General features: G+C 33.1%; 1 protein-coding gene across 1 annotated transcript; it reads left to right on the top strand.

The window, feature by feature from the left end:
• The first annotated feature begins 38,856 nt into the window (after positions 1-38,856).
• Positions 38,857-42,189, top strand: LOC115716732 (probable xyloglucan endotransglucosylase/hydrolase protein 30). Its single transcript, XM_030645614.2, has 4 exons — positions 38,857-39,371; positions 39,465-39,565; positions 39,929-40,137; positions 41,495-42,189. The coding sequence occupies exons 1-4, from the start codon at positions 39,128-39,130 to the stop codon at positions 42,021-42,023; spliced, it is 1,083 nt and encodes a 360-aa protein (XP_030501474.2). The 5' UTR covers positions 38,857-39,127; the 3' UTR covers positions 42,024-42,189.
• The last annotated feature ends 29,900 nt before the right edge of the window (positions 42,190-72,089 follow it).

The raw sequence follows: 72,089 nt of genomic DNA, 5'->3' as shown, positions 1-72,089 counted from the left end.
TTCCATTCAAATCTCTAGCCCTTGATTCCTTTCTGTAGCAGAGCATCACCAAGATCTGAACCTGGATCTTCTTTTCTCCTTCTTTGATGCAGATTTTCCATAGTCTTACATACAATGATTGAGGTACCACTTGATGTGTGTGGGCACTACTCATCTCACAAGGATTCGAAATTTTCTCTCTTTTTCTCTCTTAATTTCGTGGTCTTAAGCATACATAAGCATACAAGAGAAGAGAACAAGGGTTGCTTTATATAGGGAAAAGGGAGAGCACAACTTTCCAAATAAAACAGTTTCCTCTTTTACTGTGTAATTGATTAACTGCCTTATTTAGTGTGATCCACCACTTTTCTATTTTTGCTAGGCTTTGATTAGCAATTACATGGCAATTAAAATTGAAAATAATAATTGAGAAACAAGAAAAGGGAGTGGCCGGCCATAGAGGGAAATGGGCCTCACTTGGATTTTGTAGTTTCCTCAATTTTATTTCTATTTCTCCAAAAATGCCATTTTTCCAATTCTAATCATTTAAATGCCAAAACTAATTATTTAATAACTAAAATAGATTATTCAATAATAATGTCATTTAAAATAATTATTAATTAGACATACAAAGTCTCTTAATTAATAATTAAACCTAGAAACCCTTTTCTTTACGATTTCCTCCTTAAACTGTAAGAATTCATAAAGTAGACATAGTCTAACTTTTAGAATTATAATTGATTAATTAAAATCAATTAACTTAGTCTTACAAGCAGTATGGTCTCAACTAGTATGGGGACCACAGGTCTATATAACCGAGCTTCCAATAAGTCGAACCGAATTTACCAAGTAAATTCCCTAACTTATTAATTCCTCATTGAATCCACACTTAGAACTTGAAATTGCACTCTCAGTCATATAGAACGCTCTATATGTTCCATGATATAGACACGTCATTAGTTATCCATTGTTATAACCCTAATGTGATCAATGATCCTCTATATAGATGATTTACACTGTAAAGGGGTTAAATTACCATAACACCCTACAATGTATTTTATCCTTAAAACACTTAACCCTGTATAAATGATATTTCAGCTAAGTGAAATGAGATCTCCACCATTTATTTTTGTTTGGTTAAGCTCGAAGGAAATCATCCTTTACTTTCTATTTGCCAAATAGAAGCTATAGATTCCATATTTATGTTAGCGCTCCCACTCAATTGCATTACCGTGTTCCCAAAATGTATGTATCACCCTGACCCAAAAGTAGGCTTAACTAACAAATCAAAGAACACGAGTAACACTCTTGAGATTGAACCTAACCATATCAGGATTAAGATCATTTGATCTAGGATCAACAGGTGATATTGAATTGAATAGATATTACGGTAAATTTTAATATATCTAATCAAAGTTCAATATCGGTCCCTTCCGATGTATGCTCCATACATCCGATACTGGTAAACTTTGTCAATGTCCTGGAAAGGACATAACACTTTTCCAAGGTGTAAGAATACCTATCGCTGATTATACCATGTCAGTCTAAATCCAGTGTTCTGACAAATCAGGGAATAAACTTTTGAACATATAATAAAGATTATATTCCACTGTGCTGACAACACTATAATCTTTAACAAACTCATATGTTCTGGACTTAAAAAGAATTCATACATTCTATAATCATGAAATAAATCATGTGAACCATGCAACATAAAATGTTATTTCTGATCTTTATTAATAAGTAAATCTGATTATATGAAATGAGTTTTATTTAGGGCATAAAACCCAACAAACTCCCACTTGCACTGATATAAAATAAAAAGTGTATTTCAAATAATCATTAACACCTTTATATACAAATCAACTGTAATAGTAGTAAACTCCTCGTAATAGGATCTGATAGGTTGAATTAAACACAACCTCTTCTCCACCATTACTCTTCCTTAATCACAAAATCCTTGACAATGTGAAATTCCTCTCTATATGTCTACTCTCTTGGGATACTGGATTCTATACTTTTGGCAACTACTCTTTGGCTATTCAGGAAGTAACCCTAGTAGTTAAGGCAAGTTGGAACGGTGCCACAAATGTATAGAACTTTCCTTAGACTGAATAAGTACCTTTCCTGCAACTTTAACATTCAGTCTCTTTCTGGTAGACTAAGAGATTTCAGATAGGTTTTTACACTTCTCCAAAATCACTACTCCACCCCCAGAGTAATCACCATCTTATCAACAGACTTTCTAGCACACAGGCAAGTCTTGAAATCTGATGTGGTGTAGTCTAAGAGTTTTAAACACACCCTTATCGACTAACATATAGTTCCTCTTCTTAATCTTAAGATTTACTTGATTGTCTTCCAATGTTCTTCTCCTGGATTAATCTGATACCTACTCATTACACCCACTCAACAGCAGGTGTCTGGTCTAAGGCATACTAAAGCATATGTGAGACCTCTCACTGTTGATTCAAGAAATTCTTTCATGGCTTTATCTTCTCTGGAATAGTTGAGACTTTTCCTTAGATAAATAAAATCTATATCTAAGAAGTTGTGAAGCTTCTATAGATTTCCATTGGAAAGAAAATGCATCAGCATCTCATGCTTGCATTAGAGTAAGTAATTTCCAAGTATACCATAAGCCATAGGTTTAGATAAACTCAAACCTAAAATACTAGGAACAGAAAGTTTTGTTAAGTCCATGGACTTATGAACGAAAATTTCCTTTCATGTCCTTGTAATAAAAAACTTTAGGTTACTCCATGTGAATGGATCAAACCATAGCTCTCTTGGCTTTCTTCTTAGTTTCTTATCTTGACAATCCATTACTTGTTTAAACTCACAATAGATTTTAATCACTAGTGTCTTCCAAGTTATAAGAAGGTGAGTTCCTAGAAACTCTCCCACTACAACAAGGTACCGTGACCTATGTCTAAGAAAACAAAAAGGTATAGACCTCTTCAGTTGTGTTAAGACAACAGAGGCAGTGGGATCATCTTGTAAAATAAGATGATAGAACACTTTTGGAATCAAGAAAAAAATATCTCCTTTATTTGCTACTTTATTTTTCAGACTTAGTCATTTTCTTAGAAAAGTAGTATTTGTTTAAACAAACACTTTCTTATCTAATGACTATGGGATGGTCCACCCCTAATCACTTAGAATAGCTAACAAACATGCAAACCAGGGTTAGCAGTTCTAGCATTTCTTAAGATTTCGATTAGGTCATCCATGAATCTAGTAATGATTTACATTAAGTATACAACCATTACATCATTCTGAAATTTTATTTCCATAGAAGGATTTAGGCAACGACTAGTAACTAATCATCAATATGCAACTCGAATTTCTGGGGAGGTAAGTTTGGATATAATTCAAAATCAAATTAATGATCTTTGAACTGCATATCTACTAACTTTTTCTCCACCCCTATCAGTTCGCAAGATCTTTAACCACTTACCATTGCTAGAAATTCATGAAATTTTTCAAACATTTCAAATTTCTTTTGCATAAGGTAAAATCTAGAGTGATCGTTTTAAGAATATAACGAAGACTCATATCCACCCCTGAATGTACATCCATCTGCGAATGAGATGAACTTAATTTCAGTGGATATAGGCATATTAACTCTTTGCAGAGAATGATCTTGTCAAAACCACTATGAACAAGATACAAATGCCATAGATTTATAAAATGTGGTTGTATCTTTTAGTTACAACAAAGAGTTCAAGTGGATTCTGGTCACAGAATACTAAACTCATACAGTTTAAATCCATTGAAAGAAAATGGTTATGAAACACTTGTGAAAGTGTAACTGTATAATTAGTAACTCTTTCTTCGACCACCACTACTAATCTAACTCTATGATTTGCCTATACAAGTAGGAGATATCTAAGATTGAGGATTTATATCATTTTGGGATAGAATTCCGGGAATATAATCATATGCGTCATCTAATTTCTTAAGAGAAAATAAGACTTTATATGATTTATAGACCATTCATCCAATGATATGTCATTAAGCTAATTCGAAATGAATAAGCTAAGAGGAATTAGGATAATTACGTTTTAAATAAGAATCCAACGATGCTCCGATTAGCGAGAGTCAAAGTAATCTTATTTATACAATCTTCTTGTTTCATATTGTAAAATACTAGTTTAAGGTGTCATCAATTGATGAACAACTATATGTTGCATATACAATATTTATCTTTCGAGATCTAATACTATTCTGTTAGTCTAATGGTGAAAATCCATTAGGGATTTATCTCATTAGAAAAACAAGCCAAGTTAGACCAACAATGAAGATTCGAAATTAAACTACAATTTAATAACAGAAAATAACATGATTCAATATAAATTCACACACAATTCAGAAATTATGAAGCACATAGCAAGTAGGAATGACAAGTGAAAATACTAAAACATACAATCCTAAATAATTTCCAAGGTTTTCAACAAACTGATATCAGTGTCCCGTTTAGGCGAGAGTCAAAGCTACCATTCATTGAATAGAGTTGTCAGCTCATCTAAAATGATCAACATTCTAGCAACCTTTTATTCGATCAAGATGTGAATCCTCCCGTTTAGGCGAGAGTCAAGGCTATTCTATCTTATGAGCTTCCACCATTGTTTCATATTCTTGCAAGTCTTATACAGTCGCCACCATTAGGGTGATCATAAACTATATAAAAAACTTACAAGATTACTTATCTTTCGAGATGAAACGGTGCTAACTTGCTAATGAACGTTCCTCCATTAGGGAGGATTACTCACTAAAACAATAGCTATGTAAAACCAACAATGGAGATCGAATATCCTTGTAATAATAAAGTTCATTATTTAATGAAGAGTTGTATTTTCTTCTTATATTTATTTTAATCCATTTATTTTAAATATATATTTATTTAATTAAAATTTCCAATTTAGAATAAAAAATTCCAAATATAAATTTTAATTTAATATTTAAAAATTATACTTAGATTTATATGAAAATAACGTGAATTATTTCCATCTTAGTAATAATTTCCATAAATATTTAGAAAATTATTCAATTTAACTTGTTTCAAAATTAATTTACAACTCAAATTTAATTTTCTATAAATATATATTGCATTTCGAAAATACTTTAAAATAAAATAAAAATAAATCCTGAAAAATTACCGTAATTTTATGTTGGCCCAAAATTAATAAAAATTAATTTTCAACAAAAAATATACTTTTCCTATTTAATTAAATATCTAAGAAAAAATTCAAATAATTAAGTACCATTATTAAAAAATCAACTTAAATATTAATTTTCTATTTAATTAAATACACTAGAAAAATACTTCAAGCAAAACAGATAATATCTATCTAGACTTTCATGGACTAATTAATTCAATTTCTAATTATAATATATTTTAGTTCATTTATTTTAATTAATCATTAAATAAAAAAAAATCAATGATTTAAGTTGGTCCAAAATTAAATAAATAATTTTCAACTTTAATATATTTTTCAAATAAAATTCGAAATTTCTACATTAAAGAAATGTAATTTCGAAATTTTAGAAAATGATTAATAAAATAAAATAAAATATATTTTGAAAATTATTCAAACTTAAGTTATTCTGAAAAAAATTCCAAACTTAAGATAATTTTTAACTTTAATTAAATAACATGAAAATAACAATATTTAAGTATCATGATTAAAAATCAACTTAGATATTGAATTTTCAATTTAATTAAATATATTAAATTCAAGAAATAAATAATTAAGTAAAGAGGAAACTTAATTATTAATTCTAGTTTAATACTAGAAAAATATACTAAACTTAGATTGTACCAAAATTAATTAGGAAACAATTAATTTCACAATCTATGATATTTTCCTATTTAATATTAGAAATAATAACTAGTGCGAGAAATAACTGTCTAGAATATATACCATTAACTAAGTGTTTTTCTAAAATTAACTTTAAAATATTACATGAAAAATAAATTTTATATATTTTAAAAGTTAATTATGTTGCTAATTGAATTTTAATAAGGTTAGACTAATATAATTAACCTAATACAATTATTTAAATAAGGAAAATGGGTCTTCACAATTGGGGTAGTTCATGTGAGGGGGAGCTGGGTTCAGTATGTCGTACCGACTTCTATTGGCCCCCAACTCTCACACAAGGCCCAAAAGAGAGGAATTTAACCTTTTAATAAACAATTGTTTTTTATTGAATAAGCCCAAATCTAATTGGACCTAAATAAATTTCCTTATGTCAAAATTTATTTTAGCAACCTAGTCCATTTACTCAGTAAAAACTTAAATGGGCTTCCTATATGCATCTAAGCCCAAAAGCAAGCATATAGGCTCACACAGGTCAAATGATTTGGATGGACCCTATCATGTTACTAGGTTTACACAGATGAAAGAAGTACAAAATTTACATGTTACAAATTATTTATAAGATCTATTGACAATTGGACTATGATTAAAATCAGATCATTGGATTTGTCAACAAGTTAATCATAGCAATTTAGATCAGATAAATAATAGGTTTGTTAAAAAAAAGTTTTTGAATAAACAATAAAATAAACAAACATTGTCCATGTAACAGATGTGAAATAAGATATTAATATAATTAAATTATTATTCTTAAACTAACCAAATAAAGGAAACTAATTTTAAAATATCTAGGTTTATTTCAATCAAATTAAATTAAATATCTAATAAGATCAATGATTTGAAAGGAAAGAATCTTCAATATCACTTTCAGATCTTATAATTTAATAAAATAAACAAATTTTAAAATAGATTTGGTTAGATAATTATTATTTTAGGAATAAAATAATAAATGAATAATAATTACCATAATTATATGTCAAAATATCTCAAACTAAGCAATATTCAAATCTCTACAAAATATCTATGTTATTTAAATATTTAAGATATGATTTATAAATTTCCAATAAGGAAAAAAATATCATTTTTATAGTTATAATTTATAAATAATTAAATATTTAACAAAATAACAAATTTTGAATTTGAAAAATATTATGGTAAGTATACCTATAAAAATATCTATGTTAATTTCAAATTTATTAATTATTTAATTTGTCATATAAGATAATTTTAATATAATATTTTAAATAAAAAGACAAAGTTATCTTTTAATTTAAAATATCTTAAATATCAAAATATCTAATCTTATAATTAAATAATAAATAAATATTAAAGAAGTTAACAAATTTTTAAATCTGACCATAATAGGAAATATTTAAAATTAGAAACATTCCAAAATAGAAATATTTAAAAATTGGAAAAATTCCAAATTGAAAATATTTAAAATTGGAAATATTTCAATTTAGAAATATTTAAAATAGGAAAAATGAATTTTGGGAAACAATCCCATGAAAAAACTGGATTTTTGGGAAAAAAAACACAAAATTCGCAATTTGTAGGGAACACCATTGAACCCTGATTTTCCAAAAATCATAACTCTTTCAATTTTTATCGGAATCGAGTTCCGTAAAAACAAAAATTGCTCAATTTTTCACAAGGAATCCAAATAAAATATTTTTCATGGAAAAAATTCGTACAACACATACATTCATCAACTAACACATAAACCACATGAAACCATCCAAATCAACACAGAAACATATAACACATTGTTTTAATTCATATGACATGAAAGTAAATCATTACCATGGCTATGATACCAGTTGTTAGAAATTATTTTACCAGGATCTATTTACTATCATGTATGTTGGATTAACAACCTAATATGAATTCTAAAACAATGAAAATAAACACATATAAAGTTAGAAAACCTTACAGTGGGTGCAGCAAAATATTATGACTCCTTCCATTCAGATCTCTAGCCCTTGATTCCTTTCTGTAGCAGAGCATCACCAAGATCTGAACCTAGATCTTCTTTTCTCCTTCTTTGATGCAAATTTTCCATAGTCTTACATACTATGATTGAGGTACCACTTGATGTGTGTGGGCACTGCTCATCTCACAAGGATTTCGAAATTTTCTCTCTTTTTCTCTCTTAATTTCGTGGTCTTAAGCATACATTAGCATACAAGGGAAGAGAACAAGGGTTGCTTTATATAGGGAAAAGGGAGAGCACAACTTTCCAAATAAAATAGTTTCCTCTTTTAATTTGTAATTGATTAACTGCCTTATTTAGTGTGATCCACCACTTTCCTATTTTTGCTAGGCTTTGATTAGAAATTACATGGCAATTAAAATTGAAAATAATAATTGAGAAACAAGCAAAGGGAGTGGCCGACCATAAAGGGAAATGGGCCTCACTTGGATTTTGCAGTTTCCTCAATTTTATTTCTAGTTCTCCAAAAATGCCATTTCTCCAATTCTAATCATTTAAATGCCAAAACTAATTATTTAATAACTAAAATAGATTATTAAATAATATTGTCATTTAAAATAATTATTAATTAGACATACAAAGTCTCTTAATTAATAATTAAACCTAGAAACCCTTTTCTTTACGATTATATTTTAAACTGTGAGAATTCATAAAGTAGACATAGTCTAACTTTTAGAATTATAATTGATTAATTAAAATCAATTAACTGAGTCTTACAAGCAGTATGGTCTCAACTAGTATGGGGACCATGGGTCTATATAACCGAGCTTCCAATAAGTCGAACCGAATTTACCAAGTAAATTTCCTAACTTATTAATTCCTCATTGAATCCACACTTAGAACTTGAAATTGCACTCTCAGTCATATAGAACGCTCTATATGTTCGATGATGTAGACACGTCATTAGTTATCCATTGTTATAACCCTAATGTGATCAATGATCCTCTATATAGATGATTTACACTGTAAAGGGATTAAATTACCGTAACACCCTACAATGTATTTTATCCTTAAAACACTTAACCCTGTATAAATGATATTTTAGCTAAGTGAAATGAGATCTCCACCATTTATTTTCGTTTGGTTAAGCTCGAAGGAAATCATCCTTTACTTTCTATTTGCCAAATAGAAGCTATAGATTCCATATTTATGTTAGCGCTCCCAGTCAATTGCATTACCGTGTTCCCAAAATGTACGTATCACCCTGACCCAAAAGTAGGCTTAACTAACAAATCAAAGAACACGAGTAACACTCTTGAGATTGAACCTAACCATATCAGGATTAAGATCATTTGATCTAGGATCAACATGTGATATTGAATTGAATAGATATTATGGTAAATTTTAATATATCTAATTAAAGTTCAATATCGGTCCCTTCCGATGTATACTCCATACATACGATACTGGTAAACTTTGCCAATGTCCTGGAAAGGACATAACACTTTTCCAAGGTGTAAGAATACCTATCGCTGATTATACCATGTCAGTCTAAATCCAGTATTCTGACAAATCAGGCAATACACTTTTGAACATATAGTAAAGATTATATTCCACTGTGCTGACAACACTATAATCTTTAACAAACTCATATGTTCTGGACTTAAAAAGAATTCATACATTATATAATCATGAAATAAATCATGTGAACCATGCAACATAAAATGTTATTTCTGATCTTTATTAATAAGTAAATCTGATTATATGAAATGAGTTTTATTTAGGGCATAAAACCCAACAAAGGGATCCATCTAGCAAGATGTGGTTTACTTCTTGGTCATAGTAGACCAAAAAGTATGAGAGTTGACTGTTGGCGGATCAGGCTAGCCAGGGTATAGGCCAGTTAGCCAGTCACATTGAGGGAGCATTGCCTGAGTAGTTGGACGAGGCTATGGTCGGCCAGGCTATGGAGGTAGTGGCCAACCAAGTTGTTGATTCCATGGCCAGCTAGCCTGCTGAGGCCATGGTCAGCCAGCCTTTTGGAGGCCAGGTAATGTTGCGGTTTGATCACATCTACACCTAATTGGCTTTGCCCCTAGCATGATTGTCGTAGAGCCTCTATGAACTCCTTTCAATACCTATTCATCTTCTTACTTGGTAACACATCTTAGAGGTGGTATTGGGATATCACGTCTGTGCATTGCGCTGTTATGGTAAAATTAGTTATATTTTTGTACCTATTCATGTTAGAAATTGTCTTCAAGCTGGTTATATTTAAAAAAGATGTCAAAAATTGAGCTCAGGGTCTTATTTTTATCATTTTGGAAAATATAAGATCTATTTTATCATTTATCAAAATAGAGGATTCAATTGGTAACTTTTACAAACACATCGTCTAAAATGATATTTACTCGTCTTAAATATGATAACAAGTGTTACCTTACCATAACCAATAATGGAGCACCCAAGTAAAAAATTTATATAAAGAGGTTTCAAACTTTTCCTTTTTCATTTTAATTATTACAAACATAAGGTGAAGTTTTGTAATTCTTTTGTTTTTAAATTTTTTAATCACAAAAATAAAAGTAAAATTTTTGTTTTTAAAATTTTATTTTTTGGAAAAAAAAATATGTGTTCTATAACTACTACTTTTGTTTTTCAATTTTAAAAACAAAAACAAAAGTTTGTTCTATAAATTTTATTTTCATTTATTGCTTTTATTTAAGTCGGGTCCGGAGTCGAGGTCGGGTCCCGGGCTAGGGCAAGGTCTGATGTTGGGGCTGAGGTCTAGGTCCAGGTGCAGGTCCAAGTCTGCGGTGAGGTTCGAGTTCGGGGCCGAGGGCGGGGTCCAGGTTCGGGGTTCGATTTGGGTCAGGTTGGGTCTGAGTCCATGTCAGGTCTGAGATCCGTGGTCTGAGGTCCAGGTCTGGTTCGGGTCTAGGTCCATGTCAGGGTTCGAGTTGAGGTTGAGGTCTGGGTTAGGGTCCAGAATTGGGTTCTAAGGTCTAGGTTGGGGTCAGAGTCTAAAATATTGATTAAAAAAAAATGTTTAAAAAATTTTGAAAGTGATTTTTTTTTTTTTTAAATTTTCAAAATTTTGATTGTCAATTAAAAAAAATTAAAAAGTAAAAATGATTTTATAAAACATGATTTTGGAAAATATTTTCACTTATCTAATTTGAAAAACAAAATATTTGATTAAAAAAGTGTTACCAAACAAACGCACCTTAAATTTCTTCAATAATAATTTCACTATTATATTTTTATTTCTTTTTATTTTGCCCCATTACTCCCAGTATCTATTTAATTTAACGGCCTTTGGTTGAGCAATCATTTACTAGTCTTTCTTTTAGAAAATTATAGTAAATAGCCCCAAATCATAAGACTATGTTAATATATGTTCTCATTTCAAAACTTGTAGCAAAATGACCCTTTTAGCTTATTTATTATTTATACTGTCTTTTGCCACATAAAAAAAATTAATTATTTTTTTCTTATATTTTTTTTAGAATTAGAAGCAAATTACTTAAAGATTATGGTATATCTATACTAGTTTTGTTAAAAAAAATTATTTGAAAGTTATGTCTACTTTTTTTACTTTTTTATGAGTTGTTGTGGGTTATTAGTATATAGATTTTTTTTTACAACATATTTTTGTTTTATTGTATAGTATATTATTAATCTTAGACGATATTTATTTTTTATTTTGCTATGTATAATGGTAGTATATAATTTTGTTAGTATAATACAAATATTTTAATGTATGTATATAATTTTATTAGAATGTTACAGATATCAAATTATTATTTTTAGGGGAATTACCCCATATGCAATAGGAGTTTCTATGTAGAATTTCGTAAAAATTCAAAAAAAAAAATTGTTTAGAAGTATAAAAATAAAAAAGATCTTTATTTTTATATATTTTAATTGTATGATATTTATTTTTTAAAATAATATTTAATTAGTTTCTACTTTTTTATATATAATGGTGGTATATAATTTTGTTGTCATGGTATATATATTTAAATTGTGGTATATAATTTAGTTAGTACAGTATATATATATATATATTAGTAATATATATTTTTCTTATTATTATTCTTAGTATATATAGTGAATGGTATATGTATTTTTTGTTATACGGTATATCATTTTTTGAATTATATTTAAGTTCTATTTTCTTTTGTATTTTTTTTAATATGATGTATAATTTTATTAGCATCCTATATATTTTTATTTTTATTTGTTGTTATTATATATATTTCGATTGTAAGGTATATATTTTTTATTATATAGTATAGTATATCATTTTATTTTAGATTTTAATTTTAATTTTATTATTTATAAAAGTGATATATAATTTTAGAAGTATGGTATAATTATTTTATGACTGTATATAATTTTGTTAATATGATATTTACAATTTTTTTTTAATAATTGTTATCCTAATTTTTTCACTCTGACGTGGCATCACATGATGGTGACACGTGGAATCAACTTTGAGTATCTTCTCGGAGGGTATAGTCCAAACAAGATGCCTCATAGGCATGTCTAGAGCAAAGCGATCAGCAATCCGCGTAGAGCGATCAACACTTAGTGAATTCAGCTTCCGCATCGTGAGTCATCAAAGAAATCCCTATAACTAGGGGATTAGATCATAGAGATATGGCAAGCTGTCTGAATCCCACGATCAGTGTATTCTGCATTTATCATGCAATCTTTTTGCTTATATCCATTGTAATGAGAAGGGAAATACTTCCTCTCCAAGTTCATAGCCCTATAAATAGTGATGCATGTTCACTGGGCAAAGGACGAGAGATTTTACCCTAGAGAGACTATCTAAGAATTCATATTCAGAGATATTGTTGTAAGAGCTATAAGAAAAGGAACCTTTCTCCTTGTTCTTGAGTCAATACAAATAACGAGGATTAGGCTATTACCGAACTGCTCGGGGCTGAACCTCTAGAAAATTCTTGTGTCTTTACATTGCTTTACCATATATCGATTGCTATCAATTACTCATCGCTTACTAAATAAGACTCACTGTCGTTGGCTAAAAGCGAGGTCAACATTTTGGTGCTTTCATTGAGAACTAGAATCAAGAATCGCTCTTCATTCAAAATCTAACCACAAGTACGATGGTGGTGCAGAATCGTAGGGGCCTGGTTGATCCAGCCAATCCACAGGCGATGGATCCTGCATAGCAGAACCCAGGAAACGCAAGGGTTCCTCCAGCTGTTAATCCTGAACAGCCGGCAAACGTGGGTCACGCTGTAACGACTTCTACAGATGAAATCGCGCCTGGTGTGCAAGAGACTGGGAATAACAGTTCAGCACCCAACCAGGCATTCATAACCCAGTTGTTTCGCTTGTTACCAACACTCAAACGACCATTGGAGATGATACTGAGTTACAAAATCTCCGCGCTGCTCTTGGACTCGTGCAAGGTCATGCCAATACCCTGCATCATGATCAGGAAGATCTTCGCGCAGCGGTAAGTCTCGCGTTTGAGGAACAAAGGCGTATGTTTACCGAGTGGAGAGACAAAGAGATGGAAGCATTAAGGGCTCATCATATACAAATTGAAAATCGTAGTCGGCAAGCTACCGTGCTGATACGAAAAGCCTACCAAACTGTAGGTCAGCAACCTCCAAGTGTCATCCCCCTTGGTGAGACAGACAAAGATCCAACGATGAATACTTCCCAGACTGCAAATGGTCAGCCGCCAAATCCCCGGTCATGAGTTCCACTTGTGGGCCTAGCAGTAGGCGGGCAGACCTTGTCTAGTAATTCATCAGGAGAGGTCATACCTGATAGTTCCAACCAGGTTAACGGTGCCATTCCGCATGTCAACCAAGCGAATCAATTGCTAAGACAGCTAGGCGCTTCTGTATTCGAAAGGTTGGGGATGACTCATGACCTAAGGAGTGACCTGAACAGAAGGAGAGGAATAGATGATCAGATTGTCACGACAATCATGCAGCCCGGAGCCCGTGCTCAAATTCCCGCTCAGAAGGATACTGATGTGATTCAAATCGACCAGAATGTCGAGCAGGTTAGCCCGGCCATACATGCACCACTAGAGGAACTGAAAATATGTTCCAAGGCATGGTTGGACAGAAAAATAATGATCTCGAGCTGGACCGAGCACGCGAAACTCCTTTCTCTCCCGAAATCAATCTTCTAGCGTTGCCCCACAAGTTTAAAATGCCAATATGGAAAATGTACACAGGAAGAGAAGATCCTCTTTCCCACCTCAAGTATTTCACAATGCAAATGGATTTGCAAAGGGTACGAGGAGATGTGTGTTGCCGAATCTTTCCTGCTACCCTGTTAGAGAAGTCGCCCAGCAATGGTATTTCAAGTTGGCCCCTGGAAAGTTCAGTTCATGGAAAGCCTTCTCTTCGAAATTCCATGCACAGTTCTCGTCTTCTCGCCAACTTCCGTTGCATCTGGGAGACCTGGTTGAAGTCAAGCAAAGACCAGGCGAACTTCTCTGAGCAAACATCAGCAGATTCATGACGAAGGCAACCAAAGTTTCACGGGTAACTAAAGATGGAAAGTTATTCGCGATACTGGGGGCATTGAAGTCCTCGGTGAACTTTGGAGGGATATAAGGAAGAACGGGCCGATAGACTCAATGAGTGATTTTCTTGACCGTGTTTAAGGCTTCATCAAGCTCAAAGAAGCCATTCAACGAGCGGAAGGTGAGCAAAAGCCTGGCAAGTCAAAAGCTCCTTCTACTGGAACATCCGCCCAACTCCCCCATTACCTAAATAATTCAAACTCAAGTGGTAAACGTTCCAACAACAACCACAGACAAGGGAAACGGAAGAAGGGAAAGTTCGTCGGCAAATCCGAACAAACTCCTTGAGAGAATCAAGCAAAGTACACTGCATTCACTATCTTGACTGGAGACGTAGAAAGTGTTTACATGGCAACTCAGTCGCTGGCCCCATATAAGAAGCTCGGGCCCATGAAGAAAGATGTCAACAAGAGGGACATTACAAAGTTTTGTCGATTTTACGGAGACTATGGCCATGACACTAATATATGCAACAACCTGAAGCAGGAAATGGAATTCTTGATAAGGAAAAACAACCCACACTTTTAGAAGTATGTCAAGACCGATCAGGGTTAGAGAAACGAAAATAACCAAGATTTATTACCTCCACCGGTAGATGGACATCTGCAAGTCATCATTGGAGGCCCGCATATTGCTGGAGATTCGGGCAAAGCTCAGGAGAGGTATGCCCTGTTGGGTTTTATGCCCTAAATAAAACTCATTTCATATAATCAGATTTACTTATTAATAAAGATCAGAAATAACATTTTATGTTGCATGGTTCACATGATTTATTTCATGATTATATGAATATAATGTATGAATTCTTTTTAAGTCCAGAACATATGAGTTTGTTAAAGATTATAGTGTTGTCAGCACAGTGGAATATAATCTTTATTATATGTTCAAAAGTTTATTCCCTGATTTGTCAGAACACTGGATTTAGACTGACATGGTATAATCAGCGATAGGTATTCTTACACCTTGGAAAAGTGTTATGTCCTTTCCAGGACATTGGCAAAGTTTACCAGTATCGGATGTATGGAGTATACATCGGAAGGGACCGATATTGAACTTTGATTAGGTATATTAAAACTTACCGTAATATCTATTCAATTCAATATCAACTGTTGATCCTAGATCACATGATCGAAATCCTGATATGGTTAGGCTCAATTTCAAGAGTGTTACTCGTGTTCTTTGATTTGTTAGTTAAGCCCAGTTTTGTATCAGGGTAATACGTACATTTTGGGAACACGGTAATGCAATTGAGTGGGGGAGCGCTAACATAAATATGGAATCTATAGCTTCTATTTGGCAAATAGAAGTAAAGGATGATTTCCTTCGAGCTTAACCAAACGAAGATAAATGGTGGAGATCTCATTTCACTTAGGTGAAATATCATTTATACAGGGTTAAGTGTTTTAAGGATAAAATACATTGTAGGGTGTTACGGTAATTTAATCCTGTACAGTGTAAATCATCTATATAGAGGATCATTGATCACATTAGGGTTATAACAATGGATAACTAATGACGTGTCTATATCATGGAACATATAGAGCATTTCTATATGACTGAGAGTGCAATTCCAAGTTCTAAGTGTGGATTCAATGAGGAATTAATAAGTTAGGGAATTTACTTGGTAAATTCGGTTCGACTTATTGGAAGCTCGGTTATATAGACCCATGGTCCCCATACTAGTTGAGGCCATACTGCTTGTAAGACTCAGTTAATTGATTTTAATTAATCAATTATAATTCTAAAAGTTAGACTATGTCTACTTTATGAATTCTCACAGTTTAAGGATGAAATCGTAAAGAAAAGGGTTTCTAGGTTTAATTATTAATTAAGAGACTTTGTATGTCTAATTAATAATTATTTTAAATGACAATATTATTTAATAATCTATTTTAGTTATTAAATAATTAGTTTTGGCATTTAAATGATTAGAATTGGAAAAATGGTATTTTTGGAGAAATAGAAATAAAATTGAGGAAACTGCAAAATCCAAGTGAGGCCCATTTCCCTCTATGGTCGAGCACTCCCTTTGTGTTTCCCAATTATTATTTTCATTTTTAATTGCCATGTAATTGCTAATCAAAGCCTAGCTATAATAGGAAAGTGGTGAATCACACTAAATAAGGCAGTTAATCAATTACACAGTAAAAGAAGAAACTGTTTATTTGGAAAGTTGTGCTCTCCCTTCTCCCTATATAAAGCAACCTTTGTGTCTCTTCTCTTGCATGCATGATCAGCCACGAAATTAAGAGAGAAAAGAGAGAGAATTTTTCGAAATCCTTGTGAGATGAGTAGTGCCCACACACATCAAGTGGTATCTCAATCATAGTATGGAAGACTATGGAATTTACGCATCAAAGAGGGAGAAAAGAAGATCCGAGTTCGAATCTTGGTGATGTTCTGCTACGAGAAAGGAATCAAGGGCTAGAGATCTGAACGGAAGGAGTCATATTATTCCGCTGCACCCACTGTAAGGTTTTCTGACTTTATATGTGTTTATTTTCATTGTTTTAGAATTCATATTAGGTTGTTAATCCAACATACTTGTTAGTAAATCTAGATCCTGGTAAAATAATTTCCAACAACTGGCACCAGAGCCATGGTAATGATTTACTTTCATGTAATATGAATTAAAACGATGATTGCATGTTTCTGTGTTGATTTGGATGGTTTCATGTTGGTTTATGTATTAGTTGATGAATGTATATGTTGTACGAAATTTCTCCATGAAAAATATTTTTTTCAATTTTTGAAAATATTTTATTTGGATTCCTTGTGAAAAATTTAGCAATTTTCGTTTTTACGGAATTCGATTCCGATAAAAATTGAGAAAGATATGAATTTTGGAAGATTGGAATTCATGGATGCTGCATGCAGCCTATCCTGGCAGTTCCCCACAAATTGCGATTTTTTGAGGTTTTTTCCCCAAAAATCCAATTTTTTCATGGGATTGTTTCCCAAAATTTATTTTTCCAATTTAAAATATTTTTAAATTGAAATATTTCCAATTTTAAATATTTTCAATTTAGAATTTTTCCAATTTTAAATATTTCTATTTTGGATTGTTTCCAATTTTTAAATATTTCCTATTATGGTCAGATTTAAAAATTTGTTAACTTCTTTAATATTTATTTATTATTTAATTATAAGATTAGATATTTTGATATTTAAGATATTTTAAATTAAAAGATAACTTTGTCCTTTTATTTAAAATATTATATTAAAATTATCTTATATGGCAAATTAAATAATTAATAAATTTGAAATTAACATAGATATTTTTATAGATATACTTACCATAATGTTTTTTCAAATTCAAAAATTTGTTATTTTGTTAAATATTTAATTATTTATAAATTATAAGTATAAAAATGATATTTTTTTTTATATATATATCATTTTTTTCTTATTAGAAATTTATAAATCATATCTTAAATATTTAAATAACATAGATATTTTTGTAGAGATTTGAATATTGCTTAATTTGAGATATTTTGACATATAATTATGGTAATTATTATTTAACCAAATCTATTTTAAAATTGGTTTATTTTATTAAATTATAAGATCTGAAAGTGATATTGGAGATTCTTTCCTTTTAAATCATTGATCTTATTAGATATTTAATTTAATTTGATTCAAATAAACCTAGATATTTTAAAATTAGTTTCCTTTATTTGGTTGGTTTAAGAATAATAATTTAGTTATATTAATATCTTGATTCACATCTGTTACATGGATAATGTTTGTTTGTTTATATTGTTTATTCAAAACTTTTTAACAAACCTATTATCTATATGATCTAAATTGCTATGATTAACTTGTTGACAGATCATGATCCAATGATCTGATTTTAATCATAGTCCAATTGACGATAGATCTTATAAATAATTTGTAACAGGTAAATTTTGTACTTCTTTCATCTGTGTAAACCTAGTAACATGATAGGGTCCATCCAAATCATTTGACCTGTGTAAGCCTATATGTTTGCTTTTGGGCTTAGATACATATAGGAAGCCCATTTAAGTTTTTACTAAGTAAATGGACTAGGTTGCTAAAATAAATTTTGACATAAGAAAATTTATTTAGGCCCAATTAGATTTGGGCTTATTCAATGAATAACAATTGTTTATTTTAAGGTTAAATTCCTCTCTTTTTGGGCCTTGTGTGAGAGTTGGGGGCCATAGAAGTGGGTACGACATACTGAACCCAGCTCCCCCTCACATGAACTACCCCAATTGTGAAGGCCCATTTGCCTTATTTAAATAATTGTATTAGGTTAATTATATTAGTCTAACCTAATTAAAATTGAATTAGCAACATAATTAACTTTTAAAATATATGAAATTTATTTTTCATTGTAATATTTTAAAGTTAATTTTAGAAAAACACTTAGTCAATGATATATTCTAGATAGTTATTTCTAGTACTAGTTATTATTTCTAATATTAAATAGGAAAATATTATTGATTGTGAAATTAATTGTCTCATAATTAATTTTGGTACAATCTAAGTTTAGAATATTTTCCTAGTATTAAAATAGAATTAATAATTAAGTTTTCTCTTTACTTAATTATTTATTTCTTGAATTTAATACATTTAATTAAATTGAAAATTTCAATATCTAAGTTGATTTTCATCATGATACTTTAATATTGTTATTTTCATGTTATTTAATTAGTTGAAAATTATTTTAAGTTTGGAATTTTATTTCAGAATAACTTAAGTTTGAATAATTTTCAGAATATATTTTATTTTATTTTATTAATCATTTCCCAAAATTTCAAAATTGCATCACCTTGATGCAGAAATTTCGAATTTTATTTAAAAAATAGATTAAAGTTGAAAATTATTTATTTAATTTTGGATCAACTTAAATCAGTGACTTTTTCATTTAATGGTTAATTAAAATAAATGAACTAAAATATATTATAATTAGAAATTTGATTAATTAGTCTATGAAAGTCTAGATAGATATTATCTGTTTTGCTTGAAGTATTTTTCTAGTATATTTAATTCAATAGAAAATTAATATTTAAGTTGATTTTTTAATCATGATACTTAAATATTTGAAATTTTTCTTAGATATTTAATTAAATAGGGAAATTATATTTTTTGTTGAAAATTAATTTTTATTAATTTCTGGCCAACATAAAATTAGAGTAATTTTCCAGGATTTATTTTATTTTATTTTAAAGCATTTTCGAAAATGCAATATATATTTATAGAAAATTAAATTTGAGTTGTAAATTAATTCAAATTAATTTTGAAACAACTTAAATTGAATAATTTTCTAAATATTTATTGAAATTATTACTAAGATGGAAATAATTCACGTTATTTTCATATCCATCTAAGTATAATTTATAAATATGAAATTAAAATTTATATTTGGAATTTTTCATTCTAAATTGAAAATTTTAATTAAATAAATATATATTTAAAATAAAATGATTAAAATAAATATTAGAAGAAAATACAACCCTTCATTAAATAATGAGCTTTATTATAAGGATATTCGATCTCCATTGTTGGTTTTACATAGCTATTGTTTTAGTGAGTAATCCTCCCTAATGGAGGAACGTTCATTAGCAAGTTAGCACCGTTTAATCTCGAAAGATAAGTAATCTTGTAAGTTTTTTATATAGTTTATGATCACCCTAATGGTGGCGACTATATAAGACTTGCAAGAATATGAAACAATGGTGGAAGCTCATAAGATAGAATAGCCTTGACTCTCGCCTAAACGGGACAACGTGGATTCACATCTTGATCGAATAAAAGGTTGATAGAATGTTTGACATTTTAGATGAGCTGACAACTCTATTCAATGAATGGTAGCTTTGACTCTCGCCTAAACGGGACACTGATATCAGTTTGTTGAAAACCTTGGAAATTATTTAGGATTGTATGTTTTTAGTATTTTCACTTGTCATTCCTACTTGCTATGTGTTTCATAATTTCTGAATTGTGTATGAATTTGTATTGAACCATGTTATTTTCTGTTATTAAATTGTAGTTTAATTTCGAATCTTCATTGTTGGTCTAACTTGATTTGTTTTTCTAATGAGATAAATCCCTAATGGATTTTCACCATTATACTAACATAATAGTGTTAGATCTCGAAAGATAAATATTGTATATGCAACATCTAACTGTTCATCAATTGATGACACCTTAGACTAGTGTTTTACAATATGAAACAAGAAGATTGTATAAATAAGATTACTTTGACTCTCGCTAATCGGAGCATCGTTGGATTCTTATTTAAAACGAAATTATCCTAATTCCTCTTAGCTTATTCATTTCGAATTAGCTTAATGACATATCATTGGATAAATGGTCTATAAATCATATAAAGTCTTATTTTCTCTTAAGAAATTAGATGACGCGTATGATTATATTCCCGGAATTCTATCCCAAAATGATATAAATCCTCAATCTTAGATATCTCCTACTTGTATAGGCAAATCATAGAATTAGATTAGTAGTGGTGGTCCAAGAAAGAATGACTAATTATACAGTTACACTTTCACAAGTGTTTCATAACCATTTTCTTTCAATGGATTTAAACTGTATGAGTTTAGTATTCTGTGACCAGAATCCACTTGCACTATTCTAAGAACTCTTTGATGTAACTAAACTTAAGTCATCAAAAGTTACAACCACATATTTTATAAATCTAAGGCATTCGTATCTTGTTCATAGTGGTTTTGACAAGATCATTCTCTGCAAAGAGTTAATATGCCTATATCCACCGAAAGTAATTTCATCTCATTCGCAGATGGATGTACATTCAGGGGTGGATATGAGTTTTTGTTGTATTCTTAAAACGATCACTCTAGATTTTACCTTATGCAAAAGAAATTTGAAATCTTTGAAAAATTTCATGAATTTCTAGCAATGGTGAAGGTAAGTGGTTAAAGATCTTGCGAACTGATAGGGGTGGAGAAAAAGGTAGTAGATATGCAGTTCAAAGATCATTTATTCGATTTTTGAATTATATCTAAACTTACCTCCCCAGAAATTCGAGTTGCATATTGATGATTAGTTACTAGTCGTTGCCTAAATCCTTCTATGGTAATATAATTTCAGAATGATGTAATTGTTGTATACTTAATGTAAATCATTACTAGATTCATGGATGACCTAATCGAAATCTTAAGAAAAGCTAGAATTGCTAACCTTGGTTTGCATGTTTGTTAGCTATTCTAAGTGATTAGGGGTGGAGCATCCCATAGTCATTAGATAAGAAAGTGTTTGTTTAAACAAATACTAATTTTCTAAGAAAATGACTAAGTCTGAAAATAAAGTAGCAAATAAAGGAGATATTTTTTCTTGATTCCAAAAGTGTTCTATCATCTTATTTTACAAGATGATCCCACTGCCTCTGTTGTCTTAACACAACTGAAGAGGTCTATACCATTTAGTTTTCTTTGACATAGTTCACGGTACCTTGTCGTAGTGGGAGAGTTTCTAGGAACTCACCCTTCTTATAACTTGGAAGACACTAGTGATTAAAATCCATTGTGAGTTTAAACAAGTAATGGATTGTCAAGATAAGAAACTAAGAAGAAAGCCAATAGAACTATGGTTTGATCCCTTCACATGGAGTAACCTAAAGTTTTCTATTACAAGGACATGAAAGGAAATTTTCGTTCATAAGTCTATTCAATGGACTTAACAAAACTTCCTGTTCCTAGTATTGTAGGTTTGAGTTTATCTAAACCTATGGCTTGTGGTATACCTGGTAATTACTTACTCTAATGTAAGCAACTTACTTTAGTAAGATGCTGGAGCATTTTCTTTCCAATGGCAATCTGTAGAAGCTTCACAACTTCTTAGACATAGATTTTATTTATCTAAGGAAAAGTCTCAACTATTCCAGAGAAGATAAAGCCATGAAAGAAATTCTTAAATCAACAGTGAGAGGTCTCAGATATGCTTTAGTATGCCTTAGACCAGACACCTGCTGTTGAGTGGGAGAAATGAGTAGGTATCAGATTAATCCAGGAGAGGAACATTGGAAGACAATCAAGTAAATCTTAAGATTAAGAAGAGGAACTATATGTTAGTCAATAAGGGTGGTTTTGAAACTCTTAGACTACACCACATCAGATTTTGGGACTTGCCTATGTGCTAGAAAGTCTGCTGATGAGATGGTGATTACTTTGGGGGTGGAGTAGCGATTTTGGAGAAGTGTAAAAACCTATCTGAAATCTCTTGGTCTACCAGAGAGAGACTGAATGTTAAAAGTTGCAGGAAAGATACTTATTCAGTCTAAGGAAAGTTCTATACATTTGTGGCAGTGTTCCAACTTGCCTTAACTACTAGGGTTACTTCCTGTATAACAAAAGAGTAGTTGCCCAAAAGTATAGAATCCAGTATCCCAAAAGAGTAGACATATAGAGAGGAATTTCACATTATCAAGGATTTTGTGATTAAGGAAGAGTAATAGTGGAAGAGGTTGTGTTTAATTCAACCTAGCCGATCCTATTACGAGGAGTTTACTACTATTACACTTGATTGGTATATCAAGGTGTTAATGATTATTTGAAATGCACTTTTTGTTTTATATTAGTGCAAGTGGGAGTTTGTTGGGTTTTATGCCCTAAATAAAACTCATTTCATATAATCAGATTTACTTATTAATAAAGATCAGAAATAACATTTTATGTTGCATGGTTCACATGATTTATTTCATGATTATATGAATATAATGTATGAATTTTTTTTAAGTCCAGAACATATGAGTTTGTTAAAGATTATAGTGTTGTCAGCACAGTGGAATATAATCTTTATTATATGTTCAAAAGTTTATTCCCTGATTTGTCAGAACACTGGATTTAGACTGACATGGTATAATCAGCGATAGGTATTCTTACACCTTGGAAAAGTGTTATGTCCTTTCCAGGACATTGGCAAAGTTTACCAGTATCGGATGTATGGAGTATACATCGGAAGGGACCGATATTGAACTTTGATTAGGTATATTAAAACTTACCGTAATATCTATTCAATTCAATATCAACTGTTGATCCTAGATCACATGATCGAAATCCTGATATGGTTAGGCTCAATTTCAAGAGTGTTACTCGTGTTCTTTGATTTGTTAGTTAAGCCCAGTTTTGTATCAGGGTAATACGTACATTTTGGGAACACGGTAATGCAATTGAGTGGGGGAGCGCTAACATAAATATGGAATCTATAACTTCTATTTGGCAAATAGAAGTAAAGGATGATTTCCTTCGAGCTTAACCAAACGAAGATAAATGGTGGAGATCTCATTTCACTTAGGTGAAATATCATTTATACAAGGTTAAGTGTTTTAAGGATAAAATACATTGTAGGGTGTTACGGTAATTTAATCCTGTACAGTGTAAATCATCTATATAGAGGATCATTGATCACATTAGGGTTATAACAATGGATAACTAATGACGTGTCTATATCGTGGAACATATAGAGCGTTTCTATATGACTGAGAGTGCAATTCCAAGTTCTAAGTGTGGATTCAATGAGGAATTAATAAGTTAGGGAATTTACTTGGTAAATTCGGTTCGACTTATTGGAAGCTCGGTTATATAGACCCATGGTCCCCATACTAGTTGAGGCCATACTGCTTGTAAGACTCAGTTAATTGATTTTAATTAATCAATTATAATTCTAAAAGTTAGACTATGTCTACTTTATGAATTCTCACAGTTTAAGGATGAAATCGTAAAGAAAAGGGTTTCTAGGTTTAATTATTAATTAAGAGACTTTGTATGTCTAATTAATAATTATTTTAAATGACAATATTATTTAATAATCTATTTTAGTTATTAAATAATTAGTTTTGGCATTTAAATGATTAGAATTGGAAAAATGGTATTTTTGGAGAAATAGAAATAAAATTGAGGAAACTGCAAAATCCAAGTGAGGCCCATTTCCCTCTATGGTCGAGCACTCCCTTTGTGTTTTCCAATTATTATTTTCATTTTTAATTGCCATGTAATTGCTAATCAAAGCCTAGCTATAATAGGAAAGTGGTGAATCACACTAAATAAGGCAGTTAATCAATTACACAGTAAAAGAGGAAACTGTTTATTTGGAAAGTTGTGCTCTCCCTTCTCCCTATATAAAGCAACCTTTGTGTCTCTTCTCTTGCATGCATGATCAGCCACGAAATTAAGAGAGAAAAGAGAGAGAATTTTTCGAAATCCTTGTGAGATGAGTAGTGCCCACACACATCAAGTGGTATCTCAATCATAGTATGGAAGACTATGGAATTTCTGCATCAAAGAGGGAGAAAAGAAGATCCAGGTTCAGATCTTGGTGATGCTCTGCTACAGAAAGGAATCAAGGGCTAGAGATCTGAACGGAAGGAGTCATATTATTCCGCTGCACCCACTGTAAGGTTTTCTAACTTTATATGTGTTTATTTTCATTGTTTTAGAATTCATATTAGGTTGTTAATCCAACATACTTGTTAGTAAATCTAGATCCTGGTAAAATAATTTCCAACATGCCCGAACAGCGCAGCATGAACAAAATGAAGTTATCTTGGCCGTGGAAGAAAGGAAGCCCAAAGTTCCACGAACAGGAGGGCCTACAATAACTTTCAACAATGAAGACGCTGTCAAAGTTAGATTTCCGCACAACAACTCACTGGTCGTAGAAGTCCAGATAGCCAATAAAATGGTGGCCAGAACCATGATTGATAATGGAGCCTCTTCCAATATCTTGTTCAAAACTACTTATGAAAAGATGGGACTCCAGCTCAAGGATCTAACCCCATGTCTCCTGCCTGTCTATGATTTCTCCGGTCAAGGAGTCGCACCTCTAGGACAAATTTGTCTACCCCTCACTGTTTGACAAGCTCCGACGAGCATGACTATCATGGCATAGTTCCTGATATTAGATGTTCCTTCAGCTTTTAACGTGATGCTAGGCTGGCCGGCCTTGTATGACTTAGAGGTTGTCACATCAATATTCCACTCATGCCTGAAGTTTCCAACAAAGAATGGGGTAGGGTGTCTAAGAGAAAACCAGCAGTCTGCTCGGGAATGTTATAACCTTGAAGTGGCCACGGCTAAGAAGGAAATATCCTCCAGCCAGAGCACAGACAAGGGAAAAAACATTTTCGAGTAGGGAACTTCCCAAGGCGGGGATGAAGATGTGGATCCTCGACTTGGGGACCCAAGCAGCAATGTTGGACCTGTGGAAGAGTTAAAAGAGATCGAGATCGATCTAGATATCCCGAATAGAAAGCGAAAAATCAGAAAGGGTTTGTTGCTCGAAGTAAAATCAGAATTGATAAAATTTCTGAGAGCAAACCTAGACGTTTTTGCCTGGTCACATGCGGATATGGTTGGAATTGATCCTTCTATCATTTCCCACGTTCTGAATATTGATCCCAACTTTCGACCAGTCCAACAAAAGTGAAGGCTACTGGACAGAACGAGCACTAGCCCTGAAGGAAGAAGTAGAGAAGCTGCGCAACAACAATTTTATAATTGAGGCTTTCTACCCAGCTTGGGTCGCAAATCCCGTATTGGTGCCCAAGCCGAACAAGAAATGGCGAGTCTGTATTGATTTCACAGACCTCAACAAAGCATGCCCCAAAGACTGTTTTCCACTTCCAAGGATCGACCAGCTCGTAGATGCAACATCAGGGCATAAAATATTAAGCTTCATGGATGCTTATTCAGGCTAAAATCAAATCAAAATGCATCCATCAGACCAAGAACATACAAGTTTCCGAATAGATATGGGTCTATATTGCTACAAAGTAATGTCGTTTGGTCTAAAAAATGCTGGAGCGACATACCAAAGATTAGTAAACAAAATGTTTAAAGACCATATCGGACAAAATATGGAAGTTTACGTGGATGACATGCTCGTCAAATCCAGGAAGGCTGGGGGGCACATAGACGACCTGGATGAATGCTTCAAAGTCCTCAGAAAATACAATATGAAACTAAATCCCTCAAAGTGTTCCTTTGCAGTCAGCTCGGGAAAGTTTCTAGACTTCATCGTCCATGCCAGAGGAATTGAAGCCAATCTAGAGAAGATTCAAGCCCTCGTGGATATAAAGTCGCCAACTAAAACCAAGAAAGTGCAAAGTTTGACTGGTCAGATCGCCGCACTCAGCAGGTTTGTTTCAAAATCAATAGATAAGTGTGTCCCATTCTTCAATATCCTGCGAGGAAACAAGCAGTTCGAGTGGACGAAGGAATGTGAAAAAGCTTTCCAAGAGCTAAAGGCACAACTTTTAAAACCTCCCATACTCTCAAAACCTCTAGACGGAGAAGAACTTGGAATATACTTAGCTATCACGGAACATTCCGTAAGTGCCATGTTAATTAGGGAAGAAAATGTTGGGTTTTATGCCCTAAATAAAACTCATTTCAATATAATCAGATTTACTTATTAATATAGATCAGAAATAACATTTAATGTTGCATGGTTCACATGATTTATTTCATGATTATACGTACATAATGTATGAATTCATCTGAAACCCTTTTCACATACTTGATCCTGTTTATTGTGTTGTTAACACATTGGAAAGTAAACTTGATCCTAGATTTATCAGACATAGGGTTTTACTGATATGATAATCTACAACAGAGTTTACTTGCATTTGGAGAAATGATATGTTCTTTCGAGAGCATTGGTTAAAGTAAAGCTCCTATTGGATGCATGGAGCATGCATCGGAAGGGACCGATATTGAACTTTGACTTAGATTTATTAAACTTACCGTAATATCTATTCAAGTCAATATCGCCTAGTTGATCCTAGATCAAATGATCTTAATCCTGTTATGATTAGGCTCGATCTCAAGAGGCTATTCGTGCTCTTTGATTTGTTAGTTAAGCCTACTTTTGGGTCAGGGTCATACGTACATTTTGGGAACACGGTAGTGCAATTGAGTGGGAGCGCTAACATAAACATGGAATCTATAGCTTCTATCTGGCGAATAGTAAGTAAAGGATGATCTCCTTCGAGCTTGACCAAACGAAAATAAATGGTGGAGATCTCATTTCACATAAGCTGAAATATCATTTATACGGGGTTAAGTGTTTTAAGGATTAAATACATTGTAGGGTGTAACGGTAATCTAATTCCTTTACTGTGTAGATCATTCATATAGAGGATCATTGATCAAATTAGGTTTATAACAATGGATAACTAATGATGTGTCTATATGGTGGAACATATAGAGCATGCTATATACTGAGAGTGCAATTCTAAGTTCTATGCGTGGATTCAACGAAGAATTAATAAGTCACTGAATTTAGGTTATAAATTCTTGATCTGCTTATTAGAAGCTCGGTTATATAGACCCATGGTCCCCCCACTAGTTGAGATAATATTGCTTGTAAGACTCATGTAATTGGTTTTGATTAATCAATTATAATTCTCAATTTAGACTATGTCTATTTGTGAATTTTTCACTAAGTAAGGGCGAAATTGTAAAGAAAGAGATTTAGGGGAATATTTGTTAATTATGATACTTTGTATGGTTCAATTAATAAATATGATAAATGACAATATTATTTAATAATTATTTATAGTTATTAAATAGTTAGAATTGGCATTTAAATGGTTGAATTTAAAAATTGGCGTTTTTGAGAAAATCAGATTCAGAAAAGATAAAACTGCAAAACTGCAAAAAAAAGGCCCAAATCGACTTTGCATGGCCGGCCACTTTTGTAGGGTTTTCCCTCTGATATTTTTATTCTTTTAATGCCAAATAATTCAAACCTAACCCTAGTGGAATGCTATAAATAGATAGTGAAGGCTTCAGGAAATTTACACTTAATTTCACACTTCTCATTCAGAAAAACCTGAGCCTCTCTCTCTACCTTTGGCCGCCACTCTCTCTCTCTCTCTCTCTTCTTCCTTAATATTTCAAAACCCTTAGTGATTAGAGTAGTGCCCACACACAGCAAGTCATATCTCAATCATAGTGAGGAAGATCGTGAAGAAAGAGTTTCAGCAAGAAGGAGTTTCAGCACTAAAGAATCAGAGAAAGAGATCCAGGTTCAGATATTGATAATGCTCTGCTACAGAAAGGAATCAAGGGCTAGATATCTGAACGGAAAGAGTCATTATATTCCGCTGCACCCAATGTAAGGTTTCCTAAACTTTATATGTGTTTATTTCATCGTTTTAGAAAGTTCATATTTAGGGTGTTAATCAACATACTTGTGAGTAGATCTAAGATCCTGGTAAAATAATTTCCAACAGAAAACACAACTGCAGATGTGTTAGCTCGATTGGCAAGTAGTAATGTAAGTGACAAGGCGAACTTGGTTCCTATCCAGTTCCTCGAAGAGCCTAGCATCACTGGCATGGAAGAAATCAAAATGATTGATACTTCCCCAAACTTGATGACACCAATAGCAGCCTACCTCGACTTTGGGAAACTCCCAGATAATCGGAATGAAGCTCGAAAAATGAGAAGGAAAGATGCACGGTACATCATAGTAGAGGGAATTATGTACAAAAGAGGATTCTCAATGCCATTGCTTAGATGTGTTACTCAAGAAGAAGCTGCACGACTCCTATCTGAAGTGCACGACGGATTTTGTGGAAATCATGCCGCCGGGCAAAGCTTATCTAAGAAAATTCTAAGGCAAGGTTACTTCTGGCCAACAATAATTGAAGATTCAAAAGCCTATGTTAAGAAATGTGACAAATGCCGGAGATTTTCAAAGATACTTGGAGCTCCACCTAACGATTTGACTCAGGTGCAAAGTCCATGGACCTTTGCCATTTGGGGAATTGACCTGATCGGACAATTACCCAAAGGCAAAGGAGGAGTGTAGTATGCAGTGGTAGCGGTTGATTACTTCACTAAGTGGATAGAAGCCGAACCACTCGCAACCATTACATCAAAGAAAGTTCAAGAATTTATTGTGAAGAACATAATCTGCCGGTTCGGACTGCCGTACAAGATAGTTTCAGACAATGGCAAGCAGTTCGACAACCAATCCTTCACTGACTTTTGTGCGAACCATGGTATCATCAAAATTTTCTCCGCAGTGGCCCATCCTCAAGCGAATGGTCAAGTTGAAGCAGTCAACAAGACCTTGAAGGATACACTGAAGAAAAAACTCGAAGATGTCAAAGGAAATTGGCCAGAAGAACGTCCTAAAGTTTTTTGGTCATATCGGACAGCTGAGAAAACGGCAACCGGACAGACACCGTTTGCTATGGCGTATGGATATGAAGCTATACTGCCTGTAGAACTCGAGCCACCATCCCACAGAAGATTGATTACAACAAAGATACCAATCACGTACTCCTAGCCGAATCACTTGATGAAATCGAAGAGAGACGAGCCACTGCAAACTTAAAGCTGATGGCCCATCAGCAAAAAGTAGCTCGATATTTCAACAAACAAGTGAAGGCTCGGAAATTCTTCGTGGGAGATATGGTCCTAAGAAGGGTATTCTTAAACACCAAAGACAGTACGGCACGTGTACTTGGACCTAACTGGGAAGGACCATATCAAGTGGTCGAAGTTCTTGAATCTGGAGCATACAAATTAGGTAAGTATGATGAAAAAATGCAACTCGCTCTAGTACCACGGTATTGAAATGGGGAACATTTAAGAAAATACTACCAATAAAGTACCAGATCGGATGACCACGCTGAGTATTGAATGAACATTTACTCTTAAGTGAATTGTCTGCTGGGCGGATTACGCTCAAAGGTTTCGACAAAAGGAAAAAAGGTACTGAGACAGGTGACCACCATTTAAAGTACAATTTCTATTTCTGCAATTTGTTATATTTCGTGCTAAGCTAAAAGATCAGATTGGATCAAATAGCTTTGATGTAAGTTACTACGGTAACAAACACATTTTTCGATCAATAAATGAATAAAGATAGTTATTTCAAAATTCAAATTGAGTCCAAATTATCAGCATGTTTCTAATTTACCATCCAGTGCGTACAAAAGGTTTGGCAAACCCAAAGTACCGAACAGATAAAAAGTATACTTGTAAAAAACAAAGTGACCAAGAGTCATAAGTCTGCTCGGTCACTTAGGGGGCACCTATACCTGTACAAAGCATTTGGTAAAGATAAAACAATCACAATTGCACGATGATTATAAACAGAGAAGGAAATTCATTAGAGATAACAAAAGCATGTAATACTGGGATTAAAAGCTGCCCGATAAGCTCGTTGTCTGTAAAATGAAAAATAATTCCAAGTTTAAAGACCGCTTGGCCGGTCATGATGTCTTAGAAAAGGCCTTATGGCCGAATAAGATAAAATAAAAATAAAAGGATAAAAGAAGCAGTATTTAAACAGCTGGATTCCCAGGCTCTTGGTTCGGGTCCTCTGGGCCGCCAGGAGCTGGAGGATCTGTTGTTTAAACAAGAGGTACATCAGCATTTTGGCCAGAGGTAGAAGCAGTCGCCTCGGTTGCACCATAAGCCACTTGGGAAGCGCAGAACTCAAGGTAAGTGTCCTTGGCTTCACCCAAGTAGTTGAAGTTTGCCTGAGGATTAGCCTTCCAAAAGTCGTAGAAGAGCTCAAGACCGGCTGTCTCCAAGGCATGAACTTTCTCTTTCAGCCTCGTCACCTCGGCCGTAAGCTCCTCCTCCTTAGACTTCTTCTCCTCCTCCACCCGACGAAGGACTGCTCGAAGAGATATCCTTTCATCTTGAAGACTGTTCACTTCAGTAGATAAAGTCTCGATGGTCTCCTCAAGTCGGTCAGAAGCCTCAAGCTCCTTAGTCAGCTCAGCTATTTTCTTCTAGGTGGTAAAAAGCTTCTTATTGGCTTTACCCAACTCCATCCAAACAGCTTCGAGTTCCACCCTGGCGTCTTCAGCATCCTTCCTGGCCAAGTCCACCTCCACCCTCATGCTGTTGGACAAAGCCGTGTTCTTGGAAGAAGCAGACTTAGCCCGGGAGTAGGTGTAGGCCAACTTCAGACCGGCATCCACAGAGGAAAAACTTTAGTATTTGAGCCAAGTAAAGAGGATTAAAGGAAATCATCAAGAAGGATTTACCCTTGTGAATTCCTTCAAGACTCCACCCATCAGTAGCTCCAGAAAAGAGTCATTGCCAGCACTGGCCAGCTGCTCATGAACCTCAGGAACCAACCGGTTCATATAGTGGGCGAGCATCTCCTTGCCTTTCTTGGCCTCCGGAAGCACAGGGAAAAGTGGAGTAGAGGTCCGCACCAACTCAGACCCACCTCTCGGTTGGTCAGACCTGTCCGAACTCCCTCGTCGAGACTCCTTAGACTTGATAACTTTTGGAGTAGAGGGGTTTGCAACCGTTAGCTCCTCAGAAAGATCGATGAACTCCCCGGCAGGCGTCTTTTCCTTAGAAGAGGTCCCCTCACCGCCTTTAGACTTCTTGACCGGGGGAGATGCGCTAGAGCTTCCGCCAATCCTCTTCCTCAGAGCATCAAGCATCTTCTGAGACATGTCTGCACGGAACAAAAACAACATGGTCAAAGAAAACAGACATCAGAAACATAATGCATAATAGTCAACAAGCTTAAAAATAAGACGAGGTAGTATGCAAGATGATTGCCCGAGCAGGCCTCGAAATTCCATCATCACCTGACATGCCTCTTATTTCAGACATAATAGCTTTCCCTTTTTCGAGCACGGGAGAAGGCGACCTAGCAGGAGAGATGGGCTCCCTAATGTGAATTGCATGTTCAATAGGCCTGGGCTGGGCCAGAATTTTCTTCCTCCTTTTGAGCAGAGTCACCTGTTCTTTCTCAGCTTCAGCTTCAGGATTCAAGGGCTCCTGAGCATATTGCTTGGCCCTGGCACCTCCCTTCAACTTAGCTTCATGCTTGAGTTGAATGAGTTCATTCTCCGTATGAGCTTGTTCAGCCCGTCCAGCACTAGATTTCCTCTTCCTCTCCCTCACTGGCTTAGGAATGAAATCCTTTGGATAGAACCCGTACTTCACAAAGTAATCCTCGGAGGTCAACTGGATGATATTTCGGTCTTCCCCCGGCAGTCGAGCAAGTTTTTGAGCTCTATCCCTAAGAGGAAGAGTGAGGGGAGGGCGGTGATATGTCGGAATCTGCTGGAACCGAGTACGGGTGATGCTCGCGCCATCCACCAATAAGTACTCATCAACAACATGCCCAATTTTGCTGATGGTCGAATCATCGGTGCCCGTCAACCACTTGAAGTGTGGTTGAGAGAAATAGAAGTACCCCGACCTACCTTGCTTGGGGGTGGACTTCAAATCAAAGAACCAACTGACCTCGTGGGGAGAAGGCATATCCCACTTCTGGGAGGCATAAAGGTTGAAGAGGGCAGACAGATACTTAATGCCCTTAGGAGTGAACTGGGCCAGACAGAGGCCGAAGAAGTCTGCCACATCCTTAAAGTATTGGTGCAAAGAAATCAGTGCCCCTTGCAGGGCATGAGCACCCAACCAAGCGCACATCCCCTTGTCAAGGTTTGTGGGACGATTATTGTGGGGGGGAATGTAGCAGTACAATTCACCCAAGTAGCCACCCTGGTCGAGAGTCTACAGGCGCGCCTCAGTAACCCTGGACGGAGGACTCACCCACCTGGCGCCCAAGGTACTTTGCCTTTTGTGAGGAACCGCAGCAGTACGCTCCTCACCGACGTAGTCCACGCCCTCAACCAGGACGTCTCCATCAGCATCGACTGGCTCCCCAGCCTCGTTGTATCCCCCGTAGTTTGGGGGTTCAACCTGTTGGAATTTATTTTACCAGGATCTTAGATCTACTCACAAGTATGTTTATTAACATCCTAAATATGAACTTTCTAAAACGATAAATTAAACACGTATAAAGTTTAAGAAACCTTACATTGGGTGCAGCGGAATAATATGACTCCTTCCGTTCAGATATCTAGCCCTTGATTCCTTTCTGTAGCAGAGCATTATCAATATCTGAACCTGGATCTCTTTCTCTGAATCTTTGATGCTGAAACTCCTTTGCAGATGATCTTTCTTCACGATCTTCCTCACTATGATTGAGGTATCACTTGATGTGTGTGGGCACTACTCATACACTAAGGATTTCGAAATTATCAAGGAAGAAGAGAGAGAGTGGTCAGCTAAAGATAGGGAGAGAGAAGGCTCAGTTTTTCTGAATAGAAAAAGTCAGAAGAAAAGTGTAATTTTTCTGAAGCCTTCACTATCTATTTATAGCATTCCACTAGGGTTAGATTTGAATTATATGGCATTAAAATAATGAAAAAATCAATTTAAAAAAGCTACAAAGGTGGTCGGCCATACACTTAATGGATTGGGCCTTGGGCTTTGCAATTTTGCAATTTTAACACCTTTTGTATCTGATTTTCTCAAAAATGCCAATTTCCTAATTCAATCATTTAAATGCCAATTCTAACTATTTAATAACTATAAATAATTATTAAATAATATTGTCATTTATCATATTTATTAATTGAACCATACAAAGTATCATAATTAACAAATATGCCCCTAATAACACTTTCTTTACAATTTCGCCCTTACTTAGTGAAAATTTCACAAATAGACATAGTCTAATTTGAGAATTATAATTGATTAACCAAAACCAATTACATGAGTCTTACAAGCAATATTATCTCAACTAGTGGGGGGACCATGGGTCTATATAACCGAGCTTCCAATAAGTAGATCAAGAATTTAGCACTAAAATTCACTAACTTATTAATTCTTCATTGAATCCACGCATAGAACTTAGAATTGCACTCTCAGTATATAGAATGCTCTATATGTTCCACCATATAGACACATTATTAGTTATCCATTGTTATAATCCTAATGTGATCAATGATCCTCTATATGAATGATCTACACTGTAAAGGGATTAAATTACCGTTACACCCTACAATGTATTTATTCCTTAAAACACTTGACCCCGTATAAATGATATTTCAGCTTATGTGAAATGAGTACTCCACCATTTATGTTCGTTTGGTCAAGCTCGAAGGAGATCATCCTTTGCTTACTATTCGCCAGATAGAAGCTATAGATTCCATGTTTATGATAGCGCTCCCACTCAATTGCACTACCGTGTTCCCAAAATGTACGTATCACCCTGACCTAAAAGTAGGCTTAACTAACAAATCAAAGAACACGAATAGCCTTTCAAGATTGAGCCTAATCATATCAGGATTAAGATCATTTGATCTAGGATCAACTAGGCGATATTGACTTGAATAGATATTACGGTAAGTTTAATAAATCTAAGTCAAAGTTCAATATCGGTCCCTTCCGATGCATACTCCATGCATCCAACCTGAGCTTTACTTTAACCTATGTTCTGGAAAGAACATAGTATTTCTCCAAATACAAGTAAACTCTTGTTGTAGATTATCATATCAGTAAAACCCTGTGTCTGATAAATCTAGGAAACTTTATTCACATAGTCATGTTTACTTTCCAATGTGTTGACGGCACAATAAACAGGATCAAGTATGTGAAAAGGGTTTCAGATGAATTTATACATTATGTACATATAATCATGAAATAAATCATGTGAACCATGCAACATTAAATGTTATTTCTGATCTATATTAATAAGTAAATCTGATTATATTGAAATGAGTTTTATTTAGGGCATAAAACCCAACACAACCTCCCCCTCTTCCTCCGCCTCGGAGGAACTGCTAGGACGTATGTCGTCCTGCTCCTCAATCTCCTGGACCTCAGCGTCCCCTTCATGATCCCCCTCCTCCTTGATAGCTGGATCCTGTTCGGCGCTGGGCAAAGTGGCATGCCGAGCCACTTGAGGATCAGACGCATCGGCCATACGCGTTGTTTTCTTGGTACAAGCCATAATTCTATGGCTGGATAAAAGATTTGAGGGAGAATGTCCTTCACTGGAAGAAGGTGGGCTAGAATAGAGACGAGGATGGTCCTCGTGCAAAAGTTGAAGCAAGTCCTGGTCGATTCGATGTTCGCTCTCCCAAAACTCACCTAGGTTCATCTACAAAAGACAGCACACAAGATGAGTGTTTGGCCGAAATATCGAGCGATAAATAAGCAAATACACAGACTAGGAGTACTCAACAGATCAAAGAATAAGAATGTTCAAAGAAAAGCCAAAACTCAGGAAGTTTGAAATTTTCTCGAATTAGGGCGAAAATTTCATGAAGCTTAGAATAAGCAAGATGAAAGACAGGCATTATGCAGTTCAGAAAGCAAGCATTATGGACGGTAAAATTGCATGAAATCATGACAAAGAAGAATCGCAGAGTTTCTAAACCTAGGGTTTCCTATGAATGTTCTACGGCAAAGTCGAAGGTGCATTCGGAAAAATAAACATGCAAAAATAAGCATAAAGGAAATCGAGAACTTACTCAAGAGTCAGATGTCTGGATTCAAGCAACGTCAAACCAACGAGCAGTTTTGATGAAGGCACTTCAGCAAACTTGAAGCCAAAAAACCTCTCTTTTCGCTCTGAACTCACTTAGCAAAGAAATATGGTAAAAATGAGTTTATGTGCCAATGCTCTTTGGTATTTATAAGCAAGTCACGAAAAGAGGTATTCATTTCAAAAGGACCTCAGACGCCTCATTTCCCTCTAAAGAGCGAATATGGGAAATAAAAAATAATCAAGTGCAGCCGTCAACCGTGGTGAGAGAAATCAGATTTCGCAATATTAATTGTCAGAGCATTAATTAGCCGAAAACTGAAGGGACGCCCAGTCAGCCTCACATCGAGTCTTAGACAGATGTGCTCGACATGTGTCCCCATCCAAAGGCAGAAGCAGCTCGGATGAAGTCTACACGCAGCTTCGGAAGTCCCGTACAGACTTGGGGGCAAATGTTATCCCAATTTTTGCACTCTGACATGGCATCACATAATGATGACACGTGGAATCAACTTTGAGTATCTTCTCGGAAGGTATAGTCCGAACAAGATGCCTCATAGGCATGTCTGGAGCAAAGCGATCAACAATCCGCGCAGAGCGATCAACACTTAGTGAATTGAGCTTTCGCATTGTGAGTCATCAAAGAAATCCCTATAACTTGGGAATTAGATCACAGAGATATGGCAAGCTCCGAATCCCACGGTCAGTGTATTCTGCATTTATCATGCAATCTTTCTGCTTATATCCATTGTAACGAGAAGGGAAATACTTCCTCTCTAAGTTCATAGCCCTATAAATAGTGATGCATGTTCACTGGGCAAAAGACGAGAGATTTTACCTAGAGAGACTATCTAAGAATTCATATTCAGAGATATTGTTGTAATGAGCTATAAGAAAAGGAACCTTTCTCCTTGTTCTTGAGTCAATACAAATAACGAGGATTAGGCTATTACCGAACTGCTCGGGGCTGAACCTCTATAGAATTCTTGTGTCTTTACATTGCTTTACCATATATCGATTGCTATCAATTACTCATCGCTTACTAAATAAGACTCATTGTCGTTGGCTAAAAGCGAGGTCAACAATAATACTATATTATTTTTTTGTTTTATTTTTTATTGTAGATATATATAATTTGTTGTATGGTATATGGTTTTTGTTGTCTATAGTATATTATTTATTTAAGATGATATTTAATTTTTATTTTATTATATATAAATTTTTTAATACGTATACATATTTTAATAGTGGTATATATAATTTTATTAACATGTTATATATTTTTAAGTATTAATTTTGTAATTAATATTATTATAATTTCTTTGTGGTATATAATTTTATTACTACGGTATATTAATTTTTAGTAATACGATATATCAAATACTATTGTATATATTTAATAATTTAATATATTTATTCATTTTTGTTACAATATAATAATATGTAATACTAAAAAATTATATAACTTAATTAAATTATTATATATTTTTTTTTAAAAAAAAAATATGTAATAAATGTATTTTTATAATTTTTATTAACTAATTTATTACATTTGACTTTTTTTTTAATTTTTTTTTAAAAGAAAACATACAAAATTAAAAAAATCAACATAACTTTTAAATAAAAAAGATTTTAAAAAACTAATATTATAGATATATCATAATCTTTTAAGTAATTTGATTTTAATTCTAAAAAATATATATTAAAAATATAGTAAAAAATAATATAAATAATAAATACTCTAAAAGGATTATTTTTTAAAATAAGAATATCTACTAATATTGTCCTATAATTGAAGATGATTTGCTATAAATTCTTTTTTTTCATGTTTCTTTTCTGAATATTTATAACCCTCAAATCGATGTTATTGTTATTTTGAAATTGAACCTTCTATTGTTTAAACAAATGAAAATTATTGGAATATTTCATCAACCCAATTATTTAATATTTTGTAGGGTATTTATTCTCCAAAATCGTATCTAGTCTGGTCAACAAACTCTTCTAACCTTAACCACTAACATGTAAAAAAATCCCATGATTAAATTACCTTTTAAAAAAAAATATATTAAATATAATGGTATTTTAAGTGTAATTAATATACTTAGTTGTGAAGCTATCCTAATTATCTAGTCATATTTGCGCTTACACGCAAGAGTGAGTGTTGTGGAGCCATTTGTATTTTATTACAAATTAATATTCTGGGGCCACCAAACCAATCTTTAAATAAATTTAAATTAACATATTTGTTTTGATCTCATATTCACAACAAGAATATTGCCTTAATGATTGGTTTGTTTCGTTTGTATTATGTATATATATAGCCCACCGTTGTCATCAATTTATAAAGAATATATACTTTATATTAGTTTAATCACTAGCAAGGAATATGATCCATTTGCTAGTTGTACCATACGATCTTTTATCTGTATTTTATTTATGAGTTTGATAATATACATATGTAGGTAATTAATAAACCGTGTTTGTTTGTTTATTTATTTTGCATGGAACTCTATAGCTGTGAGGTACTATTTATTTTACAACCCCAAAACACACAAATATGCATACAAAAATATGTATGGGAATGTGTGTGTGTCTGATGAACCTTCATCATTTCAGTTTAGTTTGTCATGATCTGCCATTGACTTTCTTGCACTAGCTGACATGTATTTGATTTGGCTGATGCATATAGTTTATTATTATTATTGTTCACAAAATTGCAGCTTCTTAATAGATAATATCCAATTATTTCTCCTAATATCAGTCCCTCCTTTTGAAAGAAAAAAACAAACAAACAAAAAGAATCCAACTATCAATTTTCCTATTTTTCTTTATGTGTGTGTATATATATAAATCTTGTTACTATCACCAAATCAATCAATTTGGTTCTTCACTATAGTCAAATTATATAGGATCCACGTGTTATCTTTTCAATTATCATTTAACATCAATTTATCTACTCATTAATGAAATAAAAATAGAAAATTATCCCTCAAGATTGCCTAACACGGTAGATCCAAAAATAAAACTTTATCCAAGAAAAAATTCAAAAATTGCTTAAAATTTTGAAAAAACACTAAAAATATACAAAAACACGGATTTGATTTCCATAATTTCATAAAAATAAAATAGGCAATTTCCATAAGGGCATTATAGTAAATTTGATATTTAATATAATCCGCAGCAGCCAACTGAAGAGACCAAAACAGACCATTCTCCATATTTCTCTCTCCGCTACTCTCTCTTTCTCTCTCTTCTCAACTCCATATCGTCTTCATTGTATATAGTATATACATATATTAACTTGCAGAGAAAGCCAGAAAGAAGAGAGAGAAACCCCTAATCATCAAAATTAGAAACTCTTCTTAATTCTTTTTTTAATTTTAATAATAAAAAAAACAACAAATTATGGATGAGGTACGTTCTTGTGGGAAAAAGCTTTGTATTAGTAGTAGTAGTAGCCGGAGGGGAATAATATTAACGTCGTTGGGTCTCTTTAGTGTCGTTTTCTTCACTCTTACCGGCGCCGCAGCAGCTTTTAATCTCGCAACCATTCCCTTCGACGAAGGGTACAGCCCTCTCTTCGGCGACGGGAATCTCGTTCGTTCCCCCGACGGTAGAGCCGTTCGTCTTCTCCTCAACCGTTTCACAGGTATATATATATATTTTTATGTCAGAATATTATTTGATTGTTATGTTTGGCCAATTTCTTTTTATTTATTTTTTATATTAATTTGAATAAAAGGGTCTGGTTTCATCTCGTCAAGTCATTACAACCATGGATTTTTTAGCGCCAACATAAAGTTGCCATCCGATTACACCGCTGGAATTTGTGTTGCCTTCTACGTGAGTACCAATTAATTAAATAATCTTATATTTTCTTCTTTTTTAAAAAAAAAATGAATTCAATAATCTGAAGAAGTTATAAAGAAATTCGTCACCCATTAATCTATTAACGTTTTCGGTTTCATGAATTTAATCATCAATAATGAAAGTTTAACTTTTGTATTAATGAATGATTAATTAATTGTAAAGAAGCTATGAAAAAGAAAAAAGAAAACGTACTCATATTTTTTTGTATTGTCGTTTTGTTCCGGGCGGTTGAATTTTGTTAGCTCATCCCATATCGTTCATAATGATTACGAATCCCAAGTATAGACACCAACTATTTATAGTTTGTATATTTTTTTTTTTTGGAAAAACTTACAGACATCAAACGGTGACGTATTTGAAAAGTCTCATGATGAGCTGGACTTTGAGTTCTTAGGCAATGTAGAAGGAAAGCCATGGAGGTTTCAGACTAATCTGTACGGAAATGGCAGTACGAGCCGTGGCCGAGAAGAACGCTACCGCCTTTGGTTCGATCCCACCAAAGAGTTCCACCGCTATAGCATTCTGTGGACCCCAAACATCATTATGTAAGTAGTTCTTTCTCTTTTTATTTTTTAAATAAAAATTAGTTTCTTCTCTTAATTAATTATATTTCAATTAATATTTTCATGTTTTAATTTTCGAATCCCAATAATTCATTGATATAAATGACTATAATGAGAGTGATTTCAATACGTAATATATTTTGAGATTGTCATTAGTCAGATAACGCATGCGCGTATGTGATTTGTTATTAATTAATTATTTAATTTTGACTTAAAACAAAAGATTGATTTATTTTATCCAAATATCATAATGTGCTATATGAGTTAGAACTAAATAAAACTGAAATACATTGTTTGTATGGATTTTTGTTTTCTTAGAAAAGTTTGAGCGTGAATAACTGTTATTAATAACCAACTTCAGCATGGGTATGCTTTACAAACTTTGGGCTATATTGGCTGTCCATTATATATTGTTTGACCTTTTGAGAGGGATAGAAAGAAAGAAAGAGAGACCAAGCTAATTATCTATGGGTCATTTTGCGTGTGCACTTTTTCCTTTCCCCACTAGCATATAAAGTCGATATGTTCGAATATGTTTCTTCTTGTGAAATCTATATTATTTATATAAATATATATTTAGAATTATTATTATTTATTACATTTGTAAATGAATATTTATATATATATACATGTATGTGCATGCGTGACATTAATTGCTTTTTTGCGCAAATGGATTTTCTTGGCCAATTATGAAATTAGTATATGGAAATTATCGAATTGTATTGACCATATATGTGTATGTATAGATATAAAATACATAATAATATGATGAGGGTTGCCAAAATAAATACGTAACGAATTATTAATTCATGATCAATTAGGATTAAATGCCAATAGAGTATATGCTGGACCACACACTTAATAAACCAGAAAAATGAAGATATGCATTGGGTTATCTTATGTGGACTATAAATAATGCATGTGAACTCTTCTTATTGAATTGTTTTTTTTTTTTTATATTCTTCAAAACTTAATTAAGCATGTGAACTCAAGTATTCCCTTTCTTTAAACAAAACTCTAGCTAAATATTAGTTTATCTAACTCAACCGGATAACATCTATTTATATGTATTGATTTCTATTCCATGTGGCAAATGCATGTGTTGCGAACAAATTCCACCAAACTAGCTAACAATAACTAATTTCAATTCATAATTATGATACTCTAAGAAAATATCACAAAACTTAGACAGTGTTTAATTATTTATTAGGATAGCTGGCACAATTGATTAGTTACTCCTACCAACTAATTAATTAAAATCCCAGTATTACATATATATATATTTTTTTTGTTATTATGTTCTGATATGAAAATTAATATAATAAATATTTGCATGCAGATTTTACATTGATGAAGTTCCAATAAGAGAAGTGGTAAGAAGTGAAGAAATGGGTGGAGACTTCCCAACAAAACCAATGTCTTTATATGCAACAATATGGGACGCAAGTAGTTGGGCCACCAATGGTGGAAAATACAAAGTGAACTACAAATATGCACCTTTTGTGGCAGAATTCAAAGACTTAGTTCTAGAAGGCTGCCCGGTAAACCCAATTCAAGAAGTTCAGACCACCGTGGCTTGCGCCGAGAAGAGTGCCGCACTTGAGAGAGAAGACTACGCCACCATCACGCCCGAACGACGCTCCGCAATGCGCAAGTTCCGGCAGCGTTACATGTACTACTCTTACTGCTATGACACGTTGAGGTACCCTGTGCCGCCGCCAGAGTGCGTCATTGTCCCCTCCGAGAAGCGGCTGTTCAAGGAGACTGGTCGGTTGAAGTTCGGAGGAAGCCACCGCCGCCAGTCCCGGCGGAGGAACCGGCCGATTGTTACTGCTACCACTGTTTCGGATGACCTATCTGATATGTAGTGAGATATATTTTATACTTACTGTTTTTATTGATGAAAAGTAAATTTGGATAGGTTTCAGTGTGTGGAGTTAATTAATGTACATTTTCTCAATCTTTCATGATAAATATGATACATACCATCATCCATTTAATAAATACGTATCCCTTGGGTAAATTTTTGTTTCATTAATTAGTACTTTGAATAAAAATTAAATGAATAATACAAAATTATTAACATGATATTTTAATTGATAAATGCCAATAATAGCAATAAAAAATAAAGATGTCAACTTATAATGATTTTTTTTTTTCACGGGGTGGCTAGCTTGTGTATCTTTTGGTTGGGTTTTAATCTTATTAATTTTAGCTTAAGTTTTTTTTTAGCTAATGAGCTTTTTAGTTTGCTCTGTGGTTCGATTTATGCCCCCATTCTAATTCACACAAGAGTGTTAGTGTCAGCATACCTCAATACAATTAAATATATTTTTTTTGTGGCAAGTACAACCTGATAATCTATGAATAATTTTTGAAAACGAATAATTTCCCATTCTAATTCACAGACAATAGGTCATTTTCTCTTACTGGCTATGTTTATTAAATCGAAATTGTCGAAGTCATGGGATCTTCTAGAGGAATATATTAACTATTCATAGATTATCATTTATTAAAATACGCGTATGTATCTACTATCAAAAAAAAAAAAATACACGTATATATGTAGACATACAATATTCCCGACCATATATATACATATATTACTGTGGAGAAAAATATTATATCATTATTCTTTGATACGGTCAAATGTTTGACCTTTTTTTTTTGTGTGTTTGAAATGATTTTGAGTTACAAAACAATCACATGACTTAAAGGAATGTAATAATCCGAATCATATGGCTTATTTATTTATTTATTTATTTTTGAAAATAAGTCTTTAATGAGAAAATTACGCATTCCAACGTAAATATCAAATTATTTCTAAAAATATGTTCATTTGTTTTTATTATATGAAATAACAATCACATACCGAAATTACTTTTTATATATATACAATTGAAAATTTATCTCATCCCTAATATTATTACTTTGCAAATATACTTTAATGTGATTTTATCTTTTCACTTTGCACCAGTCAAGTTACTCTTCCTCTCCTTCCACACATTATCATTTTTTTCTTCTATGTATATTTTCTATATTAAAATATTTCTCTTTCTTTGTTTCTATAAATTTTAAAAATATTTTTTTTAACTATACTAATAATTATTTAGTCTCAAAAGTTTACAATTTACTTTTTAAAATATTCATTTTAACATGTTGAAAGCATATATTTTTGTCAGTACTAAAAAATATAATCAATATTAAATATAACCTTTTAGTTTCTTTTATATTTTGTTATCCAATAAGTTACTACTTCTTGAACTTGAGTAAAATTTAATACATCAATGATTAAACAATTTTATAATTTTTTTTTTTCAGAGAACTGAAAGTTCACAATTTTATAAGTTTTTAAAAAATATTTTTCTTATTTTATCTTAAATGTTACAAGATTACATTCTAAATAAATTTATTTTTTATAAGATAATTTTGATAAGTTTATAAAATATTTTTAAGGAAACAAAATAATATCCTAAACATGATATGTAATATTTCCAATGTCAAACTTTGGGTGTAAATAAAATTAAATATATCAACAAATTTCATATGTTACTAAAAAAATATATTTTATTATTTCAAAATTAAAAAGTAACTAAATTACAATTTAAAAATAACTTAAAAAGAAACAAGATAATATATTAAATATACTTCTAGTATATTGAATAATATGCTATATAATAATTTATTATAATTTAATATGATTTATCAATTTTAAATATGTTTGAAGGTAACGTAAAAAAAAAGTAACATAAATAAAAAAATGCATCTTGATCTACAATAAAATTAAACTATAGTTTGAAAGCAACTAATTAGTTGGTAAAATAAAATTATAGTTCTAAAGTAAAATAAGTAACAAAAATGTATATGGGATAATATTATCTCACAATATAGCTTATTAAAAAGGTCAAATAGTATCTTAGTTTTTTATTTTTTTAATAATATAGTAACTCTTCAATATAAAATTAAACTTTTTTTGATAAATTAATATAATAAAAAATACTTTTAGTATATGATATATATTAAATTTTGTTTGAGTTTAAAATTTTTTTTTAATAATTATAAAAGAAATTAAAAGATTATTATTTTTGACTTCAACATCTTATTTAGTAACAGTGTACAAATATATATTTTCTATGTATAAAAATAATCAACTTCAAAAATAAGTAGTACTTTATATATATATATAAATACTACTTTTTAAACTAAAATAGCTAAGTGTAGTTGATATTTTCTTTTCAAATTGTAGTAAAAAGAAAAACAAATAGGGAAAAAAGAAATAATAAAAAAATTCAACAAAATCATGCATAAAGAGAAGAAGAAAAGTCAAAAGATGAAGCTCATAGTGATAATTGACTATAAAAAGAATTGCTTGCATTTGTTTGTATATTCTGTATAGAAGTAACGGTAATTGGATCAATTAAATAATTAACGGTATATTTATTAATAATTACAATATTATGTATATAATTAAAAATTCCCCTAAATTTTATTAACGGCAATTATTCGAGATTACATTAAGAAACTCACAAGAAATATTATCTCTTCGTAACAAACGACAGGCAACAGAATAGGATGCTCTAGCCAGAAAGTAGACAACACTATTTGCAGACCCCCTGATAAAAATAACAAAAACACTTTGTAGCTCACGTAACAATATCTTACATTCAAAAATAACACTTCTAAAATAAGATAACATGATGAGGAGATTTCGGAGTGATTGCACTACTGTTAGACTATTTGTTTCTATAGTCAATCCCTGCCATGACTTTCAAAACCCCCATAGCCTTAGTATGGCTTATTTGGAATAACATAATATAATTGAAGTTTACATGGTAAGAAAAGTTAACACTATTAAATATAAATATATATATATATATAAAACAACTTATATGACATGACTAATACCATAGAAAACAATAAATATTAAAGGGATTTTTTCTATTTTGGGCTAAAATCATTCAAAACTAACATTTATACTATTATAAGGGAAAATAAACATTTATACTATTTAATATTTACAAAAATACTATTTTTAAAGTTCTTTATTCACAAAAATACTTTGTTACATACTTTGTAGTTACAAAGTAATGTGAAACTAAGACTAAACAGGCGCGTGAAAAGGACTATCCTGACGCACGCAAGTCAAAACAAAAATTAGATAAGTTCTCTCACACAAATCTATAGTTGCAAAGAAGACCCGTGGAAAACTTACTAACATTATTATTTTTTTTTTGTACATACTACCTACTAGTTTGTATACTACTATCACTTTACTTAATATTTTTACTTTTATTTTAATAATATATATTATTAAAATATGAAAAGACACTTCCATCTTTTCCTATCAGAATTTTATATTTACATTAGTTACTATTTACAAAATTGTGAGAATAAAAAAATATTAAATATTGTTTGATCTATTTAATAGCTATTCTTTTATGTGTTTTATTATTATTTTTATTATTTTTATTATTTTTAATAATGTGTATTTGTGGGTTATATATATGATTTATATAGTTTGAAATATAATTAAAAATTATCTATAATTCAACTAAATTATAACTAAATAACTAAAAAAATATCTACACTACTTTAATATGCAAAGACCAACACATCGTACGGACAACTTGAAAAAAAAGCACAAATTTATATCTTTATATATTAAAAGTGCTTATCTAACGGTATTTCTGTTGGGAATTATTTTACCAGGATCTTAGATCTACTCACAAGTATGTTGTTTAAACATCCTAAATATGAACTTTCTAAAACGATAAATTAAACACATATAAAGTTAAGAAAACCTTACATTGATGCAGCGGAATTAATGTCTCCTTCCACTCAGATCTCTAACCCTTGATTCCTTTCTGTAGCAGAGTATAATCAAGATCTGAGCCCGAATGTCCTTCTTCTTCAAGTTTTGATCCTTCACAGTCTTCCAATCTATGATTGAGTTACTGCTTGCTGTGTGTGGGCACTTACTCTATCACTAGGGTCACGAAAAAGATGAAGGGAAAAGAGAGAGAGGTATTTCGGCCAAGGAATAGAAAGTGGGAAGGCTCAATTTTTCTGAAGAGAGAAATTTCTGTCAGAAAGCTAATGAAAGCATGTTGTGTGACTGAGCCATCACTTTCTATTTATAGGCAACTACTAGGTTTAGGTTAGGATTTATTTGGCATTAAAATAATGAAACTATTAATTTGAAAAAGCTATTTAAGTGGCCGGCCATATGGTGTTATTGGGCCTCACTTAATTTTGCAATTTTATCAAATTTTATCTCTATTTTCTCAAAAACGCCAATTTTCCAATTCTAACCTTTTAAATGCCAAAACTAATTATTTAATAACTAAAATAGATTATTAAATAATATTGTCATTTAATTTAATTATTAATTAGACATATAAAGTCCATTAATAAATAAATAAACCTAGAAACTCTTTTCTTTACAATTTCACCCCTGCTTAGTGAAAATTCATAAAATTAGACATAGTCTAACTTTAGAATTATAATTGATCAATCACGAATCAATTAATGAGTCTTACAAGCAGAATGTTCTCAACTAGAATGGGGACCATGGATCTATATGCTGAGCTTCCAATAAGTGAACCGAATTTACCAAGTAAATTCCTACTTATTAATTCTTCGTTGAATCCACTCTTAGAACTTAGAATTGCACTCTCAGACTTATATAGAGCATATTGTATGTTCCACGATATCAATATACTATCTCATTTAACCATTGTTATAATCTTATTGTGATTTAAAGATCCTCTATATAGATGATCTACATCGAGATGGGATTTCTTTACCGTTCTCACCCCTCAATGTATTTTGCCCCTCAAAACACTTAGCTACCTGTAAATGGTGTTTAGTGATCTAATAATTAGTCAGTTAAACATCCATTTACTTCTATTTGCTAAGCTCGAAGGGAATCATCACTTGACTTCTATACACCAGTAGAAGCTATAGATTTCATATTTATGTTCAGCACTCCCACTCAATCATACTATCATGTCCTCGAAATATACGTATCACCCTGACCCGAAAGTAGGCTTAACTAATAAATCTAAGAACATGAATAGCACTCCTGAGCTGAGCCTAAGCATATCAGGATTTAGATTCTTTTAATCTTAAGATCAACTACTGATATTGACTTGGAAAGATATGTATAACGGTAAGTTTGTAATATCTTAACTTAGTTGCAATATCGGTCCAGTCCAATGTATACTCCATACATTCGAAACTAGTATACTTTACTAATGTCCTGGAAAGAACATAACACTTACTCCAAGTGTAAGTATACATCATCGCTGATTATCACATTAGTGTAAATCCAATAACACTGATGAAACAGGGACCAAAACTTTTGATTCATATGATCACAATCACATTCCAGTGTGTTGACGATACTGTAATTGTGAATAAACATATGATCTGGATTTAACTGATTCTGTGTGTATGAATATAATAAACATATTAAACATATTAAACCATTAGCATGTAGAATTCATGCAAACATCAATCACTTCAAATTTCTTATGTTGATAACTAATCAGATTATAAAGAGTTTTATTTAGGGCATAAAACCCAACAAACTCCCACTTGCACTAATATAAAACAAACTGCGCAAATAGGTCAATCTGATGTCTTGATCTTCAGATCAAGTGTAGTATATTTGAATCCACCCAAACTTCTGGAAACTAGTTCATAAATACACTTATGAAACATCCTTTACAATATGCTTTACTCATCAAGGGATACTGAAATCTTTACTGTTTTAAAAGTACATCTGAATAAACAGAAGACATATATCTCATATTTTAAAATATGTAATTGAGATAATACAGTGTAGACTTTTCTTCAGTGATATAACTTTCTGGTATTTTCGAATAGACCAAGTTAAAATTCTTCTCTGGTAGAGCTTGAATTATTATTCAATAATTCCTCCACCCCCAAAGTAAGCACCATCTCATATAAATCGAAATTAGATGGTGAGATACAAGGACAACTGATACACAGTTCCTTAATATCTGACATATAGATCACTTTCATAAATCCTTCTTGAATATCTTCTAATGTTCCCTATTTGATTACATCTCAGATAGCTCCCACTCAATAGCAGATGTCTGGTTAAATTATACTTTTAACCTCTGATTGTTTGGAGAGTTACCTAGTTGTGACTTTTGTATTAGTCTTAAAACTTTAAGTTAAGACTAAGTCATCAACATAGCAGACTAGTATTTGAAGTGAAAAATACATGCCAGAGATAAAGTAATCAAAATTAAGATACCAACAAATTTTATGAGGATTAAGAATTCTTGGTTCAAGTCATTCGAATGGACTGAACTAGAGTTCTTTATCTTATTCTCATAATTCTGATAAGCTATACCTATCCATGTGAATGGTTAGATTTGCTTTTCAGTAGTGTTCTTAAGTACCTATCACAATTATCAACCTAATGAAGATGGGTATAGAACTTTAAAATTCTCCCACTCAATTAAGGTAGTGTGAAACTTTAACAAAGAACTTTCAAAGGTATCAAACTTTTACTTACAACAGTAAAATCGAAATGGAACATACAATCAAGATCAAGAATTTATATTGACAATAGCTGACTCATTATATTACTTCCATGTTTAAATAAGATATGTGTTTCATAGGGAATTGTGGAATGGACTCCACCCCTAAGAATATACATATAGGGTACTATGGATAACCTCCACCCCTAAGTATATAGAGATTATGATCCACCCCTAAAGGTTGTAAAGATCATGATTCTCTAAGTGTGATAGAGTTTATGTGGAGTTGAATACTATCCAGAGTTCATTAGATATAAAAGATCGTTGAACTGCATAGTTTTCTTAACTTTTCTCCACCCCTATCAGATCATAAGATCCTTTTATTAAATAAATTCTTAATAATTGTATGAGAATGAACAATTATTGATAAACATAGAAATAATTTCTAGTGTTTATATAATATAACTCTATGAAGAGTTGAAAATATTATAGAATTTGCATCAATAATAAAAACACTTACACATACAAACATACAAATATAATGTGGTAATAATTGATGAAGATAAAATAAATGAAGCTCAATCTCATAAATTGCAATAGTGAATTTCGAAAATAAAACTTTATTAATAATAAAAAATGTATTGCAACAATATGAGAGAAACAGGGATAAATATCCCTAATTAAAATTTGAAATCCAAATTATCTTTAAACTAAAAGAATTAATTCAAAAATTGAAGAGCTTCATCTTCATCTGGACGATTTCACCCTTGGTCCAGCTTTCTCATCCAACTCAATTGAGTTCAAGTAGCTTGGCCTATAAGAAGAAGAAAACAAATAAACAAAGTTAGTCCAGAATCATAAATCCAATTGGATAATAATTCACTAAAACTCTTAAAGTTTATAAATGGAAATACCTTGTTTCTTTGCAAGAAGTTTAGGACACTGGGGTTTCCAATGACCTTTCTCATTGCAGTGGAAACACTTTCCTTTAAGTGTAGCATCACCAGAAGGAGCAGCCTTTTTCATGGCTTTTGTTCGCTTCTTGGTGTTCTTCCACTTCTTCTTCGATTTGGGCTTTGAAGCAGAGGCAACATTTGCTTCAGGTTTTATCGTCCCATTACCATTACTAGGATTATGAGGTTTACTCCCTTTCTTCTTGGGTCCTCCAATCAAATTTTCATAAGTTTGAAGGTCATTGACTAATTCATGAAAGTCAATTTCCTTCTTATTCATGACATAATTTGATGTGTATGGTAGAAATGCTGAAGTCAGGCTATTCAAGATAAGACTTACTTGAGTAGCACTGTCCATTTCAGCACCATGATCCTGGGCTTCTTGGAAATAACTGGACATGAGGAGAACATGGTCACGCACGTTTTGATGAGGTTCCATCCGTGCATTAATGTACTTCTTAGTCGCGTCAAAGCGTGACTGAAGTGATGCCTTACCGAATAGCTCATTTAACTTCGTCATAACTTCAACAGCCTTCTCAGTTTTAGAAAACCGAGTTTTGAGGGTGTCAACCATGCTAGAAAGCATAAAGTATAGAGCTTTGTCATTTGCTTTCTGCCAACGCTCATACTTTTCTTTCACAGCTTTGGATGCATTGTCCCCAGGCACTTCAGGTGACGGCTCAGTTAAAACAAACAAGGCACTTTCTCCTATGAGAGCAATATTAATGTTCTCATTCCATTTATTAAAGTTAGATCCATTCAGCTTGTTTTCAGTCAACAGTGATAACATGGGATTCATTTTGACAAAACAGAATACTACAAAATAATAGAAATCAACAAATAGAAATTAATAATGGTTTAACACACAAAATCAATTCAGAAATTATAAGCACATAGCAAGTAGGAATGATATGAGAAAATACTTAAAAAATTCAATCCTAAATAATTTCCAAGGTTTTCAACAAACTGATATCAGTGTCCCGTTTAGGCGAGAGTCAAAGCTACCATCCATTGAATAGAGTTGTCAGCTCATCTAAAATGTTAAACATTCTAGCAACCTTTTATTCGATCAAGATCAGATTCCAGCGTTGTCCCGTTTAGGCGAGAGTCTAGCCTATTCTATCTCATGAGCTTCTACCATTGTTTCGCAATTTGCAAGTCAAATATGGTCGCCACCATTAGGGTGATCTATACCATATAAAACACTTACAAACCACTTATCATGCGAGATTAAACGGTGCGAAATTGCTAATGAACGTTCCTCCATTAGGGAGGATTACTCACTAAAACAAACGCGGTGTAAAACCCACAATGGAGATCGAATATCTTAATAATAATAAAGCTCATTGTTTAAAATGTATTTTCTTTATTATTCTAATAAATAAATCTCATTAAATTCTATTTAAGAATTAAAATTCAAAAATAAGAATTTAATATAATATTTATAAAATTATACTTAGATGGTGATTGAAATAAAATTAATTATTTCCATCTTAGTAATAATCTTAAATATAAATATTAAGGAAATTAATTTAAGTTGAATTAAATTAAATAATTAGCAACTTAAAAATTTCCTTTGAGAATATATTTATTGGGTTCGAAAATTTAAAGTATATAAAAATACAATATTTGAAAATAATAAAAATAGAAAAGAAATACTTCAAGCAAAAATATCACCTATCTAGATATTCTTTTGACTAGTTAATTCAATTTCTAATTATATATATATATTAAATTCATTTATTTTAAATTAATCAATTAAATGAAAAAATCATTGATTGTAGTTGGTCCAAGAATTAATTAAAATAAATAATTAATTTACAACCCAATCTATTTTTCAAAATAAAAAATTCGAAAATATTGCATAAATAAAATGCAATTTTTGAAATTGATTAAGAAAATAAAGAAATATATATATTGAAAATTATTTAAATTTAAGTTGAAAAATTAAATTTCAACCTAAAAATAATTTTCTATTTAATTAAGTGTCATGAAAAATCAATAAATATTAAGTATCATGATGAAAATCAACTTAGATATTTAGATTTTTCAAGTTAATTAAATGTATTAAATTCAAGAAATAATAATTAAGTGTAGGGAAAGCTTAATTATTAATTTCTATTTAATACTAGGAAAAATATACTTAATAAAATTGTACCAAAATTAATTATTTAAATAATTAATTTCACAAAGTATAATATTTTCCTATTTAAACATTAGAAATAATAAGTAGTCTAGAAATTACTATCTAGAAAATATCTTATTTGACTAAGTATCTTTTCAAAAAATTTGAAAAATATCTAATTTAAGTTAGATAGAAAAAATCTAAAACTTAAATAATTTCAAATTTAGATTTAATTAAATATCAAAAATTAAGTTGTAACCACTTAATTTGAAGATATCTTTTTTAAAGTTAATATTTGAAAAGATATTAACCAAAAAAAAAATATCTAAAATATTCTATTTTAAGTTAATATTTGAAAAAATATTAACTTAAAAAATATCTTAAGAATCTTTAATAACTAATGCCTAGGATTCCTCAACTTGATTTAAAATTTAAATCAAATATTCAAATTTAAGTTAGATAAGAAAAATCAGTTGATACAACTAATTTATAACTTAAATAGGAATATTTAATTAAATAAGCTCCAGAAAGAATCTTAGTTAGTTAAAATTCTATATTTAATTAAATACAAGAAAAATACAAATAGTTTGTCTAGAAATAATATCTAAACTAAAAGTGTTTCTTTTAAAATTAAATTTAAAATATTAAAATGAAAATAAATTTCATATATTTTAAAAGTTAATTATCTTGCTAATTCAATTTTATTAGGTCAAACTAATATAATTAACCTAGTACAGTTATTCAAATCAGGCAAATGGGCCTTCACAATTGGGGTAGTTCATGTGAGGGGGTGCTGGGTTCAGTATGTCGTACCCACTTCTATGGCTCCCAACTCTCACACAAGGCCCAAAAGAGAGGAATTTAACCTTAAAATGAATAACTGTTATTAATTGAATAGGTCCAATAACTAAATGGACCTAAATAAAATCTATCATGTTGTGACATTTTATTTAGCAACAACCTATATGTATCTATATTAAAACAAAATAAACATATAGGCTCACACAGGCACACTTTGGATGGATCCTATCATGTTGCTAGGTCATACACAGATGAAAGAAGATTGTAAAATTTACCTGTTACAAATTATTAACTTGACCAAGGGAGCCATCAGATCATTAGATCTGGCAAAAAGTAACCATGGCTATTTGCAATCAAGTAATAATAGGTTTTGAAAAACTTACACACAAGTTTAAACCATATACTCCTGCAACAAGGTTAGCTGGATAGTTGGAAGTAGGATTTATTTAATTTTAAATAAATAATTTCGAAAAAAAAATATTTAAAAAAAATATTTTAATTTTCGAAAAAAAAAATTAAAAAAAATTTAATTAATTTCGAAAATAAATTTAAATTTCGAAATTATTTAAAAAATAAATATTTAAAATTAAACCTACTATTTTGAAAAATTAGGTTTCAACCAACCTAAATATCATTTCAAAAAAAAATTTGCTAACTACTTTTAAAAATTAAATGTTATTTTAAAAATAAAATTAAATAAAAATTAGAAAAGATAAATGAAATATCTTTTCAGATTTTTAAATTTAATTTAAATAAATAAAATAACAAAATTTAAAAATTAGCAAAATATCTTATATCTATTTAAAATTACATGATTATAAATATCTTATTTTAAATTTAAATAAGGTCAAAATATCTAAAAAGATTTAATTTTTTTTAAAAAAAATCTTAAAAGATAAGATATTATTAAAAAATATCTTAAAAGATAAGATATTTTAAAATATCTTAAAGGATTTTATAAATATCTTATAAAATCTGACTTTAAATTTAAAAAAATAAGATATAATCAAATTTAAAAATAAGATAGATTTTTAAGCAAGAAGATAGATACTAATTCTATTCAAATTCAAATTACACTAATATCTTGAATTAAAATTTAAAAAATATTAAATTAATTCAAAATGATAATTAGAATTGAATTAGGAATAGTAATAGTATATATACAAAACCATACAAAAAATCGGAAGTTAATTACATGAAAAAGCATGAAAAATCCAAGAAAAACGAAAAAATTTGAAACTGTACGGACAGATTTGCGATCGCAGGAAAATATCAGCACAGCCCCGATTTTTTCAAATCTTCAAAAAATCATAACTAATTCAAATAAAATCCAAATTAAGTTCTGTAAAAGGCTAACTTGCTTAATTTTTTCCATACTATCCAATAAAAATAATTCCAGAGATAAAATCGCAATTATTTTTCACGAAAATTTAACAAACATCAATCAATCATCAAATAACACTCAATACAACATGATACCATCCAAAGAACATACAAACAATCGTTTTAAAGTCCAAATTTCATGTAAGTAAATCAATCACCATGGCTCTGAGGCCAGTTGTTGGGAATTATTTTACCAGGATCTTAGATCTACTCACAAGTATGTTGTTTAAACATCCTAAATATGAACTTTCTAAAACGATAAATTAAACACATATAAAGTTAAGAAAACCTTACATTGATGCAGCGAAATTAATGTCTCCTTCTACTCAGATCTCTAACCCTTGATTTCTTACTGTAGCAGAGTATAATCAAGATCTGAGCCCGAATGTCCTTCTTCTTCAAGTTTTGATCCTTCACAGTCTTCCAATTTATGATTGAGTTACTGGTTGCTGTGTGTGGGCACTTACTCTATCACTAGGGTCACGAAAAAGATGAAGGGAAAAGAGAGAGAGGTATTTCGGCCAAGGAATAGAAAGTGGGAAGGCTCAGTTTTTCTGAAGAGAGAAATTTCTGTCAGAAAGCTAATGAAAGCATGTTGTGTGACTGAGCCATCACTTTCTATTTATAGGCAACTACTAGGTTTAGGTTATGATTTATTTGACATTAAAATAATGAAAATATTAATTTGAAAAAGCTATTTAAGTGGCCGGCCATATGGTGTTATTGGGCCTCACTTAATTTTGCAATTTTATCAAATTTTATCTCTATTTTCTCAAAAACGCCAATTTTCCAATTCTAACCTTTTAAATGCCAAAACTAATTATTTAATAACTAAAATAGATTATTAAATAATATTGTCATTTAATTTAATTATTAATTAGACATATAAAGTCCATTAATAAATAAATAAACCTAGAAACTCTTTCTTTACAATTTCACCCCTGCTTAGTGAAAATTCATAAAATTAGACATAGTCTAACTTTAGAATTATAATTTATCAATCACGAATCAATTAATGAGTCTTACAAGCAGAATGTTCTCAACTAGAATGGGGACCATGGATCTATATGCTGAGCTTCCAATAAGTGAACCAAATTTACCAAGTAAATTCCTACTTATTAATTCTTCGTTGAATCCACTCTTAGAACTTAGAATTGCACTCTCAGACTTATATAGAGCATATTGTATGTTCCACGATATCAATATACTATCTCATTTAACCATTGTTATAATCTTATTGTGATTTAAAGATCCTCTATATAGATGATCTACATCGAGATGGGATTTCTTTACCGTTCTCACCCCTCAATGTATTTTGCCCCTTAAAACACTTAGCTACCTGTAAATGGTGTTTAGTGATCTAATAATTAGTCAGTTAAACAAGAGCTCATCCATTTACTTCTATTTGCTAAGCTCGAAGGGAATCATCACTTGACTTCTATACACCAGTAGAAGCTATAGATTCCATATTTATGTTCAGCACTCCCACTCAATCATACTATCATGTCCTCGAAATATACGTATCACCCTGACCCAAAAGTAGGCTTAACTAATAAATCTAAGAACATGAATAGCACTCCTGAGTTGAGCCTAAGCATATCAGGATTTAGATTCTTTTAATCTTAAGATCAACTACTGATATTGACTTGGAAAGATATGTATAACGGTAAGTTTGTAATATCTTAACTTAGTTGCAATATCGGTCCAGTCCAATGTATACTCCATACATTCGAAACTAGTATACTTTACTAATGTCCTGGAAAGAACATAACACTTACTCCAAGTGTAAGTATACATCATCGCTGATTATCACATTAGTGTAAATCCAATAACACTGATGAAACAGGGACCAAAACTTTTGATTCATATGATCACAATCACATTCCACTGTGTTGACGATACTGTAATTGTGAATAAACATATGATCTGGATTTAACTGATTCTGTGTGTATGGATATAATAAACATATTAAACATATTAAACCATTAGCATGTAGAATTCATGCAAACATCAATCACTTCAAATTTCTTATGTTGATAACTAATCAGATTGTAAAGAGTTTTATTTAGGGCATAAAACCCAACAATTTCTTGGTTTAACATTTCTTGCTTTAACAGAATATACTTAAAAATAAAAGAATATTCTGTTAAATTTAACGATTAGGTTTGATCTCCCGTTAACAAATAAATCCAATAATTAAACCTAAAAAATTAAACAATCTTTTAAATATTAATAATCTCTTTTTTAAATTAAAAAAATCATCTTAGCCACCTATCGAAACTAAAAATAAAACTAAAAATGATCATCTTAACAATCTGTTAAGTTTTTCTAATTGAATAAAAAAAATTAAAAGCAATGATTTGTTCCGTGTAAATCGAAACCGAAGCCCCAAAAAAAAAAACGATTTGTTAGATAGAATCGAATAGAAAAGATGTTTTGTCCTCTGCATATCGAAATCATCGAAACCCAAATTCAAGTCGTCGTTGGACCTCCCTTCGATTTCCTCCATCTGTCTATCTTAGAGGAACAAGAGAAACTATAATCTTCATATCTGTTGAGGCCATATTTTCAATTTTTTGGGTGAGCGTATCGATTAAGGTATCAATTTAGTAAGATGATTCAAAAAAGGTATGTTAAAACTCATATTACTCTTTCTGTGTACTTTACTTCTTTTATTTTTGTATATTCTGGGTGAGTACTAAGTTTATTTTAAAGAAGGCGTGTTCCTTTCTGAGCACTTGCGATAGGATGGTTTGTCTTTTCGATTATTTGAATAAGATGGTTTTGTCTTTTAAGGTACATTTTCCCATATAGAAAGGGGCTTAGAAGTTGATGTTCCAAATTTTGATAATGTCATGGATGAGGCAGAGGAAAATTCAATAAATGCTTCAAATAAGATTATTATCTCTTTCTTGTCTTATATGTAATACATCCAATTTTAATTTATCAATTAAGATTAGGGATGGCAATTATACCCGCGGGTACCCGCCCCTAATGGGGGGGGTACGGGGGTAGACTTTCGGGGGCGGGGGCGGGTATGGATTTAAAGATTCATACCCGAGTTGGAAGCGGGGCAGGGACGGGGGAATAGATACCCACCCCGTGTTGGGTTTTATGCCCTAAATAAAATTCATTTCAATATAATCAGATTTACTTATTAATATAGATCAGAAATAACATTTAATGTTGCATGGTTCACATGATTTATTTCATGATTATATGTACATAATGTATAAATTCATCTGAAACCCTTTTCACATACTTGATCCTGTTTATTGTGCCGTCAACACATTGGAAAGTAAACATGACTATGTGAATAAAGTTTCCTAGATTTATCAGACATAGGGTTTTACTGATATGATAATCTACAACAGAGTTTACTTGCATTTGGAGAAGTGCTATGTTCTTTCCAGAGCATTGGTTAAAGTAAAGCTTAGGTTGGATGCATGGAGTATGCATCGGAAGGGACCGATATTGAACTTTGACTTAGATTTATTAAACTTACCGTAATATCTATTCAAGTCAATATCGCCTAGTTGATCCTAGATCAAATGATCTTAATCCTGATAAGATTAGGCTCAATCTTGAGAGGCTATTCGTGTTCTTTGATTTGTTAGTTAAGCCTACTTTTAGGTCAGGGTGATACGTACATTTTGGGAACACGGTAGTGCAATTGAGTGGGAGCGCTATCATAAACATGGAATCTATAGCTTCTATCTGGCGAATAGTAAGCAAAGGATGATCTCCTTCGAGCTTGACCAAACGAACATAAATGGTGGAGTACTCATTTCACATAAGCTGAAATATCATTTATACGGGGTCAAGTGTTTTAAGGAATAAATACATTGTAGGGTGTAACGGTAATCTAATCCCTTTACAGTGTAGATCATTCATATAGAGGATCATTGATCACATTAGGATTATAACAATGGATAACTAATGATGTGTCTATATGGTGGAACATATAGAGCATTCTATATACTGAGAGTGCAATTCTAAGTTCTATGCGTGGATTCAACGAAGAATTAATAAGTTAGTGAATTTTAGTGTTAAATTCTTGATCTACTTATTGGAAGCTCGGTTATATAGACCTATGGTTCCCGCACTAGTTGAGATAATATTGCTTGTAAGACTCATATAATTGGTTTTTATTAATCAATTATAATTCTCAAATTAGACTATGTCTATTTGTGAATTTTTCACTAAGTAAGGGCAAAATTGTAAAGAAAGAATTTTAGGGGCATATTTGTTAATTATGATACTTTGTATGGTTCAATTAATAAATATGATAAATGACAATATTATTTAATAATTATTTATAGTTATTAAATAGTTAGAATTGGCATTTAAATGGTTGAATTAGAAAATTGGCCTTTTGAGAAAATCAGATGCAGAAAAGATAAAACTGCAAAATTGCAAAAAGTGAGGTCCAAATCCACATGTATAGGGCCGACCACTTTTGTAGGGTTTTCCCTCTAATACTTTCATTATTTTAATGCCAAATAATTCAAACCTAACCCTAGTGGAATGCTATAAATAGATAGTGAAGGCTTCAGGAAATTTACACTAAATTTCTACACTTTCTTCTGACACTTCTGATTCAGAAAAAACTGAGCCTTCTCTCTCCCTATCTTTGGCCGAACCCAATCTTTCTCTCTTCCTCATTGAAATTTCGAAATCCTTAGTGTATGAGTAGTGCCCACACACAGCAAGTGATACCTCAATCATAGTGAGGAAGATTGTGAAGAAAGACTTTCAGCAAGAAGGAGTTTCAGCATCAAAGATTCAGAGAAAGAGATCCAGGTTCAGATATTGATAATGCTCTGCTACAGAAAGGAATCAAGGGCTAGATATCTGAACGGAAGGAGTCATTTAATTCCGCTGCACCCAATGTAAGGTTTCCTAAACTTTATATGTGTTTATTTCATCGTTTTAAAAAGTTCATATTTAGGGTGTTAATAAACATACTTGTGAGTAGATCTAAGATCCTGGTAAAATAATTTCCAACAACTGGCCTCAGAGCCATGGTAATTGATTTACTTACAAGAAATTTGGACTTTAAAACGATTGTTTGTTTGTTTTTGGATGGTATCATGTTGTATTGAGTGTTATTTGATGATTGATTGATGTTTGTGAATTTTCGTGAAAAATAATTGCGATTCTGTTTCTGGAATTATTTTTATTGGATAGTATGGAGAAAATTAAGCAAGTTACTTTTTTATAGAACTCAATTTCGATTTAATTTGAATTAGTTATGATTTTTTGAAGATTCGAAAAAATCGGAGTTGTGCTGAAATTTTCCTGCGATCGCGAAAACTGTCCGTACAGCTCACAATTTTTTCGTTTTTCTTCGATTTTTCATGCTTTTTCATGGAATTAACTTCCGATTTTTTGTGTAGTTTTGTATTTATAGATTTACTATTCCTAATTCAATTCTAATTATCATTATGAATTAATTTAATATTTTTTAAATTTAATTCAAGATATTAGTGTAATTTGAATTTTAAAATAGTTAGTATCTATCTTTTTTGCTTAATAATCTATCTTATTTTTTAAATTTGATTATATCTTATCTTATTTTTAAATTTAAGGTCAGATTTTAAATTTTTAAATTAAATCTTTTTTTTTAAATAATTTGACCTTATTTAAATTTAAAATAAGATAACTATAATCATGTAATTTTAAAAAGATATAAGATATTTTGCTAATTTTTAAATTTTGTTATTTTATTTATTTAAATTACATTTAAAATCTGAAAAAGATATTCATTTATCTTTTCTAATTTTTTATTTAATTTTTATTTATAAAATAACATTTAAATTTTAAAAGTAATTAACAAATTTTGAAATGATATTTAGGTTGGTTGAAACCTAATTTTTTCAAAATTGTAGGTTTAATTTTAAATTTAATTTTTTTTTAAAATTTCAAAAATTTCAAATTTTATTTTAAATTTTCGAAAATAAATATTTTATTTATTTAATTAAAAATTTCGAAATTATTTATTTATTTAAAATTAAATAAATCCTACATCCAACTATCCAGCTAACCTTGTTGCAGGAGTATGTGTTTTAGCTTATTTGTAAGTTTTCAAAACCTATTATTACTTGATTGCAAATAGCCATGGTTACTTTTTGCCAGATCTAATAATCTCATGGCTCCCTTGGTCAAGTTAATAATTTGTAACAGGTATATTTACAATCTTCTTTCATCTGTGTATGACCTAATAACATGATAGGACCCATCCAAAGTGTGCCTGTGTGAGCCTATGTGTTTAATTTTATTATAGATGCATATAGGTTGTTGTTGCTAAAATAAATCATCATAGTTCTTGATAGAATTTATTTAGGCCCATTTAGTTTTTGGGCCTATTCAATTAATAACAGTTGTTCTTATTAAGGTTAAATTCCTCTCTTTTGGGCCTTGTGTGAGAGTTGGGAGCCATAGTAGTGGGTACGACATTCTGAACCCAGCACCCCCTCACATGAACTACCCCAATTGTGAAGGCCCATTTGCCTGAAGGCCCATTTGCCTGAATTTGAATAACTGTACTAGGTTAATTAAACTAGTTTAACCTAATAAAATTGATTAGCAACATAATTAATTTCATTTATTTTGAAATTAATTTAAGAAAATTATAGTTTAAAGAATTTTTTTATTCTAAGCTAAACTATATGTATTTTCTTGTATTTAATTAAATATAGAATTATAACCATCTAGATTCTTTCTGAAGCTTAATTTAAATTTTCATTAAATATTCGTATTTAAGTTAATATTTAGTTATCTTCAACTAACCAACTTAAATCTGAATATCTTTTGGATTTAAAATTTCAAAATTAAGTTGAGGAATTTTAGGCATTGGTTATTAAGATTCTTTAGATATTTTTTAAGTCAATATCTTTTCGAATATTAACTTAAAATGGAATATTTTCAAATTAAGTGGTTACAACTTAATTTTTGATATTTAATTAAATTTAAATTTGAAAAATATTTAGGTTCTAGATTTTTTCTAATACAACCTAAATTAGATATTTTTTCAAATTTTGTGAAAAAGATACTTAGTCAAATAAGATATTTTCTAGATAGTTATTTCTAGACTACTTATTATTTCTAATATTAAATAGGAAAATATTATAAATTGTGAAATTAATTATTTAAATAATTAATTTTGGTACAATTTATTTTAAGTATATTTTTCCTAGTATTAAACTAGAGATTAATAATTAAGCCTTCTCTACACTTAATTATTTATTTCTTGAATTTAATACATTTAATTAATCTGAAAATTAAATATCTAAGTTGATTTTCATCATGATACTTAAATATTTCTTTTTCATGACACTTAATTAAATAGAAAATTATTTTTAGTTGAAATTTATTTTTTCAACTAAATTTAAATAATTTTCAAAGTATATTTTTTCTTTATTTTATCAATCAAATTTTGAAATTGCATTTCTTAAATGCTGGAATTTCGAATTTTATTTGAAAAATAGATTAAAGTTGTAAATTATTTATTTTAATTTTGGACCAACTTAAATCAATGATTTTTTCATTTATTGATTAATTTAAAATAAATTGAATTAAAGTATATTATTAGAAATTGAATTAATTAGTCAAAGGAAAATCTAGATAGGTGATATTTTTGCTTGAAGTATTTTTCTAGTGTATTTAATTAAATAGAAAATTAATATTTAAGTTGATTTTCATCATCATACTTAAATATTTGAAATTTTTCTTATATATATTTAATTAAATAGGAAAATTATATTTTTTGTTGTAAATTAATTTTATTGATTAATTTTGGGCCAACATTAAATTAGAATAATTTTTCCAGGATTTATTTTTTTTTATTTTAATATGCATTTTTTGAAAATTGTATTCTTAAATACTTTAATTTTTCGAAATACAATATATATTTATAGAAAATAAAATTTGAGTTGTAAATTAATTTAAATTAATTTTGTAACAACTTAAATTGAATATTTTTCTAAATATTTATTGGAAATTATTACTAAGATGGAAATAATTCATGTTATTTTCATATCCATCTAAGTAAAATTTATAAATATTAAATTAAAATTTATATTTAGAATTTTTCATTCTAAATTGGAAATTTTAATTAAATAAATATATATTTAAAATAAATAGATTAAATAAAGAGAATCAAAGAAAATACAACTCTCTTTAAATAATGAGCTTTATTATTAAGACATTCGATCTCCATTGTGGGTTTTACACCGCGTTTGTTTTAGTGAGTAATCCTCCCTAATGGAGGAACGTTCATTAGCAATTTCGCACCGTTTAACTTCGCATGATAAGTAGTTTGTAAGTGTTTTGTATGGTATGGATCACCCTAATGGTGGCGACCATACTTGACTTGCAAATTATGAAACAATGGTGGAAGCTCATAAGATAGAATTGCCTTGACTCTCGCCTAAACGGGACAACGCTGAATTCCAATCTTGATCGAATAAAAGGTTGCTAGAATGTTTAACATTTTAGACGAGCTGACAACTCTATTCAATGAATGGTAGCTTTGACTCTCGCCTAAACGGGACACTGATATCAGTTTGTTGAAAACCTTAGAATTTATTTAGGATTGTATGTTTTAGTATTTTCACTTGTCATTCCTACTTGCTATATGTTTATAATTTCTGAATTGTGTATGAATTTATATTGAACCATATTATTTTTTGTTATTAAGTTGTAGTTTAATTTCGAATCTTCATTGTTGGTCTAACTTGGCTTGTTTATCTAATGAGATAAATCCCTAGTGGATTTTCACCATTAGACATACATAATAGTGTTAGATCTCGAAAGATAAATATTGTATATGCGACATCTAACTGTTCATCAATTGATGACACCTTAGACTAGTATTTTTACGATATGAAACAAGAAGATTGTATAAATAAGATTACTTTGACATTCGCTAGTCGAAGCATCGTTGGATTCTTATTTATAAACGACATTATCCTAATTCCTCTTAGCTTATTCATTTCGAATTAGCTTCAAAACATATCATTGGATGAATGGTCTATAAATCATTTCATGTCATTCTATATTTTCTCTTAAGAAATTAAATGACGCATATGATTATAATCCCGAAATTCTATTCCCAATTGATATAAATCCTCAATCTTAGAAATCTCCTACTTGTATGGGCAAATCTGACTTAGAGTTTGTATTAGTAGTGCTGGTCCAAGATAGAATTACTCATAATATTTGGTATAAATTTAAGTCTTTAACTTTAATTTTAGATTCCAAACAGAAATTTTCTTATATTTCTAATTCCAGAATACAATACAGTTACACTTTCTCAAGTATTTAATATCCATCTTCTATTAATGGATTAAAACTGTATGGAATATGAGTTAGGTATTCTGTGACCAGGGTCCACTTGCAGTATTCTAAGAACTCTTTGATGTAACTAAACCTATGTCATCAAAAGACACTACCATTTTTTTTAATCTATGGCATTTGTATCTTGTTCATAGTGGATTTGACAAGATCAATCTCTGCAAAGAGTTAATATGCCTATATCCACTGAAAGTAGTTCATCTCATTCGCAGATGGATGTACATTCAGGGGTGGATATGAGTTTTTCGTTGTATTCTTAAAACGATAACTCTAGATTATACCTTTTAGCATGAAATTTGAAATGTTTGAAAAATTTCATAAATTTCTAGCAATGGTTAAAACCATTAAGGTAAGTGGTTAAAGATCTTGCGAACTGATAGGGGTGGAGAAATAGTTAGTAGATATTCAGTTCAAAGATCATTAATTTGATTTTTGAATTATATCCAAACTTACCTCCCCAGAAAATTTGAGTTGCATGTTGATGATTAGTTACTAGTCGTTGCCTAAATCCTTCTATGGTAATACAATTTCAGAATGATGTAATGGTTGTATACTTAATGTAAATCATTACTAGATTCATGGATGACCTAATCGAATTCTTAAGAAAAGCTAGAACTGTTAACCATGGTTTGTTAGCTATTCTAAGTGATTAGGGGTGGACTATCCCATTGTCAATAGATAAGAAAGTGTTTGTTCAAACAAATACTACTTTTCTAAGATAATGACTAAGTTTGAAAACAAGTAGCAAATAAAGGAGATTTATTTCTTGATTCCAAAAGTGTTCTATCATCTTATTTAACATATGATGATCCCACTGCCTCTGTTGTCTTGTCACAACCAAAGAGGTTAATACCATTTAGTTTTCTTAGACATAATTCACGGTACCTTGTCGTAGTGGGAGAGTTTCTAGGAACTCACCTTCGTATGACTTGGGAGGTGCTAGTGATTAAAATCCATTGTGAGTTTAAACAAGTAATGGATTGTCAAGATAAGAAACTAAGAAGAAAGCCAATAGAACTATGGTTTAATCCATTCACATGGAATGACCTAAAGTTTTCTATTACAAGGACATAAAAGGAAATTTTAGTTAATAAGTCTATTCAATGGACTTAACAAAACTTCCTGTTCCTAGTATTATAGGTTTGAGTTTATCTAAACCTATGGCTTGTGGTATACCTGGGAATTACTTACTCTAATGCAAGCAACTTACTTTAGTAAAATGCTGAAGCATTTTCTTTCTAATGGCAATCTATAGAAGCTTCACAACTTCTTAGACATAGATTTTATTTATCTAAGGAAAAGTCTCAACTATTCCAGAAAAGATAAAGCCATGAAAGAATTTCTTAAATCAACAGTGAGAGGTCTTAGATATGCTTTTGTATGCCTTAGACCAGACACCTGCTGTTGAGTGGGAGTAATGAGTAGGTATCAGATTAATCCAGGAGAAGAACATTGGAACACAATCAAGTAAATCTTAAGATTAAGAAGAGGAACTATATGTTAGTCTAGAAGGGTGTGTTTAAAACTCTTAGACTACACCATATCAGATTTCGAAATTTGCCTTTGTGCTAGAAAATCTTTCTGATAAGATGGTGGTTACTCTGGTGGAATAGTGATTTTGGAGAAGTGTAAAAACCTATCTGAAATCTCTAGGTCTACCAGAAAGGGACTGAATGTTAAAGCTGCAGGAAAGGTACTTATTCAGTCTAAGGAAAGTTCTATACATCTTTGGCACCATTCCAAATTGCCTTAAACTACTAGTGTTAATTTCCTGATTAACCAAAAGTAGTTGCCAAAGGTATAGAATCCAGTATCCCAAGAGAGTAGACATATAGAGAGGAATTTCACATTATCAATGATTTTGTGATTAAGGAAAAGTAATGGTGGAGAAAAGGTTGTGGTTAATTCAACCTTTCAGATCCTATTACGAGGAGTTTACTACTGTTGCCCCTGAATTCGCCCAAAATACGTGGACCAGTCGAATAGGGACACGTGGATCAGATAACTTGTAAATATTTGATAAGTCTTTGTACGCCACAAGGAAGCACCCTGGGCATAGTTCCCGGAGAAGGCACCCGGAGTACAAGGTACTTCCGGAAGCTCGCATAGCATGAAGCCTCTCCGGGATGTGTCAGGCCTCTCCTGAGAAATCAAGTCGCATTTAATGCCGCATGGGAGGAAGCGTGTTGGGACTGTAACACGCAATAAAGTCTGACGGCACAACCCCCAAACAGCAGCGCCACAGTAATGATCATTTAAGTCTAGCGACGGCTACTCTGCGAAGAGTCGCGTTAATCACAAGGCAAAAAGGACATTCCTCATAAATACCCTACAGCACCTAGGGATTTGACCGTGCATCACCCATGCTATATTCATTGGGAATACCCAAATTTATGGATACTTACAGATACGTTTGTAAGAACAATTCTAGGGATTACCCCACCAAAACACTATAAATACCCCCTCAAAGCTCATTTAATGGGGTCGAGAATCTTGGGTTGCATATGAGCAAGAAGAGTAAATACTCACCAAGAACATTCTCTGTATTTGTGAGGGCTACATTGCCTCAAGTGTGGAATCTGTATTAAATACATCCATTAATAACAAAGACTCGTGGACTAAGGCTCATTAACGCCCCAACCACGCAAAAATCCTCATCTCGCTTTCTTACAGCTCACTACTATAATCATATTTTAATAGTTGCCGAAAATCTCGGTCAACATTTTGGTGCTTTCATTGAGAGCTGAGGAAAGCTGCTACATAACAAGCATTTGACTTCACAAGAATGGTGGAGACGAGAAGTACACGTCAACCTCGCCCTCTGGAAGATGCTCAAGATCCAAATGAGGAAGATGTGGCCTCAAGAGCGGCAGAGGAGTCCGAGGAAGAAGAAGAAATAGTCCCCGACGAGGACTACGAGGGGAACCCCGACGAGTATGCCTATGACGAAGGAAGTTACTCAGAGCTGGTGCTTCTCAGACAAAAAGCTATCGATCATGAAGCCGAGATCGAAGCTCAGAAAGCGCAAAACCAAAAAATGCAGGAAGTGATGCTAGCCATGCAGAAAGCCATGGAGGCAGCTGGTATTCACGTGCACCCCAAGGCAATGACCGCTGGGCTCAACAGAGAGCCAGCAACGTCTTCGCCTAATTCCCAGCAGCAAAAATCTAGGGAACCTAGCCCTATAAGGTACCCTACTGAGAAAAATCAAACAAAAAACCCTACTTCTACCCCTGGGCGAAAGAAAAAGGTGCAGGATCCGCGAAGGGTCCGCTCGGATTTCCCTAAAGGGAAAGGTCCGCAGAGGGGCAAGCCCCAAAAAGGGAGTCTTGGCCCTCAGGATTGAGGGGACCGAAAAAGCGTTTCTGTGCACCAGGAACCAGGGGGTAGAGGGAGAAGAGGACTGAAATGTCCTCCCATTGATCTGAGAAATCAAATCAATGGGAATCAAGGTGATCTCCGGGTTCACCTTGACCAAAAAAGATATGGGCCCGTGGTTTCCACGGGTACGTTAAACGAAGGGATTATGGCGGAACTCGCCATACTTCGAAAAGACATCGCTCGAGTCTCCCGGAGGCAAAAGGGAGACGACTCCGACTCGGACAGCGAGGATCGGGAGCCATGTGCCAAGCACATCCTGGAGGCGGAGCTCCCTAAAAACTTCAAAATGCCTGAAATGGCGGCATATACCGGGAACTCCGATCCCAGTGACCACCTGTCACGGTTCAACCGAGTCATGACAGTCATGCGGGTCAGCAATGACGCTAAATGCCTGTGCTTCCCACTCACTCTGAGTGGGTCAGCGGAGGAATGGTTCAAAAAGCTGGAACCAGGATCCGTGGGCTGTTGGAACAAACTCCAAACCAACTTCCGGAAACAGTTTGTCGCCGCCAGAAAGGTTAACTTGGAGGTTAGTGCCTTGACCAATATCAAGCAACTGCCCACCGAGACCTTGAAGAATTACATCAAGAGGTTTCGAGAGGAAGCCTCGAAGACCAAGAAGGTCGATGACGGACAACAGCTTGCGCTTCTCCAAGCAGGAATCCGCACTGGGACTCCCTTCTGGAATGAGTTGCAGCAAGAAGGTGCTGCTAGCCTCCAGGACTTCCAGAAAAGAGTCCAAAAGTATATTAACCTCGAAGAAGCCCAGATCGTGGCTTATGGAGGCTATTATCCCACCGGGATAGCAGGGTACATGCCAGGAGTGTCGCCCTCGGGTACTGCCCCGGCCGCAACTCCACAAGTGAGTGGCATACAGTTCTCTGCTACCCCCGGGTACAGCCAGGGCCAAGCTTTGGCGCCAGCATCTTCCCATTATGGCAACCCGTCCGGAGTGAATGGACAAGCTCCTTCACAGGCTGCCCCGACTGCTAGCTTAACAGGCCCTACCCAGGGGTCAAGGAGCAAAAGGTCCTCCAAAGGCAGCACCCGAACGGGAGGAAAGCGCCAGAAGAAGGGGTACACACCCCAATATACTCAGTACACGGAGCTGTCGGACTCCCAGGAACGTGTGTACTTTGCCACTAGGCAAAATACGCACTACCGGAGACCACAGCCATTGTACAAAGACAGCTCCCGGAGAGATCCGAGTAAAAGATGCGAGTACCACAACGACATTGGTCATAGCACCAATGAGTGTAAGAATCTCAGAGACGAGATTGAAAATCTAATCCGTTTGGGCCACCTCTATGAGTGGATCAAAAATAGGTTGCCCCACCTTAATCCGGGGCAGGTGGCCGGGGGTATGCCTCCGGGAACACCAGGGGGTACAGCAGGAGTATTGGCTCCAGCTGCTCCCGCAGGTGACGCCCAGCATATTCCCGGGCTACCGCCCCGGCCTAATGGACGGGTAGCCATGATCTCCGGAGGTCCCCATATCGGAGGGAACACTCGCAAGGAGCGAAAACGATATGCCGAGGCCGCGAAGCACAATGAGGTATGGGAAGTTACTCAACTCCCAGCTCAACGGCCTCGGCTAATGGACCAACCCATCACGTTCACGGAAGAAGACGCCAAGACGGTGCGTTTTCCTCACCACGACCCGCTGGTCATAGAGACCCCCATCGCAAATAAAGTGGTGGCTAGGGTTTTAATTGACAATGGGAGTTCCGTGAACCTGCTCTTCAAAGAAGCCTTCACTGCGATAGGGTTGACCGACCGGGACCTCTCGCCTAGTGGGTCACAGCTCACAGGGTTTAACGGGACGACGCTTATCCCGATGGGAAAAGTAAGGCTCCCGGTTACCCTGTGCCCGGATACCCCCCAGAGCACATTCAAATATTGCACCTTCGTGGTAGTAGACTGTCCGACAGCCTACAACGCGATCCTCGACCGACCAGCCCTAGTGGACTTTGGTGCAATTACTTCAATCTGACACTTGTGCCTAAAATTCCCTACCCAGGAAGCCGGAGTCAGAACTGTGAGGGGAAATCAAGGAGAAGCCAGGCAATGTTACAATGTTGCCACCCACCTACCCGTACTCATGGTTCGGGAGTCCCCTGAGATAGAGAAGGCTGAAGAGGATGAGTTGGATCCTCGCATAGGATCCGAAAGGGTCGTGGAACCAATGGAGGACGTCGAAGAAATACCAGTGTGCGACGACGACTCCACCAAAGTACTCCGGATAGGGAAGAGCCTGGATCCGGAGGAAAAGGACAAAATAATAAAAACACTGAAGGGCGCCATCGACATCTTTGCATGGCGCCAAGAAGACATGACCGGCATAAGCCCTCATGTCATTACACATGTACTCAATGTCAACCGGACATGCCCCCTGTACAGCAAAAGAGACGCCCGCTAGACTCGGTGAAAGCCGAGGCCTTAGAGAAAGAGGTGGACAAACTTTTGTCCAGCGGCATGATCCGCGACGTATACTATCCGGAATGGATGGCCAATCCGGTCCTGGTGCCCAAGCCGAACGGGACTTGGCGAGTTTGTATAGACTTCACAGATCTAAACAAAGCTTGTCCAAAAGGACTGCTTCCCGCTACCCAGGATCGACCAGATGGTAGACGCCACGTCCGGATTTAAACTGCTGTCTTTCATGGATGCCTATGCTGGTTACAACTAAATAAAAATGCATACGGCAGACCAGGAGTGCACTAGCTTCAGGACCAATAAGGGGGTATACTGCTATCTAGTCATGCCTTTCGGACTGAAAAACGCCGGAGCAACCTATCAAAGAATGGTTAACAGGATGTTTAAAGGCCTCCTGGGGCAAAACATGGAGGTGTATGTGGACGACATGCTCGTCAAATCCAAAGCATGCAACAGCCATGCAAGCGACTTAGAAGAATGCTTCGAAGTCGTCCGGAGATACGGTATGAAGCTCAACCCAAAAAAGTGCACCTTTGGGGTCAAGTTAGGAAAATTCCTGGGCTTCATAGTCAGCCAAAGGGGGATCGAGGCAAACCCGGAGAAAATCCAAGCCCTCCTGGACATGCCATCTCCCAAGAAGCATAAAGACGTGCAGAGCTTGACCGGAAAGGTAGCTGCACTGAGTCGCTTTATCTCACGATCCACGGACAAATGCATACCCTTCTTCAACATGCTAAAGAAATGCCAGAAGTTCGAATGGTCGGATGAATGCGATGAGGCATTCAAGAGGTTAAAATACCACATGGCCAAACCCCCTATCCTATCGAAACCCGTCCTTGGAGAAGACTTGTTTCTTTACTTGGCCGTCTCCGAGCACGCGGTCAGCGCTGCCCTGGTCCGGGAGGAAGAGAAAATTCAGCATCCCGAGTATTATGTCAGTAAGCGCATGATAGGGGCTGAGACAAGGTACCCGGTCATTGAAAAATTAGTATTCTGCCTCCTGATGGCGTCAAGGAAGCTGAGGCCATACTTCCAAGCCCATCCAATCAAAATCCTAACCAATCATCCGCTCCGACAAGTTCTCCAGAAGCCTGAAGCATCCGGAAGACTCCTCAAGTGGGCGATGGAGCTAAGTCAATTCGACTTACACTACGTCCCCTGGATTTCCATAAAAGGCCAAGCCTTGGCAGACTTCATTACCGAATGCAATGAAGCCGAGGCAACAGTAAATATGCCGGCACCACCAATCCCCACCTGGAGGGTATTTGTAGACGGAGCTTCTAATGAGAACGGTTCAGGAGCCGGAGTGGCTATGATATCACCAACTGGACTGCGGCTCCAGGCAGCACTCTGATTTGATTTTACAGCTTCAAACAATGAAGCCGAATATGAAGCTTTGATAGCAGGACTGAAATTGGAAAAAGCTGTAGCAGCCAAAAGAGTAGAAGTCTACAGTGACTCTCAACTGGTCGTAAACCGGGTTTCCGGAGAATACCAAACTCGTGGCGAACGGATGGCCGCGTACGTGACAATAGTCCGAGAACTGCTCCACGAGTTCGCGGACTATAAAATAGAAAGGATCCCCCGAGAAAAGAACGCTCACGCGGACTGTCTGGCTAAGTTAGCCTCGGATAGCGAAATCGAAGAGCTGGGGGTAGTACCAGTGGAACGCTTGGCAGAGCCAAGCATCAAAATAAAAGAGACCACACTAACGGTTGGGCAAGAACCCAGCTGGATGGTCCCCATCATAAAATACATAACCACAGGTGAGTTGCCCCAAGAGAGGGCACTGTCTCGAAAGATTCAGTATCAGGCTCATCGTTACGTAATGATGGACCAAATTCTCTACCGGAGAGGACTCAACATGCCTTATTTAAGGTGTGTATCGGACCCTGAAGCTAGACAAATCATGCTAGAGGTCCATGAAGGGTTCTGTGGAGATCATACGGGAGGACCCAGCCTCTCAAAGAAAATATTGAGGCAAGGGTACTTCTGGCCAACAATGAAAAAAGATTGTATAGACTATGTCCAAAAGTGTGACTCGTGCCAAAGGTACGCGAACATACCGAGAGCTCCTCCAAACGAGATCACCCTGATGACCAGTCCCTGGCCCTTCGCGGTCTGGGGAATAGATCTCATCGGGTCTCTACCTACAGGGAAAGGAGGGGTAAAGTATGCAATAGTAGCAGTAGACTACTTCACCAAATGGACAGAGGCTGAGCCTATGAAGACAATAACTGCCAAAAAGGCATTGGACTTTGTTATCAAAGACATAGTGTGTCGATACGGCTTGCCTCACAAAATAGTCTCAGACAATGGAAAGCAATTTGATTGCGAGGAATTTACTGACTTCTGCAACCAACACGGAGTAGTGAAAAGCTTCTCCGCGGTAGCCAGGCCTCAAACAAACGGCCAGGCGGAAGCAGTCAATAAAATCCTAAAGGTCACCTTGAAAAAGAAGCTGCTGGCCTGCAAAAATAACTGGCCTGAAGAATTGCCAAGGGTATTATGGGCCTACCGGACGACCCCCAGAACCACAACCGGCCACTCGCCTTTCTCAATGGCGTACGGTTGCGAAGCAATGGTCCCGGTAGAAACATTATTCCCATCCCACAGGAGGACGACTTACGATCCTGCCACTAATCAGGCACTGCTCCAAGAAGCATTGGATCAAGTCGAAGAACTCCGGGATGAGTCTCAAATACGGATGACTGCTTATCAAAAGAAGGTGACCAAGTATTTTAACTCTAAAGTTAAAAACAGAAAATTTGCTATTGGGGATATGGTCCTAAGAAGGGTTTTCCCAGCCACCCAAGAACTCGGAGTGGGGGTACTTGGACCAAATTAGGAAGGACCATATGAGATCGAGGACGAGATCGGTTCCGGCACTTACAAACTAAAAAGAATGGACGGAACCACCGTCCCAAGAGCCTGGAATGCCGATCACCTCAGAAAATATTACCAGTAGCGAAATAAAACTTA

The sequence above is a fragment of the Cannabis sativa genome, chromosome 5 (genome assembly GCF_029168945.1).
Source record: "Cannabis sativa cultivar Pink pepper isolate KNU-18-1 chromosome 5, ASM2916894v1, whole genome shotgun sequence".
Taxonomy (NCBI): Eukaryota; Viridiplantae; Streptophyta; class Magnoliopsida; order Rosales; family Cannabaceae; genus Cannabis; species Cannabis sativa.
This window is presented reverse-complemented; position numbering and strand designations above follow the sequence as displayed.

Coding starts and splice junctions, on each gene's coding strand:
- LOC115716732 (XM_030645614.2), top strand. CDS start 39,128: ATGGATGAGGTACGTTCTTGTGGGAAAAAGCTTTGTATTAGTAGTAGT. Junction 39,372..39,464: donor TCTCCTCAACCGTTTCACAG/GTATATATATAT, acceptor TTTGAATAAAAG/GGTCTGGTTTCATCTCGTCA. Junction 40,138..41,494: donor TGGACCCCAAACATCATTAT/GTAAGTAGTTCT, acceptor ATTTGCATGCAG/ATTTTACATTGATGAAGTTC.